The sequence below is a fragment of the Rutidosis leptorrhynchoides genome, chromosome 3, assembly GCF_046630445.1.
Source record: "Rutidosis leptorrhynchoides isolate AG116_Rl617_1_P2 chromosome 3, CSIRO_AGI_Rlap_v1, whole genome shotgun sequence".
In the NCBI taxonomy this organism is placed as follows: Eukaryota; Viridiplantae; Streptophyta; class Magnoliopsida; order Asterales; family Asteraceae; genus Rutidosis; species Rutidosis leptorrhynchoides.
In genome coordinates this window covers 389,962,065-390,034,153 of record NC_092335.1, presented here as the reverse complement: position 1 = coordinate 390,034,153, position 72,089 = coordinate 389,962,065, and the positions used below count along the sequence as shown (strand labels likewise).

Below are 72,089 nucleotides of genomic sequence, written 5' to 3'. Positions count from 1 at the left end.
CCATTGCAAAAGAATTTCCCGATGTATTTCCGAAAGAATTACCGGGATTACCCCCACATCGATCCGTTGAATTTCAAATAGATCTTGTACCAGGAGCTGCACCAATAGCTCGTGCTCCTTACAGACTCGCACCCAGCGAGATGAAAGAACTACAAAGCCAATTACAAGAACTTTTAGAGCGTGGTTTCATTCGACCAAGCACATCACCTTGGGGAGCTCCTGTTTTGTTTGTCAAGAAGAAAGATGGTACATTCAGGTTGTGTATCGACTACCGAGAGTTGAACACACTTACCATCAAGAACCGCTACCCACTACCGAGAATCGACGACTTATTTGATCAACTACAAGGCTCGTCTGTTTATTCAAAGATTGACTTACGTTCCGGGTATCATCAAATGCGGGTGAAAGAAGATGATATTCCAAAGACTGCTTTCAGAACACGTTACGGTCATTACGAGTTTATGGTCATGCCGTTTGGTTTAACTAATGCACCAGCTATATTCATGGACCTTATGAACCGAGTGTGTGGACCATACCTTTACAAGTTTGTCATTGTTTTCATTGATGACATACTTATTTACTCAAAGAATGACCAAGAACACGGTGAACATTTGAGAAAGGTGTTAGAAATATTGAGGAAGGAAGAATTGTACGCTAAGTTTTTAAAGTGTGCATTTTGGTTGGAAGAAGTTCAATTCCTCGGTCACATAGTGAACAAAGAAGATATTAAGGTGGATCCTGCAAAGATAGAAACTGTTGAAAAGTGAGAAACCCCGAAAACTCCGAAACACATACGCCAGTTTTTAGGACTAGCTGGTTACTACAGAAGGTTCATCCAAGACTTTTCCAGAATAGCAAAACCCTTGACTGCATTAACGCATAAAGGGAAGAAATTTGAATGGAATGATGAACAAGAGAAAGCGTTTCAGTTATTGAAGAAAAAGCTAACTACGGCACCTATATTGTCATTGCCTGAAGGGAATGATGATTTTGTGATTTATTGTGACGCATCAAAGCAAGGTCTCGGTTGTGTATTAATGCAATGAACGAAGGTGATTGCTTATGCGTCTAGACAATTGAAGATTCACGAACAAAATTATACGACGCATGATTTGGAATTAGGCGCGGTTGTTTTTGCATTAAAGACTTGGAGGCACTACTTATATGGGGTCAAAAGTATTATATATACCGACCACAAAAGTCTTCAACACATATTTAATCAGAAACAACTGAATATGAGGCAGCGTAGGTGGATTGAATTATTGAATGATTACGACTTTGAGATTTGTTACCACCCGGTGAAGGCAAATGTGGTAGCCGATGCCTTGAGCAGGAAGGACAGAGAACCCATTCGAGTAAAATCTATGAATATAATGATTCATAATAACCTTACTTCTCAAATAAAGGAGGCACAACAAGGAGTTTTAAAAGAGGGAAATTTAAAGGATGAAATACCCAAAGGATCGGAGAAGCATCTTAATATTCGGGAAGACGGAACCCGGTATAGGGCTGAAAGGATTTGGGTACCAAAATTTGGAGATATGAGAGAAATGGTACTTAGAGAAGCTCATAAAACCAGATACTCAATACATCCTGGAACGGGGAAGATGTACAAGGATCTCAAGAAACATTTTTGGTGGCCGGGTATGAAAGCCGATGTTGCTAAATATGTAGGAGAATGTTTGACGTGTTCTAAGGTCAAAGCTGAGCATCAGAAACCATCAGGTCTACTTCAACAACCTGAAATCCCGGAATGGAAATGGGAAAACATTACCATGGATTTCATCACTAAATTGCCAAGGACTGCAAGTGGTTTTGATACTATTTGGGTAATAGTTGATCGTCTCACCAAATCAGCACACTTCCTGCCAATAAGAGAAGATGACAAGATGGAGAAGTTAGCACGACTGTATTTGAAGGAAGTCGTCTCCAGACATGGAATACCAATCTCTATTATCTCTGATAGGGATGGCAGATTTATTTCAAGATTCTGGCAGACATTACAGCAAGCATTAGGAACTCGTCTAGACATGAGTACTGCCTATCATCCACAAACTGATGGGTAGAGCGAAAGGACGATACAAATGCTTGAAGACATGCTACGAGCATGTGTTATTGATTTCGGAAACAGTTGGGATCGACATCTACCGTTAGCAGAATTTTCTTACAACAACAACTACCATTCAAGCATTGAGATGGCGCCGTTTGAAGCACTTTATGGTAGAAAGTGCAGGTCTCTGATTTGTTAGAGTGAAGTGGGAGATAGACAGATTACGGGTCCGGAGATTATACAAGAAACTACCGAGAAGATCATCCAAATTCAACAACGGTTGAAAACCGCCCAAAGTCGACAAAAGAGCTACGCTGACATTAAAAGAAAAGATATAGAATTTGAAATTGGAGAGATGGTCATGCTTAAAGTTGCACCTTGGAAAGGCGTTGTTCGATTTGGTAAACGAGAGAAATTAAATCCAGGGTATATTGGACCATTCAAGATTATTGATCGTGTCGGACCAGTAGCTTACCGACTTGAGTTACCTCAACAACTCGCGGCTGTACATAACACTTTCCACGTCTCGAATTTGAAGAAATGTTTTGCTAAAGAAGATCTCACTATTCCGTTAGATGAAATCCAAATCAACGAAAAACTTCAATTCATCGAAGAACCCGTCGAAATAATGGATCGTGAGGTTAAAAGACTTAAGCAAAACAAGATACCAATTGTTAAGGTTCGATGGAATGCTCGTAGAGGACCCGAGTTCACCTGGGAGCGTGAAGATCAGATGAAGAAGAAATACCCGCATCTATTTCCAGAAGATTCGTCAACACCTTCAACAGCTTAAAATTTCGGGACGAAATTTATTTAACGGCTAGGTACTGTAGTGACCCGAACTTTTCCATGTTTATATATATTAATTGAGATTGATATTTATATGATTAAATGTTTCCAACATGTTAAGCAATCAAACTTGTTAAGACTTGATTAATTGAAATATGTTTCATATAGACAATTGACCACCCAAGTTGACCGGTGATTCACGAACGTTAAAACTTGTAAAAACTATATGATGATATATATATGGATATATATATATATATATAGTTAACATGATACTATGATAAGTAAACATATCATTAAGTATATTAACAATGAACTACATATGTAAAAACAAGACTACTAACTTAATGATTTTTAAACGAGACATATATGTAACGATTATCGTTGTAAAGACATTTAATGTATATATATCATATTAAGATATATTCATACATGATAATATCATGATAATATAATAATTTAAAATCTCATTTGATATTATAAACATTGGGTTAACAACATTTAACAAGATCGTTAACCTAAAGGTTTCAAAACAACACTTACATGTAACTACTAACGATGACTTAACGACTCAGTTAAAATGTATATACATGTAGTGTTTTAATATGTATTTATACACTTTTGAAAGACTTCAATACACTTATCAAAATACTTCTACTTAACAAAAATGCTTACAATTACATCCTCGTTCAGTTTCATCAATAATTCTACTCGTATGCACCCGTATTCGTACTCGTACAATACACAGCTTTTAGATGTATGTACTATTGGTATATACACTCCAATGATTAGCTATTAGCAGCCCATGTAAGTCACCTAACACATGTGGGAACCATCATTTGGCAACTAGCATGAAATATCTCATAAAATTACAAAAATATGAGTAATCATTCATGACTTATTTACATGAAAACAAAATTACATATCCTTTATATCTAATCCATACACCAACGAATAAAAACACCTACAAACACTTTAATTCTTCAATTTTCTTCATCTAATTGATATCTCTCAAGTTCTATCTTCAAGTTCTAAGTGTTCTTCATAAATTCTACAAGTTCTAGTTACATAAAATCAAGAATACTTTCAAGTTTGCTAGCTCACTTCCAATCTTGTAAGTTGATCATCCAACCTCAAGAAATCTTTGTTTCTTACAGTAGTTTATCATTCTAATACAAGGTAATAATCATATTCAAACTTTGGTTCAATTTCTATAACTATAACAATCTTATTTCAAGTGATGATCTTACTTGAACTTGTTTTCGTGTCATGATTCTGCTTCAAGAACTTCGAGCCATCCAAGGATCCGTTGAAGCTAGATCCATTTTTCTCTTTTCCAGTAGGTTTATCCAAGGAACTTAAGGTAGTAATGATGTTCGTAACATCATTTGATTCATATATATAAAGCTATCTTATTCGAAGGTTTAAACTTGTAATCACTAGAACATAGTTTAGTTAATTCTAAACTTGTTCGCAAACAAAAGTTAATCCTTCTAACTTGACTTTTAAAATCAACTAAACACATGTTCTATATCTATATGATATGCTAACTTAATGATTTAAAACCTGGAAACACGAAAAACACCGTAAAACCGGATTTACGCCGTCGTAGTAACACCTCGGACTGTTTTGGGTTAGTTAATTAAAAACTATGATAAACTTTGATTTAAAAGTTGTTATTCTGAGAAAATGATTTTTATTATGAACATGAAACTATATCCAAAAATTATGGTTAAACTCAAAGTGGAAGTATGTTTTCTAAAATGGTCATCTAGACGTCGTTCTTTCGACTGAAATGACTACCTTTACAAAAATGACTTATAACTTATTTTTCTAACTATAAACCTATACTTTTTCTGTTTAGATTCATAAAATAGAGTTCAATATGAAACCATAGCAATTTGATTCACTCAAAACGGATTTAAAATGAAGAAGTTATGGGTAAAACAAGATTGGATAATTTTTCTCATTTTAGCTACGTGAAAATTGGTAACAAATCTATTCCAACCATAACATAATCAACTTGTATTGTATATTATGTAATATTGAGATACCATAGACACGTATACAATGTTTCGACCTATCATGTCGACACATCTATATATATTTCGGAACAACCATAGACACTCTATATGTGAATGTTGGAGCTAGCTATACAGGGTTGAGGTTGATTCCAAAATATATATAGTTTGAGTTGTGATCAATACTGAGATACGTATACACTGGGTCGTGGATTGATTCAAGATAATATTTATCGATTTATTTCTGTACATCTAACTGTGGACAACTAGTTGTAGGTTACTAACGAGGACAGCTGACTTAATAAACTTAAAACATCAAAATATATTAAAAGTGTTGTAAATATATTTTGAACATACTTTGATATATATGTATATATTGTTATAGGTTCGTGAATCAACCAGTGGCCAAGTCTTACTTTCCGACGAAGTAAAAATCTGTGAAAGTGAGTTATAGTCCCACTTTTAAAATCTAATATTTTTGGGATGAGAATATATGCAGGTTTTATAAATGATTTACAAAATAGACACAAGTACGTGAAACTACATTCTATGGTTGAATTATCGAAATCGAATATGCCCCTTTTTATTAAGTCTGGTAATCTAAGAATTAGGGAACAGACACCCTAATTGACGTGAATCCTAAAGATAGATCTATTGGGCCCAATAAGCCCCATCCAAAGTACCGGATGCTTTAGTACTTCGAAATTTATATCATATCCGAAGGGTGTCCCGGAATGATGGGGATATTCTTATATATGCATCTTGTTAATGTCGGTTACCAGGTGTTCACCATATGAATGATTTTTATCTCTATGTATGGGATGTGTATTGAAATATGAAATCTTGTGGTCTATTATTATGATTTGATATATATAGGTTAAACCTATAACTCACCAACATTTTTGTTGACGTTTTAAGCATGTTTATTCTCAGGTGATTATTAAGAGCTTCCGCTGTCGCATACTTAAATAAGGACGAGATTTGGAGTCCATGCTTGTATGATATTGTGTAAAAACTGCATTCAAGAAACTTATTTTGTTGTAACATATTTGTATTGTAAACCATTATGTAATGGTCGTGTGTAAACAGGATATTTTAGATTATCATTATTTAATAATCTACGTAAAGCTTTTTAAACCTTTATTGATGAAATAAAGGTTATGGTTTGTTTTAAAATGAATGCAGTCTTTGAAAAACGTCTCATATAGAGGTCAAAACCTCGTAGCGAAATCAATTAATATGGAACGTTTTTAATCAATAAGAACGGGACATTTCAGTGGGTCCCCTTGACGGATGCCTCTCCGGAGAGTGAACTCATTTGTCGGAGAACCAATGACAAGTACCGAAACCGAAGCCGATTCCAAACAAGATTTTATCCATAATCTCCATCTTGCCCCGAACCCCATTCTTTCCATGATTTTAAAAAGGAAGTCCCAATTAATGCTATCAAAAGCTTTTTCAAAGTCGGCTTTAAAGATTAACCCTTTGCTTTTACGATGTTTCAACTCTGATATAACTTCATTGGTCACTAAGACCCCATCGAGGATGTAACGGCCCTTAATGAAGGCACTTTGTTCCATATTTACTAGCTTAGGGATTACCTTTTGAAGTCGACACTCGAGGATTTTTGCTATTATTTTATAATAGCTTCCAATTAGACTAATAGGGTGATAGTCACCGAGATTAATTGGGTCTTGTTTTTTTGGAATCAAGGTGAGAAACGAAGCATTGCAACCTTTTGATATCTCTCCACGGGCCCAAAACCAATCTAGTGCTTTCATTAGATCCTCTTTAACTAGCCAGAAGAATTTCTTGTAAAAGTTAATATTGAAGCCGTCCGGCCCCGGCGCTTTGGATGCCCCTACTTCTTTAATGGCGTTCCAAATATCACCCTCCGAGAAGGGAGCTTCGAGCATACTGGTATCTTCTACAGTGAGGCTGTTAAAATGGTAGGCATCTAGACAATCAAGATCTGGGACTAAGGTCTGGTTCTGCTAGAAAATTTTGCTATAGAAAGTGAAAATTTCCTTCTTTATGGCCACAGGACTTTCTTCCCAAACTCCTCTGATATGAAGTCCCCTAATACTAGAAACAGTGTTTCTTCGCCTAATGGATGCATGAAATAGAGCCGTGTTGTCATCACCCTCTTCTACCCACTTTATTCGAGACTTTTTTTTAGCATCCTCGCTTTTTCGTCATTATATACATTGTTAAGTTATGATAAGTAACTATTACCTCTGTCTCAACTAAAACTTTGTCCGTCCAAATTTAATAGTCACAAACAAAAAGTGCACAGTTTAAGAAATGTCTTTATAATACTCTACTTTTTGTTTACTTTACAGTTTTACCCTAAAAGTTTTACCTACGGAGTGCATTTTCTTTTACATGCATAAAGTAAGGGAATAGAGTAACTTTATCTCATTGTTATTATCTATTTATAGAAGTAAACTACTAATTTAGGTCAGTCTAAAAATGAAAAATTGTACTTTTTTCACTTCACAATTTTACCCATAACTTTTATCTACAGTTTTTTAAATGCATAAATAAATTAATGATATTAATGGATTCCACTTCATAATTTTATTTATTTAGAATATTAAATTATTCATTTGATACAATTTAAAAGGAACACCGTACTATTGAATTGGGACGAAGTGGGATATAATAACATCGATGAATAAATGTATACATATACAAATTTATTAATCTAATTGAGAATCATATATATCATGTCAATAGGATTTGTTATTTTTGGCTTTTTTTAGTACCAAAAAATAGCTAAAACGCGCATATTTTTGTTTCAGATTTAGTGTAATTGACAAAAAAGGTAATAGTTGTTATAATTCAGTAGGCTTATAACTACCTTTAGTGGTTTAATTCTTGATGTTATAATTCAGTAGGCTTATAACTACCTTTAGTGGTTTGATTCTTGATTAAGAATGCTAATAATGAAGTGTAAGAACAAAGATGATAATGGAGAGAAAGAAAGAAACACTTTGTAAGTGTGAGAAAATGGTGCAAGTTTAATGCTTGCATTCATGGCTATTTATAGCAAAAATATCACAAGTTTAGGTAATACAATAATATTACTTTTGTGTATCAATAATTGACTATCCATTTATATATATATTTATATATTATAACACTCCCCCTTAGATAGCAATTTTGTTTGTTGAAGATCAACTATAAGTTACTGCCTCGTTAAAAACCTTGCTAAAGAAAACCCAGTGGGAAAAAAACTTTAGCTAAGGGAAAAAGAGTGCAGCATGGAGTTGACTCCCCCTCAAGTAGATATCGCTTCAGTTGTTACATCTTTTGAACATGTCTCATACCAATGTTATGAATGTGTGTTCTGAAAATAGCAGTTGGAAGTGCTTTCGTGAAAAGATCAGCAGAGTTTTTGCTGGATTGAACATATCTCATTTCAATCTCGTTGTCCTTAATGAGATTTTGAGTGTATGAGAAGAATCTAGGAGGTATGTGTTTGGTTCGGTCACTTTTGATATACCCTTCTTTCATCTGTGCTATGCAAGCTGCATTATCTTCATAGATAATTGTTGGACTTTTATCGCGTTCTAGTCCACAAGAATCAGTAATGATTTGTGTCATTGATCTCAACCAAAAACATTCCCGAGTAGCTTCATGTAATGCAATCACTTCGGCATGATTTGATGATGTAGCAACAAGTGTTTGTTTTTGAGAACGCCATGATATTGCAGTACCTCCATTTAGAAATACATATCCAGTTTGAGATTTAGCTTTATGTGGATCAGATAAATAACCTGCATCAGCATAACCAACCAAATCTTGTTTTGATTCGTTAGAATAAAATAATCCTATATCAGTAGTTCCTCGAAGGTATTGAAATATGTGTTTGATCCCATTCCAGTGTCTTTTGGTAGGAGCAGAGCTGAACCTTGCCAACAAATTAACTGCAAAAGAAATGTCAGGTCTTATACAATTTGTAAGATACATAAGAGCTCCAATTGCACTAAGATATGGTACTTCTGGTCCAAGAATATCTTCATGATCTTCACATGGACGAAATGGATCAGTTTCAACATTGAGTGATCTAACAACCATAGGAGTACTTAATGGTTTTGCCTTGTCCATATTGAAACGTTTCAGAATCTTTTCAGTATATGTTGTTTGATGTACAAGTAAACCATTAGGCATATGCTCAATTTGTAAACCAAGGCAATACTTGGTTTTTCCGAGATCTTTCATTTCAAATTCTTTCTTTAGAAGTTGAATGGCTTCATGGATCTCTTTATTTGTACCTATGATGTTAAGATCATCAACATAAACAGCTATGATCACATATCCGGATGTTGTTTTCTTAATGAAAATACAAGGATAAGTAAGGTTATTTGTATACCCTTTGCTTATCAAGTAATCACTTAATCGGTTATACCACATACGTCCCGATTGTTTTAACCCATATAAAGATCTTTGTAATTTAATCGAATACATTTCTTTGGGTTTTGCATTTGATGCTTCTGGTACCTTAAATCCTTCAGGTATCTTCATATATATATATATCACTATCAAGTGATCCATATAGATAAGCAGTCACAACATCCATGAGATGCATTTCTAAATTTTTAGAAACTGCCAGGCTGATTAAGTATCTAAAAGTAATTGCATCCATAACAGGAGAATAAGTTTCTTCATAATCAATTCCCGGTCTTTGAGAAAAACCTTGAGCTACAAGTCTAGCTTTATACCTTGTAACTTCATTTTTCTCATTTCTTTTTCGGACAAAAATCCATCTGTATCCTACAGGTTTCACATCTTTAGGAGTGAGAATGATGGATCCGAAAACTTTTCTTTTATTGAGTGATTCTAATTCAGCTCGTATTGCTTCTTTCCATTGAGCCCAATCATGTCTATTTTGACATTCAACCATAGATGTTGGTTCTGGATCATCATCATTATTCATGATGTCATATGCAACATTAAATGAAAATTTCTCATCAAGATTTTTCATTTCATTTCGGTTCCATAATATTTTTGAATGTGCATAATTGATTGCAATTTCTGTATTGACATCATCAATCTCCTCTGCAGTAGGAGTACTGATTTGTGGTTCTTCTTGAACACTTTCTTTTACCTTATTATCAGCTAATTTTCTTTTTCGAGGATTTTTATCTTTGGAACCAATTGGTCTCCCACGTTTCAGACGTGGCATAGATTCTTGAGTGACTACATTATCAGTTTTCCGATTTGGAATCTCAACTCGAGCTGGAGTATTAACTGCTGGTATATATGATTTAGTCACCCTTTTTGTATCTGTGAATGCATCAGGCAATTGATTTGCAAGTTCCTGTATATGCATTATCTTTTGAACTTCTATCTCGCATTCTTTTGTGCGAGGATCAAGATACTTTAATTGAGGTTCACACCATGAAACATCATTTTCTTTATTTTTTATTTCTCCCCCTAATCTAGGAAACAATGTTTCATTAAAATGACAATCAGCAAAACGTGCTGTAAAAACATCACCTGTCATAGGTTCAATATACCTTATGATTGAAGATGTTTCATATCCAACATATATTCCCAACCTCCTTTGAGGACCCATTTTTGTACGTTGTGGTGGCGCAATTGGAACATATACTGCACAACCAAATGTTCTAAGGTGGGAAATATTTGGCTCTTGACCAAAAGCAAGTTGTAGGGGGGAATATTTATGACTTGCACTTGGTCTGATGCGAATCAATGCAGCAGCATGTAAAATTGCATGACCCCATATAGATACAGGGAGTTTTGTTCTCATTATCAATGGTCTAGCGATTAACTGTAAATGTTTAATCAGTGACTCGGCTAAACCATTTTGTGTATGCACATGAGCAACAGAATGTTCAACAACAATTCCTATAGACATGCAATAGTCATTAAATGCTTGAGATGTAAACTCACCAGCATTATCAAGTCTCACCTTTTTAATGATGTAATCAGGAAAATGTGCTCTCAATTTAATAATTTCGGCAAGAAATTTTACAAATGCCACATTACGGCTTGATAACAGACAAACATGAGACCATCTACTAGATGCGTCTATTAGGACCATGAAATATCTAAATGGTCCACATGGTGGATGAATTGGTCCACAAATATCACCTTGAATTCTTTCAAGAAACATTGGTGATTCTTTCTCAACCTTAAGTGGTGAGGGTCTAGTTATCAATTTTCCAAGAGAGCAAGATATACATGGAACCATTGTATCATGAAGGATTTTTCTATCCTTCAGTGGATGTCCATGTGTACATTCAATAATTCTTTTCATCATTGTTGATCCTGGATGGCCCAATCTGTTATGCCATAAATTAAATACACCAGGATCAATATACTTTTCTTTAATCACCATATGTGCTTCTGGTACATTTATATGTGTATAATGTAATCCAGAATTAAGTCTTGGCAGTTTTTCAATCACGTGATTCTTGTTAGTGATACTTAAATATTTCTCATTTTCTGCCGTTACTGACTGATAATCATATCCATTAAGGTATATGTCAGAAAAACTCCATAAATTTCTGCTTGACTTAGGAGAGAATAAGGCATTATTAATTAAAAATGTTGTACCGTTTGGTAATATGAATTTTGCCTTTCCTATCCCTTCTATCAAGTTAGCAGCACCTGATATTGTATGTATAGTTCCTTCCGTTGGTTTCAAATCAATGAAATATTTTTCAGATTTAAGTATAGTGTGTGTAGTACCACTATCTGCTATACAGAGATCTCCACTACTTGATTGATGTTGTGTTTCAGCAGAATTCATATTAAACTTCATATATAAGAAACAAACAGTAAGTATATAAATGTTACACAAAATGTTTATTACACACAAATAGATAAAACTGAAACATTTGACATACATAGAATTGAAACATCAAACATAGAACTGGAACATTTGATAAAACATATAGAACTGAAACATTTGAGAAAACATGATGACAAAGGTTAAATGGTTTAATTTATAAAAGAAACATATTAATTTAATTCAAGAAATCTTCATATAAATCAGATGGTTGTTCAGTGACTGTTGGATCAATATTATCCACAAAATTTACTTCCTTTTCTTTACCTTTCAGCGAATCCTGATACATCTTAACAAGATGTTTAAATGTTTGAAAAGTATTAGCCCAGTGACCCATTCTACTACATCTGTAACAAGATTCTTCAGAATTTTTAGAAGAATTTTCTTCAACATCTTGTTTAGTGAGCTTGTTTTGTGGTTGATATTTATATTTTCGTGGATTATTATTTCTTTGACCACCACGGCCACGACCACGTCCACGTCCACGCCCATTCCCATTACCATAAGGATGGTTTCTACCATAGTTATGGCTTTTGGCATGATGATGGCGATGGTTATTATAACCACGACCTTGCCCGCGTCCTTGCCCCTGTTTATAATTATTTGCAGTATTTGCTTTAGGGATTGCAAGTGTACCAGTAGGACGGGATTGCTGATTTTCATTAATAGCTCATCATTTTGCTCTGCAACCAAGAGATATGAATTAAGTTCAGGATATGTGTTAAACTTTAGCATTCTCAAATTTCTTTGCACTGTGATGTTGACAGCATTCATTGTGGAGAAAGTTTTCTCCAACATGTCTGCATCACTTATTTCATGTCCACAGAATTTAAGTTGTGAGACTGTATTATACAGAGCTGAGCTGTATTCATTTACTTTCTTAAAGTCTTGGAACCTTAATGTTCTCCATTGATCCATAGCAGCTGGAAGTAAAATTTCTCTTTGATTATTGAATCTGCTTTTGAGACCTTCCCATAAAACATGGAGATCTTCTACAGTCACATAATTATTTTGTAAGCATTCATCAATATGTTGATGAATAAAGCAACATGCCGTTGCTTGTTCTTTTTCAGAACAAGTGTTGTTTTCATTTATGGTTTCAAGAATGCCCATTGATTTAAGATGCATTTTTACTTTTATAACTCATGGCAAGTAGTTGTTTCCCGTTGATTCTAAAGGAGTAAATTTAAGCTTTTCCAGATTCGACATTTTTTATTATAAAAAATTAAAACAAACAACATGATAAATTAGAGTCAATTTATATTCATAAGTATATAAACATTAAATATAAATTTAATATAACATAAATGATAAGTAGGCGACAGTGTCGACCATATGTAAGCAATCATAAATAAATGTTATATAACATAAATGATAATTAGGTGACAGTGTCGACCATATAAATGTTAGATAATAGAAATATAAATGTTAGTAACATAAATGATAATTAGGCGACAGTGTCGACCATATATTATTCAGGTGGTATAACCGACCATATATCATTTAGGTGGCAGAGCCAACCATAATTAGTATTAAGATTATCGTGCTGATAACGTGTTATAATTCAGTAGGCTTGTAACTACCTTTAGTGGTTTGATTCTTGATTAAGAATGCTAATAATGAAGTGTAAGAACAAAGATGATAATGGAGAGAAAGAAAGAAACACTTTGTAAGTGTGAGAAAATGGTGCAAGTTTAATGCTTGCATTCATGGCTATTTATAGCAAAAATATCACAAATTTAGGTAATACAATAATATTACTTTTGTTTATCAATAATTGACTATCCATTTATATATATATATTTATATATTATAACAATAGTCGTTTTATACAACTTTTAGAGCTCTTATATTATCCACATACTAAATACTAAATACAAGTGTTTTTTTCCGCATACTAAATACAAGTGTTTTTTTCCTTCTCTCATTTGTCCACTGTCCAGCTTCCTCTCACAATGGCTTACTACTCACCTTTTGCCCCTCTTTTTTTTCCCTCTTTTCTTTACTTACAAAAAATGAAGCGACCAGTCTCCTGTTTCAACCATGTCTTCTCCCTCACCTCCTCCCATACCTTATCTCTTACCCTCTAATTCTTTCCTTCCTGGTTTCTTCTTAAATTTATTTGCTCTATTTCTCTCATAATAAACCCTAAAAGTGACCAACCGTTCCTCTTCACCCCTTCATAAACTTCTGTCTCTCTGCATCTTCAAAATAGAACGGATGGATTTCGATCTTCCAACGATCTTCGTCTTGCTTACTTCCTTTTTTTTAGGTATTGGTTTTTATTCCGCTGTAGTTGTACATGTATGTTTTTTTTTTTATTTTGCTTTTGATATTGGATATACAAACACGCATGTCTTCAGGTGCTTAAGTTGTGCTATTTAAGGTGATATTCTGATTTTATCTAAGTCTCTGTTCTTTTTAAAACCTCTTATTTAATTAGTGCTGATTGTGGTACGCATTTGGTACGAATTGAGCTTACTGGAGGTTTATTGTTCATCCTTTATAATTGGTTATTGGTATATCGTTTGCTTCTATTGTTGTGTATCTTATTAGTTTTATTCGTTAATAATTCCCACACTGGATGTGGTTTGATTAATTGATTTTTGTGTTTTAGGTGTTGAACTCAATCAGTATCGGAATAAAACAAATGGTAATGATGAGGTATTGATTCTAAATTGCACAAAAAAAAATTGCGAACAAATTGTGTTTATTTTTTTATTATAAATCCTAAAGTTTGACTGTTAATTGTATTGAAATATGTACTGATCGATCGTCAATTCACTGTTGTTTTTTTTTTTTTTATGTTGATCGAGTTTGAATCAACCATCAACATTTGGATTTTTTTTACTAAATACTTTTACCAATTATGGTTTTCTTTCAGTTTGACTGCAGGTTTTACGGTTATTAGGATATCCATAGCCCTAGGTAAGTTTTTCCATGGGACTAAGTAAGTTCTTCTTATGCTAATCTGTTACAATGGCAGCAAGTTGAGTGCAAGGTTATAATTACGATGATTGTTTATATATTTAATGCATTCCTTTATATGTTTGTTTGATTTGACTTATTGTTGAGTAGATCTACTTTAGTTTGTAGCTATATAATTGTGAATATAAACCTTGATCTTTAGTAGGATATGACACTTGTTAGAAAATGGAGTTGCAGATTTAGGTGAATTATGTTTTACTGATAATTCGAGCTTGAGAAGGAGTAGAAAGTTCATGGTTGGTGTGCGCATCGCTATTACTACTTCAAAAAGTGATAGAATTAGAGGCGCAAACAAGTCAGGCTTTGTTGTGAAAGATCAGCGTGGAGAGTTTACGTCTCCACTCTTACATTTAATTTAATGTCACTTTAAGAACGGGTTGAAAGTGGTTTGGGGTTAAAATGGGTCAAAAACAAATTTGGGCTGAAATGGGTCAACATTGGTTCAGGTTGAAACGGGTCAAAAGTGATTTGGGGTTAAAATGGTTTAAAAGCAGTATCGGGTTCAATGGGTCATAATTAGTTCATGTTGAAACGGGTGAAAATTAGTCCAGGTTGGTACGGGTCAAATTTATTTCAGCTCAAAACGGGTCAAAATTAGTTAAGGTTGAAACGGGTCAAAATTAGTTCATGTCAAGACAGTTCAAAATTAGTACAAGTTAAAACGGGTCAACATTGGTTCATGTTAATCAGGTAAAATCTCTAATCATTATGCATCATTTTTACCATATTTCACTCTAAAATATTTTCGATTTATATTAAAAGAGTTATGTGTTCTATGATGGATTAATAGCTGTATCGTTACCATGAATTGAAAAGGTCAAATTTTGATAATTTGTTAAAAATTTTCAACATGTTTACTAAATCAATTCGTTTGTGTTATAGTCACTTCGTTGTGTTTACTACAAATAAATTACCCACATACTAAATACAAGTGGACTTTCTTGCTTCCTATTGGTAAGTAACTTGTAATATTTTTTCCTTTTATGCGCTAATGTGTTAAACTGATGGATATGCATGCTTTGGCATTACATATTTTAATTACAAAGCTCTTAGAATGTCAAAACTCTCGGATTAAATAGAGAAAGAATGATGTCGCCTCATAGCTGACAATGCTACTCCTACAGCCAGGTCTTTCAGACTATGAACTACAAACAGGTGTTAGTTTTGCATCAGCTGCAACAAGGTATGATACTCTTACTGCTGTTATTGTATGTTTCGATTAGAATTCAGGTGGGTTGAAGATCTACATTTGGGTATTGAATAATGTACAAGTATATTGCTCCTATTTGAACTCCTGATATGGCATATGTGAATACAAACGAAAATTTGTAGTTGTAAGGGAAGTTCGTGAATATCTACATTTCAATATAATGTAATTTCCCATACATACTAATTGCCACCTGACTTTTTGTGCCACCTGACTTTTTGTCATTCTATTCACAAAACCCCCCACAAACGCCAACCTTTCCTTCCCTTAAAAACCTCGCCAGCGTACATAGCTGGTTAAAAAAAAAATTAGGGTTAACCTTACGCTCTTTATTCTTCCCACCCCTAATTCGTTCAACCACTGGTGCGCTTCTTCTTCCTCTCCAATTACTATTGACCGACTCACTCGTCTAAAGATGCATAAGTATTTCTTCATCTTACTCTGATTTCTTGCAATCGATTGGAGATATAGTAAAATCTTCTTTAGGTGTGTTTGAAAACCACCTTTATTTTGCTGATTCGCTGGAATCGAGCGACGTTCTTCGCCACTTATCCGGATTTTCCTGATTCATTATAATCGATTCAAAGTAGGGTTGAAAATTAGCGTTCCGCCATAGCCACCACCGTCGTAACCGCTGTTGCCGCAATTGAAGATATTTTCGTTCTTTCAAGCAGTTTAGCCTGTAGAAGCTGATGACGAGGAGGAAGGTGAAGATGGAAATGACGATGGAGACGATGACAACGATGACAGTGTAGATAGCGATCCCGATGATAAAGGTGAGGTCAAACAAGAGGTATAGTTCTCTTATAATAATGTTCTAGAATTAAATTGTGTACAATTTACTTTATAAAGTTTGTTGGTTACAGTAAAATTTTGGTAGTCTTCAATCTAAGTTATAGTGAAATTTATCTATGCCATAGGTTATAAATTTTATAATATAGTATAATGACACGGTCAGATATTACCTCAATTGACACTATTTTTCAATCAGACACTCTTTTACGCATTAAGTTGAAATTAAGCTCTTTTGTGGGCAAGAAAAAAACTGATATACCCTTTATCAGGAAAAAGTGGCACTTATGTTACCTTTCTGGTCAATTTGCCCTTTATTTATTTATTTATTTATTTATTTATTTTGGTTATCGGATTCTGTAGTTGAGTTGGTGTCAGTTGTGTATAATGATAGCCTGAGAATCATGTGTGGGAGAGATGGTGTATACTAAACTCTGAGCTTCCAATCAAGTTGCCGGTGGATTATTCTTTTTAGGATTCAAAAGGTACATTGTTTTACCTATTCTTATACACCTTTGTGCATGTTTTGTCAAAAAAATTTTTGCAAAATTCTTTGGCATGGGTTGTTAGTTAGAAGTATTTTATGTATATAGCATTAGATGTCGGTTCATGCTCTTGAAATACTTGGTTGGGAAAGGCCGAATTGTGGTGAAGGTCAAATAGTGTATATGCTTAAACTGTTTTTTTCTTCCAAACGTCAAACGTTTTATTACTATGTAGTTGATCATCTTCAAGTACTATAACTTTTTTTATCGTTAGTTATCAATAGTGTAATTTAGTAGTTAGTTTGTATATTGATTAGAACAAATGCATAGAGTTTGAAATTGGAAACATTTTTAGGTTGACTGAATTTTTTTCATCATAAAGGTTGTTATACCCTCATCGTTGGTGTTGCTTGCTTACTTTTTGCTTGAATTTGTTGTTGTACTCAGTGTTTAACCATATGACAGATTTCTTGGTAGGACAGAGAGGGTGTGGACTTCGGATAGAAGGTCTCCCCTCACGTGATCTACCAAAAAGACTTAATTTCTTCACTGTGTAGGTTAAGCAGGACATTGCCCTAAAGCTGATAGCTGTGCTCTTTGTTTCATTCACGTGACAGAAATAAGTACTCGAACTTTAATCTTCTACAACACGCACATTATTATCGTTATTTATGTCAGCTTCTATCTATATAGTTACAGTAGCATCGCTACTCCGTTAAAATTTTAATGGGTTATTATTTTATGTAAAAAAATTAGAAAGCCAAATATTGTTGAAGCTGTTCATTTGCATGAAAAGTCTATACCGAGTATTATATTTGCATGAAAAGTGTATATTATATGTTGTTGTTCGTATGCATGACAAGTGTAAATATGTTTAATAGCTACACATACATAACTTTAATTTGTGTTGTCTGTTTTGTATTAATATAGTATTCCATAAGCTCTATTTTCCGTTTTGTAAATGTGAACTGTACGTTTACCTTAATTTGATAGATTCATTCAATTGAACCGAAACTCAAAGGAGGACCATAAGTTAGCCGATATGCTATATGAAACTTAAACGAGTAAATAAAATCATAACGATAATCAAATCATAAACATATACGGAGTATAATATAATAAATAATTAAATCATAAAAGTATCGTCCAAGGTGACCTCCAAGCTTGATGTAACGTTTGCCCAAAAGTAACCACCGCAACGCGCGGTCTGTAATTCAACTAGTTATATACATTAAGAAGTGGTGTATTTCAAGAGAAGTGAAAAGGGACTATGAGGATTCCTCTTTCTGATACTTCGAACAGAAAAGGTGAGTGTTTTTCGTATTATTCATTTCATCATTTTAATAGATTTTTCATTTCCATAAACATTCAAATTAAAACTTTCATTTACAAGGTTTTCATTTTTATGGATTTTGTTGTTAAATTTGTGAATAATAATGGCGTAGTGCGTATATTGATGTTGTATATATGGGTGTATGATCATAAATACAGTATTGCAAATACTGACTTGATGCTGCTGTTAGCACAATTTTACAGGCCAAATTTGAAGAAAGGGAGGAAAGGGCCATCGGAAAGGCTCAACATGAGGTAGAGATGGTAAGATATATTTCGTGTAACCATCATTGTATAACATATTCTATTTTTCAAACAGTTCGTACAGTGTGACGGTGTGACCTAAGTGGTTCCTATCACCACCCAAAATTAATCCTATTTCTTGTTTGTTCACTTAGATAACCTTTATCTAATTTTATATGCGAGAAGTAATTAAATCGTGTAGAAATAGGACAGAGAAGGATTCAGTAGTTAGGCAAAGGAGTAATGGTAGAGTGGCTGTGATCACTTTAACGGTAGAGTGTATCACTTTAATGTATTTTCGCTTTTTTAATAGTTGTTTTTACATCCTTTGTGGCTGTGAATATACCTTAGGTTCTCAATCAAAGTTACATAATATATATTAACATAGTTTTATAAAGGTGACAATTTTGACCCATTAACCTGTGGTTGTATCTATTTTAGTTAATTAATATACTTTTAATGTATGCAAAATTGATGTCACTGATGGAACTCTAATGTTATATCCTTCCAAGTTGTCCTTGAATAATTATATTTTAATTATTTTATTTTATGGAATGTGTATACATTGCATTTGTTTTTCAGTGATATTACACTAGAGCTGGCAGATGAAAAGGTCAACTTGCCGTTTATTTTGAAGTGTTAAAGAAATGATTTACATTATTATTTTGGTAGGTGCTTGGATATTTTGATGTTTTGAAGAAGCGTATCACATTGATCCCTTTGCAAAGTATTTTAATTTGGTGCTAATTTAACTTTTGTTGCTATTTGTCTTTGTGATTACAGTTTCTAAAAGAGAGCTATTAGCTGCATAAATGGAATGTACGTTTAACTTTGATAAACTTTTCCCCTCCTAATGTTATGATATGTGTTTTTGGTTTTGCTTTGTTAATTATAAAGAGTAAGGTGACCAACATTAAATGATCACGTAAGCTTAAGTTTCTTTAAATTTGTATCTTTTGCTTCTTTTCATATAATAAGTTAATTTTGGATTACATTGATTAAGGGAAGCATGACAATTGGACTTAATCAACACCCCTTTTAGATTGGTGTTTCGGACAACTATTTTGTGGGTTGTCAAATGAAGCAAAAGAAGAAAAAAGATTGGCACATTCTGGAAAAATGAAGTGAGGTTATAAAGAATGGAGTCAGTTATAAAGAATGGCATATCCTTTGCTTCTCCTGTAGTCAGTTTTTGAGTCGTTTTCGATATTTTTTTTCGCTTATTAGTTTAGATATGAGGTATGCTGTTTTATTGTTGTGTTTAATGTCATTGTTGACATTATGATTATTGTTTATTCGAATGTAGTTCTTAAAACACTTTATAAAATTGACTGGAACTACTGTTCCATCTCATACAGGATGTCCAAAAGAACCTGAGTCACTCTTAACTTTAATACCTATGATTGTATGTAGTTGAAATTCCTTATATGTTCGTCAACGAATGACTGTCGGTTGTGTAGGATATAATTGTTTTCGTTGTAGTTTGTATGCCCCAAAAATCAGCAGGTAAAATGTGTCGTGCAAATTGATAGCTAGCGTTAAAATCGCATAAACCTTAGAGCAGGAACGCGCGAACCCTCAACTCTTGTTCTAAACAAATAAGAGTACAACTAGTGAAATAACTCGTGGAATCACGGGTTTGATTAAACGAAACAGTATAATGATATATTGTAGATATTAAGTGAATGTAAATGCTAAAGTCATTTAGTTTAATGACCCGTGGGATCACATAATTCGACTAAGAAAACTTGTCGTTGTTAACTTGGTCAGAATAAATGAACTACATTCATTCTCTCACCACATTCCTCTAATTTTCATTACAAATACTATTTTCCTTGTCATAAATGGTACTTATTTAGCATTAAAAGAGGGATTGAAAATATCTGGTTCAACCTCGCAAAAATCATGATTATTTTTAAATTCTTCTATCATACTATATACTTTCATTTTAAATAGTCACAATATGATATGATGTATGTTATCGATTTTCAGATTCTTGCTGTTTAACAAACATACAATAATAAAACATTCAAGGTGTGATAAATTTCATCATGAAACAACACATAAAAGAGAATAATTTTTTGAAAAAAACCATTAACAATGACATGAAGGTTTGTACTTGCTTTTTGGAAACAAAAGGTTCGTGGATAATATGGTGAAGATTGAGAAATATAGTTGTAAAGGTTTGTACATATTGAGAAAAAGAGTTGGGATAATATATGTGGAGATGCTCCGAGATATATATTTATAAAACAATAATACCGCATTAAATATTAAATGATATTTTATTAATTATTTTTTCCTTTCAAATCGGCAGTCATATATTATCGGCATTTATTTGTTTTTATTTTGTATCTTTTTTAATTAGAATTAATATTAATATAAAATAAAAACGTCATCATTATGAAAATTAAAGTGTAATTAGTGAAATGATAACATAATCATTTTAGAGCTTTGTATTTATTTTTATTTTGTATCCTTTTTAATTAGAATTAGTATTAATATTAATATGGACCACATATTTCGACTAAGAAATTTGTCGTTGTTAACTTGATCATAATAAATGAACTACATTCATTCTCCACCACATTCCTCTAATTTTCATTACAAATACTATTTTCCTTATCATAAATGGTACTTATTTAACATTAAAAGAAGGATTGAAAATACCTAGTTCAACCTCGCAAAAATCATGATTATTTTTGAATTCTTCTATCATACTATATACCTTCATTTTAAATAGTCACAATATGATATGACGTATATTATCGATTTTCAGATTCTTGTTGTTTAACAAACATACAATAATAAAACATTCAAGGTGTGATAAATTTCATCATCAAACAACGCATAAAAGTGAATAATTTTTTGAAAAAACCATTAACAATGACATGAAGGTTTGTACCTCTTTTTGGAAATAAAAGTCTATTGGATAATATGGTGAAGATCGAGAATAATAGTTGTAAAGATTTGTACATATTGAGAAAAAGAGTTGTGATAATATATGGTGGAGATGCCTCGAGATATATATTTATAAAACAATAATACCGTATCACATATTAAATGATATTTTATTAATTATTTTTGCCTTCCAATTCGGCATCCACATATTATCGGCATTTATTTATTTTTATTTTGTATCTTTTTAATTAGAATTAAAATTAATATAAAATTAAAACGTCATCATTATGAAAATTAAAGTGTAATTAGTGAAAGGATAACATAATCATTTTAGAGCTTTGTATTTGTTTTTATCTTGTATCAGTATTAATTAAAATTAATATTAATATTAATATAAAATAATGACATCAACATTATAAAAATTAAAGGGTAATTAGTGAAATAATAACATCATTATTATAGAATTTTATATATCTAAAACAGAAAATTACGAAGTAATATTTTATTTAAGTTATTAAATAATTAGTTACTATAAGTACAATATTTTTTAATTATAAAATATTTAGGATTAATGACATCATTTAAGTGACTTGGATTTTTTTTTTAAATTTTTTCTTAACAAAGGAATTAATTTAATAATTACATATGATTATAGAATTTTAATAGAAACTATAGATTCGAGACTAACAATTGGTGATTTACAATTAGAAAATCACCGTTGACTGTTAAGCAATGTAATAATATTTGACTATTTTAAGATGAAAGAATATCATGTGGGCCATATAATTATTATATTATGTGTAGTACTTGTACTATAAGTAAAATAATGAGGACATATTCTATTCCCTAAGTGAAATTCAATTAAATTCCTTTTAATCATTTTGACTACTTTAATTTTTTTTTTTTTTTTTTTTTTTTGTTATTTGTATAATATGAATATAATAATAGAATAGAATAGAATAGAATTACACATTGTGATACTTTTTAATCAGCTATTATAAGTGAATAAAACTTTTATTGTATAGAGAATACAGAGTAAAAAAAGTAAAAAGAGTGACATCTAAACAATACGGAGTAGTATATAATGCCTTATTTTCATAAAATCTTGTAGTTCAAAAAAAAAATACCTTATTTTTAGATCTTGTGGTAATCGAGGACTCTTCAAACTCCTTACTTGTTAACGTTCGCAACATTGACACACTAGGGAGCCTGTTTCGGTTATGTAAAAGTGAAGGATTCTTAGACCTTAAAATTCACCACATTGGTGGTTTTTGGGCTCAAATAATTTTTCCTACTACAGAAGCTTGTCAGGCTTTCGAATCATATGTTAATTTGAAAAAACTTTTCTCTAGTATAAGACAACTGGCTAGTAACTTCGTGGTGGATGACCGTGTCATATGGATCACCATTTAAGGATTGCTCTCAGGTGCATGGGGCACGGGTGCGTACAAAAGAGTTGCTGCAGTTTTTGGAAGGTTCCTTTTTGTGGACACCTCCACAAATGTGCCTTCTAGTGCGGGTCGAATATGCATTGATACCAAGTCTCTTCGTAATATCTCTGAAGAAGTCGAAGTTACCATTCGTGGTACAGTTTTTAATGTTTTTGTGCAGGAAACATCAACCTGGACCACCTCTATTGTCGATGACTCATCGAATGTAGTTTCAGATGAGGAATTCGAAGAAGAAGGGCTAAACACTTTCAATGTTGATGAACATGTGCCCAAAGATGTCACCAATAATGTTATAGTAGACGAAATTAATAACCTACAGATTAACGAACCCGTGGCGAATATTGGTGAGAATGAGCAAGCGAATCCTAATTGTCATGAGTCTTTCAAGAACGAGCAAGCGAATACTGAACCAAAGCATCATGAAGCTTCTGCAACTTCTAACCCCATGGTGAATATTGGTGAGCAAACGAATAATGAACCAAAGCATCATGAAGCTACTGCACCTTCTAACCCTATGGTGAATATTGGCGAGAAGGATATCGATGGTGAAAATAGTAGTAACTCAACCTCATCTTTAAGTATACCACCGGGTTACATCCGTATCACTCATGATCCTCAAGATGATATTGACACTGCCTCTACTCATGTACCACAAACTAAGGTTTACAATGGTTTTTCTGTTCTACACGAAATGTCAACATTGATTGAGACGGGAAATGCTTTAGGCTATGATGTCTCAGAATGCGAGAAGAATATGTCCACTTTGATTAATAGCATTGGAGAGAAAATCGTTGATCAATGAATGTGTTGTCCTTAAATTTATTTGGCACAAAGATAGGCGAAAACAAGAGTGGGTACGGGAGCTCGGCTTCAAATACAACATTCATTTTCTCGGAATTCAAGAATCCAAAATGTCACGTGTAGAAATGTTTCGGATCAAATCTCTTTGGGGTAATTACAACTTCTAATTCGCGTGTTGTCTTTCTCAGGGGCGTTCAGGAGGTATCATTTCCATTTGGGACCCGAATATGTTTTGTAAAGAACACATTTGGTGTTATCGTAACTATCTCATTGTCAAAGGAGTCTGGAAGAATATTGAGGGTCACTTTTATTTTATTAATGTCTATGGTCCACAAGAGTCGGCTGCCAAATCGGTCCTGTGGTTACTGATTCTGGATTTCATGAACTCGCACCCAGGAAAATATATTATTTTTGGTGACTTTAACGTGGTTAGAACTGCGGAGGAACGGCTTGGTTCAATTTTTAATGAGGCAGAGGCACTTGATTTCAACAACTTTATCAATAATTCCAGCCTTATTGATTTGCCATTAGGGGGGAGAGCTTTCACGTATATGAACAAAGCAGGAACCAAATTGAGTAAGCTCGATAGATTTCTTATTTTCGAAGACGTTCTAGAGTCGATACCTAATGTTCATGTAATAGTCCTCGACAAAAAATGGTCTGATCTGTTAGGAAGAGGGGATCGCCTGGACGTTGGGAGATATAAATTTGAGAGAAAAACAACTCTATTACTCACAAGAATAGATTTACAGAGTATTACAAAACTCTTACAAAAAAACTCTCAAACTCACACACACTCTCTAGGTTGTGATTACACTTCTCTGAGTGATTTAGGATGATTTACAACTGAGGTTTGCACCTCTATTTATAGTAAAAATTCTATGGCGGTGGAATGGTGGAGGGGATCGCCTGGACGTTGGGAGATATAAATTTGAGAGAAAAACAACTCTATTACTCACAAGAATAGATTTACAGAGTATTATAAAACTCTTACAAAAAAACTCTCAAACTCACACACACTCTCTAGGTTGTGATTACACTTCTCTGAGTGATTTAGGATGATTTACAACTGAGGTTTGCACTTCTATTTATAGTAAAAATTCTATGGCGGTGGAATAGTGTGAACGGAGAAGGTTGGCGGCCGTCATCGTCATCAACTTTGCTACTTCCATATGAGTTGTCAAGGTTGCCTACTTTGAATATCTAGAAGGTGGGCTTCTAGATTGTAGGCTGGAAATCTTCAATTCTCCCCCTCCAGCCGAATCCACGAACATTCCAGTTATGTCTCTACATAACTCCAACTTCTCTCGAGTCACCACCTTTGTTAACATATCCGCAGGATTCTCCTTTGTATGGATCTTCACTAGTCTCAACAGTTGTCGATCAATTACCTCGCGTATCCAATGATAGCGAATATTAATATGTTTTGTACGAGAATGGTACATGGAGTTCTTGCTCAAATCTATAGCACTTTGACTGTCACAATATACCTTGTACTCCTTTTGCTTGATTCCAAATTCTTGAAGATAACGCTTTAACCACAACATTTCTTTTCCAGCTTCTGCGGCAGCAATATACTCTGCTTCAGTTGTGGATAATGCAACACACCTCTGTAGTCTTGACTGCCATGAAACAGCTCCCCCTGCAAAAGTGTAAATGAATCCTGAAGTAGATTTCCTACTATCAGGATCTCCGGCCATATCCGCATCTGTATAGCCTTCCAAGATTGGATCAGCTCCCCCGTAACAAAGACATAGATTCTTTGTACCTTTAAGATATCTGAGAATCCATTTTACTGCCTCCCAATGCTCTTTCCCGGGGTTCGAGAGAAAACGACTCACCGTTCCCACTGCATGAGCAATATCGGGCCTTGTACGCACCATCGCATACATCAAACTTCCAACTGCTGAGGAATATGGTACTGACGACATCTCCCCGATATCTTCCTTGGATGAGGGACAAGAACTCTTGCTTAAGTTGTTTGGCATTGTTCATATTGAAACGTGAAAGCACTCGTTCAATATACTTCTCCTGAGATAGCCATAACCTTTTATTCTTCCTATCTCGGGTTATCTGCATTCCCAAAATCTGTTGAGCCTGTCCTAAGTCTTTCATGTCAAAAGACTTAGAGAGTTCCTTTTTCAGCTGGTTGATCTTCGTTACGTCTTTCCCTACGATCAAAATATCGTCTACATAAAGTAGAAGAGCAACGAAATCTCCTTCAGAAAACTTCTGAATGTAGACACTGTAGTGACCCGAACTTTTCCATGTTTATATATATATTAAATGAAATTGTTATTTACATGATTAAGTGTTTCCAACATGTTAAGCAATCAAACTTGTTAAGACTTGATTAATTGAAATAGGTTTCATATAGACAATTGACCACCCAAGTTGACCGGTGATTCACGAACGTTAAAACTTGTAAAAACTATACGATGACATATATATGGTTATATATATAGTTAAAATGATTTTATTATAAGTATGTATCTCATTAGGTATTTTAACAATGAGTTATATACATAAAAATGAGACTATTAATTTAAGAAACTCGAAAACGATATATATAACGATTATCGTTATAACAACGTCTTACTAGGTACATATGAATCATATTAAGATACTGATACACTTGGTTAATTATGTTAAATGATACGTAAATATATTATTAAGTGTATTAACAATGAAATACATATGTAAAAATAAGACTACTAACTTAATGATTTCGAAATGAGACATATATGTAACGATTATCGTTGTAACGACATTTAACTGTATATATATCATACTAAGATATATTATATATCATAATATCATGATAATATAACAATTTAACATCTCATTTGTTATAATAAATAATTGGTTAACAACATTCAACAAGATCGTTAACCTAAAGGTTTCAAAACAACATTTACATGTAACGACTAACGATGACTTAACGACTCAGTTAAAATGTATATACATGTAGTGTTTTAATATGCATTCATACACTTTTGAAAGACTTCAAGACACTTATCAAAATACTTCTACTTAACAAAAATGCTTACAATTACATCCTCGTTCAGTTTCATCAACAATTCTACTCGTATGCACCCGTATTCGTACTCGTACAATACACAGCTTTTAAATGTATGTACTATTGGTATATACACTCCAATGATTAGCTCTTAGTAGCCCATGTGAGTCACCTAACACATGTGGGAACCATCATTTGGAAACTAGCATAAAATATCTCATAAAATTACAAAAATATGAGTAATCATTCATGACTTATTTACATGAAAACAAAATTACATATCCTTTATATCTAATCCATACACCAACGACCAAAAACACCTAAAAACACTTTCATTCTTCAATTTTCTTCATCTAATTGATCTCTCTCAAGTTCTATCTTCAAGTTCTAAGTGTTCTTCATAAATTCCAAAAGTTCTAGTTTCATAAAATCAAGAATACTTCCAAGATTGCAAGTTTACTTCCAAGTTTTCTAAATCCATTCCAAGTAATCATCCAAGATCAAGAAACCTTTGTTACTTACAGTAGGTTATCTTTCTAATACAAGGTAATAATCATATTCAAACTTTAATTCAATTTCTATAACTATAACAATCTTATTTCGAGTGGAAATCTTACTTGAAATTATTTTCGTGTCATGATTCTGCTTCAAGAACTTTCAAGCCATCCAAGGATCCTTTGAAGCTAGATCTATTTTTCTCATTTCCAGTAGGTTTATCCAAGGAACTTGAGGTATTAATGATGTTCATAACATCATTCGATTCATACATATAAAGCTATCTTATTCGAAGGTTTAAACTTGTAATCACTAGAACATAGTTTAGTTAATTCTAAACTTGTTTGCAAATAAAAGTTAATCCTTCTAACTTGACTTTTAAAATCAACTAAACACATGTTCTATATCTATATGATATGCTAACTTAATGATTTAAAACCTGGAAACACGAAAAACACCGTAAAATCGGATTTACGCCGTCGTAGTAACACCGCGGGCTGTTTTGGGTTAGTTAATTAAAAACTATGATAAACTTTGATTTAAAAGTTGTTATTCTGGGAAAATGATTTTTATTATGAACATGAAACTATATCCAAAAATTATGGTTAAACTCAAAGTGGAAGTATGTTTTCTAAAATGGTCATCTAGACGTCGTTCTTTCGACTGAAATGACTACCTTTACAAAAACGACTTGTAACTTATTTTTATGACTATAAACCTATACTTTTTCTGTTTAGATTCATAAAATAGAGTTCAATATGAAACCATATCAATTTGATTCACTCAAAACGGATTTAAAATGAAGAAGTTATGGGTAAAACAAGATTGGATAATTTTTCTCATTTTAGCTACGTGAAAATTGGTAACAAATCTATTCCAACCATAACTTAATCAACTTGTATTGTATATTATGTAATCTTGAGATACCATAGACACGTATACAATGTTTCGACCTATCATGTCGACACATCTATATATATTTCGGAACAACCATAGACACTCTATATGTGAATGTTGGAGTTAGCTATACAGGGTTGAGGTTGATTCCAAAATATATATAGTTTGAGTTGTGATCAATACTGAGATACGTATACACTGAGTCGTGGATTGATTCAAGATAATATTTATCGATTTATTTCTGTACATCTAACTGTGGACAACTAGTTGTAGGTTACTAACGAGGACAGCTGACTTAATAAACTTAAAACATCAAAATATATTAAAAGTGTTGTAAATATATTTTGAACATACTTTGATATATATGTATATATTGTTATAGGTTCGTGAATCAACCAGTGGCCAAGTCTTACTTCCCGACAAAGTAAAAATCTGTGAAAGTGAGTTATAGTCCCACTTTTAAAATCTAATATTTTTGGGATGACAATACATGCTGGTTTTATAAATGATTTACAAAATAGACACAAGTACGTGAAACTACATTCTATGGTTGAATTATCGAAATCGAATATGCCCCTTTTTATTAAGTCTGGTAATCTAAGAATTAGGGAACAGACACCCTAATTGACGCGAATCCTAAAGATAGATCTATTGGGCCTAACAAACCCCATCCAAAGTACCGGATGCTTTAGTACTTCAAAATTTATATCATATCCGAAGGGTGTCCCGGAATGATGGGGATATTCTTATATATGCATCTTGTTAATGTCGGTTACCAGGTGTTCACTATATGAATGATTTTTATCTCTATGTATGGGATGTGTATTGAAATATGAAATCTTGTGGTCTATTGTTACGATTTGATATATATAGGTTAAACCTATAACTCACCAACATTTTTGTTGACGTTTAAAGCATGTTTATTCTCAGGTGAATACTAAGAGCTTCCGCTGTTGCATACTAAAATAAGGACAAGATTTGGAGTCCATGTTTGTATGATATTGTGTAAAAACTGCATTTAAGAAACTGATTTCAATGTAACATATTTGTATTGTAAACCATTATGTAATGGTCGTGTGTAAACAGGATATTTTAGATTATCATTATTTGATAATCTATGTAAAGCTTTTTAAACCTTTATTTATGAAATAAAGGTTATGGTTTATTTTAAAAATGAATGCAGTCTTTGAAAAACGTCTCATATAGAGGTCAAAACCTCGCAACGAAATCAATTAATATGGAACATTTTTAATCAATAAGAACGGGACATTTCAGTTGGTATCCGAGCGTTGGTCTTAGAGGACCAGAAAATTTGTATTAGTGTGTCTTATCGAGTTTGTTAGGATGCATTAGTGAGTCTGGACTTCGACCGTGTTTTCTTTAAAAATGATTGCTTAACATTTTTGTTTTAAACTATATATTATTAACATGTATATATTATGTGATATATTAACCTCTTAACATGTTTGATATTGTGTGATAGATGTCTACCTCTAGAACAAATCCCATTGACTCACCTAATAATAACGAAGAGTCGAATATATATTGGACTGATTCACAAGTTCCCGAAGAAGAACCGGAAGAAGAATCAGAACCAGAAGAGGAGGAACCGGAGGAGGAAATAGAACCGGTGGGGGAAATAATAAAACGGTTAAGTAAAAGAAAATCCTCAACCAACCGACCAAGGTTAATTATGGTCAATGGCGTTTCCGCCAAGGAAGCAAAATATTGGGAGGATTACCAATTCTCCGATGAATCGGATTCCGACGAGAATTCCGATGATGTTATAGAAATTACCCCAACTGAATTTAAAAAGGCAAAAGAAAATAATAAGGGAAAGGGCATAAAAATAGAGAAATCTAATTCCAACCCCGATGAACTTTATATGTATCGTCAACCCCCGAAGCCCTTAAGTTGTAACAATAACCCGGGAACCTCTAAACCACCAGGTTTTTCTAAACCGTTGTGGAAAATGACAGCTCGTATTAGGGGAACATCATATATCCCTAGAAACTTGGCAAAACGAACCAAAACCGAAGAAGAAGAAACGAGTGAGTCGGAATAAGATAGTTGTATTCTTGTGGTGTAATATATGTAATATAGTGTGCTTATGCTTTATGATATATGTAAAAATTGCTTGTATTAATAAGTATTTTTTTTATGAATCTAACTCTTGTCTATTTTACAGTATAAAAACACAAAATGGATAGACAACCCAATATTTTAAGAGACCTACCCGGAGACATGATTGATGAAATCTTGTCTAGAGTCGGTCAGAATTCTTCGGCACAACTATTTACGGTGAAATCAGTTTGTAAGACATTCGAAGAACGTTCCAAGAATGTCTTGGTTTATAAGAGAATTTCGTTTGAAAGATGGGGGATATCACATTGGGAAACCCATAAGTTACGATGTGTTTACTTTGACGCATATATTGCGGGGAACCCAAATGCTATTTTACGCAACGGGTTAAGAAATTATTTTGACTCAATGTATCCGAATATAGGACTTCATGATTTAGAAAAAGCGGCTAACATGCAACATAAAGAAGTATGCTATGCTTACGGGTTAGTAATGTTCGCTTCTCACCAAAGTGAGAAAAAGAACATCGGGCTACAACTATTAAACAAAACGTTCCCACAAGTGACGGAGTCGGTAATTGGGGTAAGAAATGAGGTTTTTAGGTTATTTCGAGACTGTTGGTCATTACGTAACCCTCATCCCTTTGACGACGTTACAACACGCTGTCTTATCAATGGCCATAACGGTTATGTTCCACAAGACCAAGGATGGGAAGTAGTCCTAGTAAAACCAGAATGCATGACTTGTTTCTGGACGTATGAATTACGTGTCTTTATTGCCTTTGCTGAACGACTTGTGTACTAGCTATAATTATCTTCACAACTATCTTGTATCAAAGTTATTGTGTGCTATATTTCATGCTTTATGTAAAATAAGCGGTATTGTAAGTTTGTAAAATATTGTATAAAAGTTTGAACGCGAAATATTATTATAATCAGTTTTTCATATAGAATTGTAGTAGTTGAATTGTATATTAGCTACTAAGTATGAACTTAACGGGTAGGTACTACCCGAATTTAAACTTATAAAATGCTAATATGAAGAAAAAGCTTTTATAAATGAGTTCATATTATGCTACGAAATACTATTAACTACTCTTAATATTCTGTATGATTAACTTGTTCCATTTGACTATTTTGAAGGAAATGGCACCGACTACTCGACACACCGTGAATATGAATGAAGAGGAATTCCGTACTTTTCTAGCTTCAAACATAGCCGCAGTACAGGCTGCGCTACATACCAACAATAACCTTGGATCTAGCACTACAGAAAATCGTGTAGGATGCACCTACAAAGAATTCACTGCCTGCAAACCTTTGGAATTTGATGGAACCGAAGGACCGATCGGATTGAAACGGTGGACCGAGAAGGTCGAATCGGTGTTTGCCATAAGTAAGTGTACTGAAGAGGACAAAGTGAAGTACGCTACGCATACCTTCACAGGTTCTGCGTTAACATGGTGGAATACCTATCTAGAGCAAGTGGGACAAGATGATGCGTACGCACTACCGTGGTCAGCATTCAAGCACTTGATGAACGAGAAGTACCGTCCCAGAACCGAGGTCAATAAGCTCAAGACAGAACTTAGAGGGTTACGAACCCAAGGATTTGATATTACCACGTACGAAAGACGATTCACAGAATTGTGCCTATTGTGTCCGGGAGCGTTCGAAGATGAGGAAGAGAAGATCGACGCGTTTGTGAAAGGATTACCGGAAAGAATCCAAGAAGATATAAGTTCACACGAGCCCGCCTCCATACAACAGGCATGTAGAATGGCTCACAAACTAGTGAACCAGATTGAGGAAAGAATTAAAGAACAGACGGCTGAAGAGGCCAATGTGAAGCAAGTCAAAAGAAAGTGGGAGGAAAACGGTGATAAGAATCACCAATACAACAACAACAGCAATTACAATAATAATCGCAACAATTATCCCAACAATCGGAACATCAATCGTAACTACAACAAATGGCCCAACAACAACAACAACAACAACAACAAAAACAACAACAACAACAACAGCAACTACAACAATCATCCCAATAACAATAACAACCGCAACAACAACAACAATCAGAAGCAGCTATGCCAAAGGTGTGAAAAGTATCACTCGAGGTTCTGCACCAAATTTTGCAACAAGTGTAAAAGAAATGGTCATAGCGCGGCGAAGTATGAGGTCTACGGACCAGGGGTTAACAGAACGAAAGGAACAAATGGTGTCGGAACGAGTAATGGCGGAGCAAGTAGTGTCGGAACAAGTTATGCCAATGTATTTTGTTATAAATGTGGAAAACCGGGCCACATTATTAGAAATTGCCCGAACCAGGAGAACACGAATGGACAAGGCCGCGGAAGAGTTTTCAATATTAATACGGCAGAGGCACAGGAAGACCCGGAGCTTGTTACGGGTACGTTTCTTATTGACAATAAATCTGCTTACGTTTTATTTGATTCGGGTGCGGATAGAAGCTATATGAGTACAGATTTTTGTGCTAAATTAAGTTGTCCATTGACGCCGTTGGATAGTAAATTTTTACTCGAATTAGCAAACTGTAAATTAATTTCAGCAGATAATATATGCCGGAATCGAGAAATTAAACTGGGTAGCGAAATATTTAAGATTGATTTGATACCAGTAGAGTTAGGGAGTTTTGATGTAATAGTTGGCATGAACTGGCTGAAGAAGGTGAAAGCAGAGATCGTATGTTATAAAAATGCAATTCGCATTGTACGAGAAGAAGGAGAACCCTTAACGGTGTACGGAGAAAAGGGCAACATGAAGCTACATCTTATTAGTAATTTGAAGGCACAAAAACTAATAAGAAAAGGTTGCTATGCTATTCTAGCACACGTCGAGAAAGTACAAACTGAAGAAAAGAGTATCAATGATGTTCCCGTCGCAAAAGAATTTCCCGATGTATTTTCGAAAGAATTACCGGGACTACCTCCACATCGATCTGTTGAATTTCAAATAGATCTTGTACCAAGAGCTGCACCAATAGCTCGTGCTCCTTATAGACTCGCACTCAGCGAGATGAAAGAACTGCAAAGCCAACTGCAAGAACTATTAGAACGTAGTTTCATTCGACCAAGCACATCACCATGGGGAGCTCCTGTTTTGTTTGTCAAGAAGAAGGATGGTACATTTAGGTTGTGTATTGACTACAGAGAGTTGAACAAACTTACCATCAAAAACCGTTATCCACTGCCGAGAATTGATGACTTATTTGATCAACTACAAGGCTCGTCGGTTTATTCGAAGATCGATTTATGTTCTGGATATCATCAAATGCGAGTAAAGGAGGATGATATTCCAAAAACTGCTTTTAGGACGCGTTATGGTCATTACGAGTTTATGGTTATGCCGTTTGGATTGACTAACGCACCAGCTGTGTTCATGGACCTTATGAACCGAGTGTGTGGGCCATATCTTGACAAGTTTGTCATTGTTTTCATCGATGACATACTTATTTACTCAAAGAATGATCAAGAGCACGAAGAACATTTGAGAAAAGTGCTAGAAGTATTGAGGAAAGAAAAACTGTACGCTAAGTTTTCAAAGTGTGCATTTTGATTGGAAGAAGTTCAATTCCTAGGTCACATAGTGAACAAAGAAGGTATCCAGGTGGACCCGGCAAAGATCGAAACCGTTGAAAAGTGGGAAACCCCAAAAACTCCGAAGCATATACGTCAATTTTTAGGATTGGCTGGTTACTACAGAAGATTCATCCAAGATTTCTCCAAAATAGCAAAACCCTTAACTGCATTAACGCATAAAGGGAAGAAATTTGAATGGAAGGATGAACAAGAGAAGGCGTTTCAATTATTGAAGAAAAAGCTAACTACGTCACCTATATTGTCATTGCCTGAAGGGAATGATGATTTTGTGATTTATTGTGACGCATCAAAGCAAGGTCTCAGTTGTGTATTAATGCAACGGACGAAGGTGATTGCTTATGCGTCTAGACAATTGAAGATTCACGAGCAAAATTATACGACGCATGATTTGGAATTAGGCGCGGTTGTTTTTGCATTAAAGACTTGGAGGCACTACTTATATGGGGTCAAAAGTATTATATATACCGACCACAAAAGTCTTCAACACATATTTAATCAGAAACAACTGAATATGAGGCAGCGTAGGTGGATTGAATTGTTGAATGATTACGACTTTGAGATTCGTTACCACCCGGGGAAGGAAAATGTGGTAGCCGACGCCTTGAGCAGAAAGGACAGAGAACCCATTCGAGTAAAATCTATGAATATAATGATTCACACTAACCTTACTACTCAAATAAAGGAGGCGCAACAAGGAGTTTTAAAAGAGGGAAATTTAAAGGATGAAATACCCAAAGGATTGGAGAAGCATCTTAATATTCGGGAAGACGGAACCCGGTATAGGGCTGAAAGAATTTGGGTACCAAAATTTGGAGATATGAGAGAAATGGTACTTAGAGAAGCTCATAAAACCAGATACTCAATACATCCTGGAACGGGGAAGATGTACAAGGATCTTAAGAAACATTTTTGGTGGCCAGGTATGAAAGCCGATATTGCTAAATATGTAGGAGAATGTTTGACGTGTTCTAAGGTCAAAGCTGAACATCAGAAACCATCAGGTCTACTACAACAACCTGAAATCCCGGAATGGAAATGGGAAAACATTACCATGGATTTCATTACTAAATTGCCAAGGACTGCAAGTGGTTATGATACTATTTGGGTAATAGTTGATCGTCTCACCAAGTCAGCACACTTCCTGCCAATAAGAGAAGATGACAAGATGGAGAAGTTAGCACGACTGTATTTGAAGGAAGTCGTCTCCAGGCATGGAATACCAATCTCTATTATCTCTGATAGGGATGGCAGATTTATTTCAAGATTCTGGCAGACATTACAGCAAGCATTGGGAACTCGTCTAGACATGAGTACTGCCTATCATCCACAAACTGATGGGCAGAGCGAAAGGATGATACAAACGCTTGAAGACATGCTACGAGCTTGTGTTATTTATTTCAGAAACAGTTAGGATCGACATCTACCGTTAGCAGAATTTTTCTATAACAACAGCTACCATTCAAGCATTGAGATGGCGCCGTTTGAAGCACTTTATGGTAGAAAGTGCAGGTCTCCGATTTGTTGGAGTGAAGTGGGGGATAGACAGATTACGGGTCCGAAGATAATACAAGAAACTACCGAGAAAATAATCCAAATTCAACAAAGATTGAAAACCGCCCAGAGTCGACAAAAGAGCTACGCGGACAGTAAAAGAAAAGATATAGAGTTTGAAATTGGAGAAATGTTCATGCTTAAGGTTTCACCTTGGAAAGGCGTTGTTCGATTTGGTAAACGGGGGAAACTAAATCCAAGGTACATCGGACCATTCAAGATTATAGATCGTGTCGGACCAGTAGCTTACCAACTGGAGCTACCTCAACAACTCGCGGCTGTACATAACACTTTCCACGTCTCAAATTTGAAGAAATGTTTTGCTAAAGAAGATCTCACTATTCCGTTGGACGAAATCCAAATCAATGAAAAACTTCAATTCAGTGAAGAACCCGTCGAAATAATGGATCGTGAGGTTAAGAGACTTAAACAAAACAAGATACCGATTGTTAAGGTTCGATGGAATGCTCGTAGAGGGCCCGAGTTCACCTGGGAGCGTGAAGATCAGATGAAGAATAAATACCCGCATTTATTTCCAAAAGATACGTCAACACCTCCAACTGCTTAAAATTTCGGGACGAAATTTATTTAACGGGTAGGTACTGTAGTGACCCGAACTTTTCCATGTTTATATATATATTAAATGAAATTGTTATTTACATGATTAATGTTTCCAACATGTTAATCAATCAAACTTGTTAAGAGTTGATTAATTGAAATAGGTTTCATATAGACAATTGACCACCCAAGTTGACCGGTGATTCACGAACGTTAAAACTTGTAAAAACTATACGATGACATATATATGGTTATATATATAGTTAACATGATTTTATTATAAGTATGTATCTCATTAGGTATTTTAATAATGAGTTATATACATAAAAATGAGACTATTAATTTAAGAAACTCGAAAACGATATATATAACGATTATCTTTATAACAACGTCTTACTAGGTACATATGAATCATATTAAGATATTGATACACTTGGTTAATTATGTTAAATGATAAGTAAATATATTATTAAGTGTATTAACAATGAAATACGTATGTAAAAATAAGACTACTAACTTAATGATTTCGAAATGAGACATATATGTAACGATTATCGTTGTAACGACATTTAACTGTATATATATATATATCATACTAAGATATATTATATATCATAATATCATGATAATATAACAATTTAACATCTCATTTGTTATAATAAATAATGGGTTAACAACATTCAACAAGATCGTTAACCTAAAGGTTTCAAAACAACATTTACATGTAACGACTAACGATGACTTAATGACTCAGTTAAAATGTATATACATGTAGTGTTTTAATATGTATTCATACACTTTTGAAAGACTTCAAGACACTTATCAAAATACTTCTACTTAACAAAAATGCTTACAATTACATCCTCGTTCAGTTTCATCAACAATTCTACTCATATGCACCAGTATTCGTACTCGTACAATACACAGCTTTTAAATGTATGTACTATTGGTATATACACTCCAATGATCAGCTCTTAGTAGCCCATGTGAGTCACCTAACACATGTGGGAACCATCATTTGGCAACTAGCATAAAATATCTCATAAAATTACAAAAATATGAGTAATCATTCATGACTTATTTACATGAAAACAAAATTACATATCCTTTATATCTAATCCATACACCAACGACCAAAAACACCTACAAATACTTTCATTCTTCAATTTTCTTCATCTAATTGATCTCTCTCAAGTTCTATCTTCAAGTTCTAAGTGTTCTTCATAAATTCCAAAAGTTCTAGTTTCATAAAATCAAGAATACTTCCAAGATTGCAAGTTTACTTCCAAGTTTTCTAAATCCATTCCAAGTAATCATCCAAGATCAAGAAACCTTTGTTACTTGCAGTAGTTTATCTTTCTAATACAAGGTAATAATCATATTCAAACTTTAATTCAATTTCTATAACTATAACAATCTTATTTCGAGTGGAAATCTTACTTGAAATTATTTTCGTGTCATGATTCTGCTTCAAGAACTTTCAAGCCATCCAAGGATCCTTTGAAGCTAGATCTATTTTTCTCATTTCCAGTAGGTTTATCCAAGGAACTTGAGGTAGTAATGATGTTCATAACATCATTCAATTCATACATATAAAGCTATCTTATTCGAAGGTTTAAACTTGTAATCACTAGAACATAGTTTAGTTAATTCTAAACTTGTTTGCAAATAAAAGTTAATCCTTCTAACTTGACTTTTAAAATCAACTAAACACATGTTCTATATCTATATGATATGCTAACTTAATGATTTAAAACCTGAAAACACGAAAAACACCGTAAAATCGGATTTACGCCGTCGTAGTAACACCGCGGGCTGTTTTGGGTTAGTTAATTAAAAACTATGATAAACTTTGATTTAAAAGTTGTTATTCTGGGAAAATGATTTTTATTATGAACATGAAACTATATCCAAAAATTATGGTTAAACTCAAAGTGGAAGTATGTTTTCTAAAATGGTCATCTAGACGTCGTTCTTTCGACTGAAATGACTACCTTTACAAAAATGACTTGTAACTTATTTTTCCGACTATAAACCTATACTTTTTATTTTTAGATTCATAAAATAGAGTTCAATATGAAACCATAGCAATTTGATTCACTCAAAACGGATTTAAAATGAAGAAGTTATGGGTAAAACAAGATTGGATAATTTTTCTCATTTTAGCTACGTGAAAATTGGTAACAAATCTATTCCAACCATAACTTAATCAACTTGTATTGTATATTATGTAATCTTGAGATACCATAGACACGTATACAATGTTTCGACCTATCATGTCGACACATCTATATATATTTCGGAACAACCATAGACACTCTATATGTGAATGTTGGAGTTAGCTATACAGGGTTGAGGTTGATTCCAAAATATATATAGTTTGAGTTGTGATCAATACTGAGATACGTATACACTGGGTCGTGGATTGATTCAAGATAATATTTATCGATTTATTTCTGTACATCTAACTGTGGACAACTAGTTGTAGGTTACTAACGAGGACAGCTGACTTAATAAACTTAAAACATCAAAATATATTAAAAGTGTTGTAAATATATTTTGAACATACTTTGATATATATGTATATATTGTTATAGGTTCGCGAATCAACCAGTGGCCAAGTCTTACTTCCCGACAAAGTAAAAATCTGTGAAAGTGAGTTATAGTCCCACTTTTAAAATCTAATATTTTTGGGATGAGAATACATGCAGGTTTTATAAATGATTTACAAAATAGACACAAGTACGTGAAACTACATTCTATGGTTGAATTATCAAAATCGAATATGCCCCTTTTTATTAAGTCTGGTAATCTAAGAATTAGGGAACAGACACCCTAATTGACGCGAATCCTAAAGATAGATCTATTGGGCCTAACAAACCCCATCCAAAGTACCGGATGATTTAGTACTTCGAAATTTATATCATATCCGAAGGGTGTCCCGGAATGATGGGGATATTCTTATATATGCATCTTGTTAATGTCGGTTACCAGGTGTTCACCATATGAATGATTTTTATCTCTATGTATGGGATTTGTATTGAAATATGAAATCTTGTGGTCTATTGTTACGATTTGATATATATAGGTTAAACCTATAACTCACCAACATTTTTGTTGACGTTTAAAGCATGTTTATTCTCAGGTGAATACTAAGAGCTTCCGCTATTGCATACTAAAATAAGGACAAGATTTGGAGTCCATGTTTGTATGATATTGTGTAAAAACTGCATTCAAGAAACTGATTTCGATGTAACATATTTGTATTGTAAACCATTATGTAATGGTCGTGTGTAAACAGGATATTTTAGATTATCATTATTTGATAATCTACGTAAAGCTTTTTAAACCTTTATTTATGAAATAAAGGTTATGGTTTGTTTTAAAAATGAATGCAGTCTTTGAAAAACGTCTCATATAGAGGTCAAAACCTCGCAACGAAATCAATTAATATGGAACATTTTTAATCAATAAGAACGGGACATTTCAGACACACTCATCTGCTGCAGTTTTCTTGTACCCGTGACTCACCTTGCACGAGTCAAACTTCTTGTACCACTGCCTAGGTGCCTGCTTCAAACCATACAAACTTTTCTTCAGCTTGCATACGAGGTTATCTCCTGAAACCTCAAAACCTTCCGGCTGCTCCATGTAAATTTCTTCATGTAAATCTCCATGAAGAAAAGCTGTCTTTACATCCATCTGTTCAAGCTCCAAGTTCATACTTGCGACCAATCCAAGTATGACTCTAATTAAAGTCATCTTGACTACTGGTGAAAATATCTCTTCAAAATCAATCCCTTTCTTCTGTTGGAATCCTTTGACTACAAGTCGTGCTTTGTATTTCACCACTTTTCCACTACCATCCTTTTTCAGCTTGAACACCCATTTATTTTTCAGTGCCTTCTTCCCGCGTGGAAGTTCTACAATCTCATAAGTTTGATTTTTCCGCAGAGAATCCATCTCATCCTGCATTGCGAGCAACCATTTTTCTTTATCCTTATGAGTTACTGCTTCATGAAAACTCTCCGGTTCTCCATCTTTAGTAAGTAGAAGGTACTCGGATTCTGGATATCTACTCGATGGAATTCGACCTCGTTCAGATCTACGAACTTCTGGAACATTCTGAGGAGATCCACCATCATTTTGACCTTGTGATGGTGCTGGAACGTCTGGCAGATGGGGTTGTGGCTCCCCCTGCTCAGCACCGTCATTTTCCTCATTATCTTCTACTTCTGGCATTTCTTCTTGCACTGAAAATTCATTTCTCATGAATGATTCCGTTGTTGCCTCTGGCACCTGAGCAGCAACATTTGACTTCTGAGATTTTGTGGGCATTTAAATATCTTCTATTGTCTGGCTTTCATGGAACACCATGTCCCTACTTCTGATCACCTTTTTCTCCTTTGGATCCCATAATCTGTATCCAAATTCTTCATCTCCATAGCCTATGAATATGCATGGAGTGGTCCTTGCATCCAGCTTCTGCCTGAGCTCCTTGAATACATGTGCGTACGCCAAACATCCAAATACTCTTAAGTGAGAGTATGATGGATCCTTTCCAGAACAAAGTTTCTCCGGAACTTCAAAATTCAGTGGTACTGATGGAGATCGGTTGATCAAATAACAAGCGGCTCTCACTGCTTCTCCCCAGAATGGCTTTGGCAGCTTAGCCATACTGAGCATGCTCCGAACACGTTCCATGATTGTTCGGTTCATTCTTTCTGCTATACCATTGTGTTGAGGGGTACGTGGGACCGTCTTCTCGTGTCGGATGCCATATGATCTGCAATAGGCATCGAACTGTCTGGAAGAGTATTCACCGCCGTTGTCGGATCGAAGACACTTTAACTTCTTTCCTGTCTCACGTTCTACCATGACATGGAACTGTTTGAAGTAATTGAACACCTGGTCCTTCGTCCGCAAGAAATATACCCACACCTTTCGAGAAGTATCATCGATAAACGTCAGAAAGTATCGATTGCCGCCAATTGATTCAACCTCCAAGGGACCGCAAACATCAGAGTGTACCAGACTGAGTAACTCTGATTTTTTCGTTGAAGAGGAATTAAACTAGACTCTATGCTGCTTACCAAACAAACAATGATTGCAAGGATCTAGTGCAGCATCCTTGTCTACATTGATAAGCTCCTTCTTTATTAGGGTAGACAACCCTTTCTCACTCATGTGACCGAGTCTCTGGTGCCATAAATTTTGTGAAGCCTCCTTTTCTGCAACATTAATACTGTCTGTGCAGATCTTCATATGAGTCTTGTACAGTGTGCCAAAAATGTGTCCTCAAGAGACTATCATAGCGCCTCTTGACAATTTCCATGTGCCTTTACTGAAATGACTATCATAGCCCTGTTTGTCAAGAGCTATCCCAGAAAGTAAATTCAGCCGAAGATCTGGCACATGGCGGACATCCTTCAGAGTGATTGTGCTCCCAGAACTTGTCTTTATCCTGACATCTCCAATTCCGACAATCTCAGCGGAACTGGAATTTCCCATCTTCACAACTCCAAAGTCACCAGCTTTGTATGTTGTGAAGTATTCCTTGTATGGAGTCACGTGGTAGGAAGCTGCAGTATCTACCACCCATTCTGTTTCTTTCCGTGAGACGTGAAGGCATGTCTCATCATGGGTTGAACAATAAGCTACATCACCAGAGATAGTCACTAATGTTTCTCCACCCTTATTCTTCGGCTGCGAACTGCTTTGACCTTGTTCCTCTTTCAATCTATAGCAGTTCTTCTTCATATGTCCCTCTAATCCACAATGATGGCATTTATATGTTGGTTTTCTGCCATCAGCTGACCTGCCCCTGCTCTTGCTTCTGCCTCTACATTTATTTTTGCTACTCATTCGCTGTCTCCCCCGATTCTCTGTGACAAAGGCATGGGTCTGATCTGTGCCCATGTCCTTTCTCCTTGCCTCTTCACTGAATAGGGCATCCTTGACCATTGACATGGTAAGTTTGCCATTCGGGGCTGAGTTGCTGAGTGTTACTACCAGCGTTTCTCAACTATCGGGAAGGGAACTAAGTAGCAGTAGTGCCTGAACTTCATCGCTAAGCGGCATCTCTACAGAAGAAAACTGGTTGACCAAGCTCTGGAACTCACTGGTATGCTCGGCAACTGAAGTTCCACTTTTGAGCTTCATGTTGACTAAACGCCTCATCAGCAGGGCTTTATTCCGAGCAGTCTTGGCCTGATACATGTCCTCCAACTTTTTCCAGAGGACATATGCGTATGTCTCTTGTGCAACATGGTGGAAGACACTATGATCAATCCATTGACGGATCTGACCATTAGTTTTTCGGTTTGATTTCTTCCACTCTTTCTCTTTGGCAGAATCAGGGTTTATACCCTTCAATTCAATAGGATCGAACAAATCCTTACAGTTGAGGAGATCTTCCATCCGAGGTTTCCACATCGTGTAGTTTGTGGCTGTGAGCATAATCATAGCTCCGGAAGATGATGTTGACTCTTCTGTGGACATTATCACCATACAAATAATTTTTTTTAACACAAACAGGGTTGAATTGTAGAAAACAGAGATCACCGTTATGTCCGAAACGGTTGAAAATGGTGGAATAGACACTTCGCGGCTTAAATTCCACTTACGGGGCAAAATTATAATTTTTATAAACTTCAGGGACCAAAAATAAAATTCTAAAAATTTCAGGGACCAAATTGTAAAATTTCAGAATTGCTACAGTACCGCTTCTCCGACGAAAATTCCAGCACCGGTCGTCTTCTCCGGCGAGTTTCCGGCGAGTTGACCAAACTTTGACCGCGTTTTCTGGGCTTATTATAACTCCGTTTAAGTCGCCGTTTTTTGCGTTGGACTCGGTTCGACGAGACGAATCCAATGGTACACTAAAAATTGAATTTTGAGAAAACTTCAGAAGACCCAAAAACTCAACCAACGTCTCTAACCCAGCTCTGATACCACTTGTTAGGAAGAGGGGATCGCCTGGACGTTGGGAGATATAAATTTGAGAGAAAAACAACTCTATTACTCACAAGAATAGATTTATAGAGTATTACAAAACTCTTACAAAAAAACTCTCAAACTCACACACTCTCTCTAGGTTGTGATTACACTTCTCTGAGTGATTTAGGATGATTTACAACTGAGGTTTGCACCTCTATTTATAGTAAAAATTCTATGGCGGTGGAATGGTGTGAACGGAGAAGGTTGGCGGTCGTCATCGTCATCAACTTTGCTACTTCCATATGAGTTGTCAAGGTTGCCTACTTTGAATATCTAGAAGGTGGGCTTCTAGATTGTAGGCTGGAAATCTTCATGATCACAGCCCAATTTTGTTACACCTCCAACGCATCGATTATGGCCCAACACCATTTAAAATTTTCAAATCATGGCTTCATCGTGAGGGTTTGGAGCAGAGTGTTAAGGATAATTATCCTACTAATGTGGGTACTTCTATTCATTGGAAACTTAGATCACTTAAACAATCTATCAAGTCTTGGCAGATACATTCTAGAGCTTCTGATAACACTAGAATGGCCGATATTCATTTGTTACTTCGGGATTTAGAGCAGAAGATCGACTCTGTTAACGCTAATGACATTCATAGGAGTAGTCGTGTACAATTATTGCAAGAATGTCTGAACATCACGAAACTTAAAGAGATGGATAATGCTGAAAAGTCTAGACTTAAATGGGATTTGGACGGAGATGAAACTCCGGATTTTTTCATAACCTTCTTAAAAGAAAGCGAAAACACCAAGCAATTCAAGGGATTCTGATAAATGGCGATTGGTGCACTAATCCTACCATTGTTAAGGAGGCTTTTCTCTCGTTTTTCAAAGACAAATTTCAAAATCAGATTGAGCATATCCCATTGCTTCCACCTAGTAGAGCTGCAAGATTATCCACAAGTTCTGCTAATCATCTGGAACGTGCTCCTACACTTGACGAAATTAAAGAGGCGGTGTGGAATTGTGGAAGCGAAAAATCACCTGGCCCAGATGGTTTCACTTTTGCATTTTTTAAACATTTTTGGGACCTCCTTAAAGAAGACATACTCAAATTCGTTTCCGACTTCATGGTTGCTGGAAACTTGCCAACAGGTTCTAACTGTTCTTTTATCACACTCATCCCAAAAGTTCCAGACCTGATGCACATCAAAGATAATCGTCCATTACGCTTATTAGTTCTATGTACAAGATTGTTGCAAAGACGCTTGCGTGATTAATCAAATTGTAAGCAAGGAGCAAACTGCTTTCATCAAAGGTCGACAAATACTAGACGGTCCCCTAATGCTCATCGAGATTATTGAATGGTACAAGAAACAGAATAAAAAACTCCTCATTTTCAAAGTGGATTTTGAAAAAGCTTTCGACTCAGTTGATTGGCGTTTCCTTGACCACATGCTCCTTCACTTAGGGTTCGGTGACAGGTGGCGTAAATGGATATCTTAATGTCTTTCGATGGCTAGAACTTCAATTCTTGTTAACGGTAGCCCAACATCTGAATTCTCGATTAAATGCGGTCTCAGGCAAGGTGATCCACTTTCGCCGATGCTATTCATTATTGTCATGGAAGCCTTATATCTATTACTATCTAATGCTACACATAATCGCTTGTTCAAAGGTGTCAACATTAATGGCTTTAACATTTCACACTTTTTTTCGCGGATGATGTTGCTTTAGTATCTGATTGGTGTGCCTCTGACCTCAATTGTATACTCGACATCCTTGACATTTTTCATCGCACTTCGGGCCTAAAAATAAACCTCTCAAAATCTAACCTTAATGGTGTAGGGGTAGATAATCAGGAGGTCATTCAGATGGCCAGTTCTTCCGGATGTGAAGCTGGCGATATTCCTTTTAAATTTTTGGGATTTCCTATCGGTTGCAATATGTCTCGCAAGGCTACTTGGCAACGTTAATTGATAAATTTAATCGGATATTGTCTAATTGGACTGCTAATTTACTGTCATTTGGAGGAAGATTTACTTTAATTAAAGCGGTTCTCGGTAGTATGGGCATATATTATCTCTCATTATTCAAGGCTCCTGAATCAATTTTGTGTTAATTGAAAAAACTTCGTGCCAGATTCTTTTGGGAAAGAACAACAGACAAGCGAAAAATGGCATGGGTTTCTTGGAAGCAGACTTTAGCTTCGCTCGAAAAAGGTGGGATTGGCATCGGCAGTATTAAAGCATTCAACATCGCACTCCTTTTGAAATGGCAATGGCGGTTCCTGAATTACCGAGACGATTTGTGGGTGTGACTTCTCAAAGCAATTCATGGTGAAGAAGCAGGACTCGGTGACACTACATGTAAGACTAAAGGCATATGGAATTCAATTGTAAACCTCATTAAGTCGCAACATATAACCGATGCTATTCCTAACGGTTCAATGGTTTTAAAGATTGGAAATGGTAATCTCGCTCGTTTTTGGAAAGATAAATGGCTAGGTAACTTCACACTTGCTCAAAAATACAACAGGTTATTTCGAATTGACGAATTGTCTCATTGGTGATAGATTTCAGAATGGAGAGTGGCATTGGAACTGGATCAGGCCGCCATCCACTTCGGCTAATATGTCACTTTTTCTCCAAGACTTGCATGGAATCACTTTAAATAATGACGAGGATCGTTGGGTTTGGAAGCCAGAAATGGACGGCATGTATTATGTCATTGGCACTCGCAGAATCCTTGATGACTACATGCTCCCGACCCATTTTCGTGCGATTAGATGGTGTAAGCTACTTCCTATTAAGATCAATATCTTTCTATGGAGACTTCTCAATGATCGTATTCCCACGAGAGTCAATTTGGCATTTAAAGGTATTGACATCAATTGTATTACTTGTCTTAATTGTGGTATTGGAGGAGATGCTCGTGACCACATATTCTTACATTGTTCGATGGCGGTTTCATTATGGAGACGTGTACGCACTTGGGTGGGTTTAGTTTGGCCCGATAATATTGATTCTACCGACGAACTTTTCACTTGGATTGATAGCGCTTTTGGGTCTCGTATCTATTCGGATCGATTCCTTTGTGTTACGGCAGCTACTCTATGGTGGATTTGGAGATTACGTAACGACATTGTGCACGATTTACGCGAAGTTAAGAAAAGTGACTTATTCGATAGTATTAGATTAGTCGCTTTTTCTTGGCTAAAATCTAGAGGTAAAGACGCGCCTGATTGGAAATCATGGCTTTGTAACCCTATGTAATTTTTGTTTTTCTGTCTAGCTTCTTGCTAGGCTTTTTTTTTTTTTTTTTTTTTTTTTTTTTGTAATCTTGTATGTGTTTTTCGTTTATTTTAATATAATTGCAGGCGTTCCAAAAAAAAATTTTGTAATGCCGTGATGAATTTTTTAATGGTAATCGGGTGATAGAGTGTAATGGAGTTATTATATTATTTTTATTTAATTAATTAAAATGTAAATGCATTATCTAAATTCTGATTGGTTTGAAATTCCTTCATGCCTTTTCCCCTTCACGTGATACTCTCATCACGCCAACCATCTTTTCATCCCATCTCGCCGCATTTTGGCATGATGGAGATGAAAAGTAGCCTTTCACAGTTTCACTCTACGTTAAATATAGTTCTAGACTACTTTGTTGTTTCTAGCACATAATCGTCTCATAGAATATATTTTGAACTTAGACATTAATATCGATGAGCAAGGATGAAAATGATTTTAATGAACGAAAAAAGATATATGTGAGAGACTAACGATATAATTTTGTCTATAAATAACAAAGTATGCAATATCTGACAAACATGATGGACCAATGATGTAATTTTGAAATTGACGAGACTTGAAGTTTACCTATTATGACAGGTTAAATACATACTATAAAATAATTAAAATAGTTGAATGTATACAATATGACTTCTGAAAGTTGGATGCATATAATAAAAATTTGGTGAAAGTTTAATACATTTTTAAACAATTTTTTCTTTTTTAAATTGAAACGGAATTTTTTTAATCAAATTGGGGTATGAAATTACCTTGAAATGTTTCAAACCCGACCTGATGTCGTCTCTACTATCAAATAATATAAAAAAATTAGGGTTAAATCTACAAATAGGCTATATATACTTTCTTAAATGTCCCGATGACGTCCATATACACATTTGTGTCTCACTGTCAGCTATATACTTTCACAAAGTGTACCAATATAAGCCACTATACTTTTTTTACCTGCAATGAAAACAATTGATGATGTGGCTTCTAAGTAGTCATGACACGTCGGTGATACATGAGAACAAAAACTGTAAGTATATAACATACATTGGAATAAAACTGAAAGTATATGACCTATTTGTAATCATATTAAATGAAAAAAATGTTAAATAATTAACTTTACCGGTTCAGCAGGTAACCGGTAACGAAATGTTGACATTGATACACTTTTTGAAAGTATATAGCCGACAGTGAAACGCAAATGAGTATATGGACGACAACTAAATATTTAAGAAAGTTTATAGCCTATTTGTAGCTTTAACTTAAAAAATTAACATAAAACATTACTTAAAAAGAACTCTAAACTAATGAACTACAATCCTTCACTCGGGATAAAAATATTCATGTAAATCAACTTCACCGTTCGAGATTTCAATGTATTGTTTCCACGTGGGTAGTTGTACCTAAACTTATGTTTCTGTCTTTCGAGTGAAGACAATCAAAATTTACCAAAACAATAAGAATGGAATAAAATAAAAGAGAAAGTTTTAGCAAATAAAATAAAAGTAAAAGATTAAGATTATACTAAATAATATAAAATTAAAATGTATTATCTAACTTTTTCAAGAGGGGTTTTTTCTTTTAACATTTTCTTTTCTATTTTGAGGTCTCTGACTACATCTGTAAAAGAAGTTTTTCATAAACGTATGTATGATAAAAGAAAAAATTTCGCCGTTGATACTTGTAGTTTGCTCACATTTGTATCATAGCACCTAAACTATTTTTTTGTATAGTTGGTACCTCAGTTTTACATAACTATCGTAGTTGACACCCCAACCTAACTGCCGTCAAAATTTAATGGTTAACCCCTTACATTATATAGTCATAAAAGAACAAGGACTACTAGTGTAATATTGTAAAAGTTTACACTACTACATTCCGGCTGTAGAAGATGACTCATTAAGTCTCGGCGGTGATGCGGAGGCTTTTGTGGCGGTTGTCCTTGATGATTGATTCGATCGTTGACGGCGGTCGGATGGTGTTTGTCGTAGTGGCAGTAGTCCTAGGGTAAAGGTATCGTCGGAGTTCTAGCTCTCGCGGTAGTCACGTCCCATGCTCGATATTTTTATCCTTTACGTCATCACCATCGCGTTCAATCATATCGACCCCCACCAATTTTATTTTCATTCTGGTTTCGGTGTGAGTTTGTTTATGTTTATTTAGGGTTCATATAAACGACCAGTTGCCTGAAAATAAAGGGATTGTATGCTTTTGATTGTATATTTCTTTCTTTTTGACATGTATTTATGTGTTCCGTATGGTTATATTAAAACCTATGTTGGTTTCTTACGACAGATTATCTCTCCTTTCCTTGCAATTATATTGGAATCAATCAACCAGAATCTTAATTTTGATTTATTTAACCACCGAGTCATTTGCCTGAGTGGTATCGCGGTGGTGTTTAACACTCTCGCCGGGTAAGAGGTCCAGGGTTCGAACCTGGCTTCTGAATGACCAAATTAAACATGGACTGAAATAGGCTCCATTGAGGTCAGCCCAAAGGGAAGGTTTTACCGACCCGATCCGGGACTATGGTCCGGCCCGCCTGCCCCTCGGGATGGTTTAAGGGTTCGGATCCCTGTGATCGTGGTTCGGGTTTCCTGCCCGAACGTGTGTGTGTGCAAATGATGACTAGGCTTCGGTCCGGACTGATGCAATTTTGCCGTTCAAAAAAAAAAAAAATTTGATTTATTTAGTTTTTCTTTACTTCACATGTACTCCGTATGTGTCTGGAGCAAGCAAAATCATTTATTCATATGAGCTCCTTGGGACTTTTTACTTTTACTGCATCTTACCATGGGTGATTAGTTGGTAATATGTACATCTTTAATTTTCGGAAGTGTGTCCATCGTAACTACTTTATGATTTTTATTTATTTTAATATTAATATGGAAAATGTTAATGACAGGCTCAAGAGCTGTCTTTAAAAAATAAAATCATGCAAATTTTAATTATACATTTAAAATAACCAACAACTTCCTGCAAATAACTACTCATAATTTACAAAAAGTACCACATTCTTTAACACAATTTATTTGTTAAAGAGGGCTGTCATTAGCATTTTCCATTTACTATATATATATATATATATATATATATATATATATATATATATATATATATATATATATATATATATATATATATATATATATAGGGGCAGGATCAATGGGGAAGTAATCAAGCGGGGAGAAGCGGGGGAAGCAAAATTATTTTTTTTCGTTTTTTTTGAATTTTTTTTTCCGGCATCAAGATCACACGAAAATATGAACATTTAGAAGAGACACTTCGTGATGAATGTTATTATTTAGGCGGGAAAATGATTTACAAAAATAACATTCAAGGTAATATTGTTCGTGAAGAATATGAACGTTTTTTTTTTTTCATGTTTTGTGAAGTAAAATTTAGCACGATCTAGAGTTTAGGGTTTAGGGTTTAGGGTTTGGTGTTTTGGGTTTATTCCATAAACCCAAAGCACCAAACCCTAAACCCTAAACTCTAAACCGTTCGTGTTAAAAACTCAATCTAAATCCTAAATCTAAACCCTAAACCCTAAATTTCTAAACCCTAATATCTAAACCCTATAAACCCTAATATCTAAACCCCAATAGCTAAAACCTCAAAATACGCTCGAAAAACACGATAATTGTTATATATTACTTCTTCGAGCGTTTTCCCGCCAAAATAAAAACATTTATCACAAAGTGTCTCTACTAAATGTTCATATTTTCATCTCATCTATAATGTTCGTGAACAAAGTTTTTTCAAAAAACGAAAAAAAAAAAAATTTTTGCTTTCCCCCGCTTCTCCCCGAATGGTTACTGTCAAGAGTTCATTTGAGAACCAGCTAAATAGAGAGAACTGGAAGAACCAATTTCTTTATAAATACACGTAGGGCATCTTGGTAATTCAATCATGCTATTATTAATTAATTAATAAATGTAAATAATACCGATAAAACTCTGATTCCCTCCATGTCAGTTACAAAATTACAGTTATTCAAAACTTTCTTACGGTTCAATATGCTAAATTAGACGCCAGTGATTAAAAAAATGGATGTTGAATCTAGTAAAAATTACTTTTAGGAAAATTTGTTCGACATCATTATTGGAAATCTCGAACCTTCAATTATAATTATAATTATAATTATATTATAATTATATCATAATTATAATTATAATTATAATTATAATTATAATTATAATTATAATTTATACTAAAATGTAAACAAAAGTCTTGCTGTTTGCATAATAGTATACCATTGTTTCGTTTGCATCACATCATTTATATTATCCTTTTTTTTCTTCTTATCTGCTACTCAAATATGAATGTATATAAATGAAAATAAGGTATTCATATATATATATATATATATATATATATATATATATATATATATATATATATATATATATATATATATATATATATATATATATATATATAATGTAAATAAATTAGAAAATATCGTACGTGAACGTTCCATATTGTGATCGAATGTATGTATTTCCCGAAATTGTGTTCTTTTTTATCGTCTTACTTGGCTAAAATTCTTACGATCATACGTACATGAATAAATGTGCAATTGTTCATGAACAAATGTGCAATTGTTCACATGTATATGAAAAAATGGTATTTGCTTATGAACAAATGTGCAATTGCTCTCATTAACAACTGAATGAAAAAAGAAAACAACACAAGTGAATACACATAAGTTTCTTTTACAGCCTCATAATACTATGATACAAATTGTTCAATTTGCATAGTTCACCATCATAAAAATTGTTTACTTAACACACGTTCATGTAAAAATTGTTTACTTAACACATGTTCATGTTTTGAATAGTTTGTTCATATGATCGATCGATATGTTCATATGTTTATGTTATATGATGTTTCTGTTCATATACGTTCGTATGTTCATATGGTTGAAAACCTCTGCTACGAACACGTTCAATCTCGAGATAAATTTTTTAATTATTCTATTAGACATTGAATTGTAATCTAAATTTGAGATTACCGTAAATTAAATTTAAATTCGGAATTATTGTACGCACCAAAAGAAAAATTCGGAATTATTGTGGAAGTTGTTGTCAGTTACCTTTGATATGCAAGATTTACGGACGTACTATTTAAAAAGTACACATATCAAAGGACAATATTAACCTTCATTGTTTTTTTGCAGTAAAATCGGAATTCAATATTTACATTTGTGCCACTAAATCTGGAACCATTGATATTTATCATCAAAGGGTTGAAATTGGTTCTCATAGTTCTTTCTATTTTTTTTGGTTCTCAAATGAACTTGACTCTATTGTAGAGGTGAAGGAACGAGAACTTCCCCCGAATCGACAAAAAGATTCTATATATATATATATATATATATATATATATATATATATATATATATATATATATATATATATATTGTAATCCGGTGAGAACGTTCTCACAAATATATATATACATGAGAACAGGGGTATATATGTAATTTTAACATTTCCTGTTTAATTTTTAAATAACACTAAAATTCAAATCTTGACTGTAACTCGTTTTACGCATATTTTGGACGTTTTGGCCATGCTTTTCACAAAATTCCTTCAATATTGCTCTTTGTAATTTAATATTACTCGTGATTCTTTTAGAACTTAAATTTCGATGGATGCATATGTATTAATTTTATTTTTTTCCAAATTAAACAAGGATACATATATAAACATTACGTACATACACTTACGCTTAAAACCAAAATAAGGATGCATAGATATTAGATTTGGCACATAGATATATAAACATTACGTACATATACCTACGGTTATCAAATAGTAAATTGTTGCATCCCGTTTGTATGTAAACATAGAGGTTTACATACACCTACTGTTAGTAAATCGTAAATTGTTGCATCCCGTTTGAATGTAATTATGTAAATTGGGTATAATATAATAATTTTGAATCCCACTTAAAAAATTAAATGGTGATTGTACAGTTAGTTGAATGAAGTAGGAGAAGATTGTGAATTAATGTGTGAACGGTTGCCATTTAGTGTTAAGTGAAAAAGAGGATGAAACATGCATCTATTACTCAACACCAAACTAAATATATACATCCATTCTCCAATTAATCATATACATTCTTTCAAAACATGCATCCGATAATTTAAGCATTAATGTTAATGAACCCCGATAGTTCAAACGATGAATGCCAATGCACCCGGAGTTTCAATCGATTAATATGGATGCACTCGAGAATATAAACGATGAATGTCGGTATATCACAAAATTTCACAAGTTGATTTCTAATTAAAATTTTATCCTGGTGATCAGTTAGAGAGAATCACCATCATTAATTATCACTTCTTTTATATGGAAATCATGATCCATCTCACTAGGTGTATGAATTAAATAGTGAGTTTCTTGGATTCAAAATGTATAGAAAGTATATATAGATTTAAACTAGAAAGGAAGACAGTAAACGTTGTTGGTGATTTTAGTGTCATCCAACGTGCATTTTAATTAGTTGTGATTTACTTGAATATAGGTGTTAGCTAGCTATACTTAACAACGGGTTCGGAGAGTGTGAAGTACACGCCCGTAAGAGTTAGCTACTAACTGTCGCGCAAAATGCGGGGGTCAAGGGGGCTGCGCCCCCTTGAGGGGTCCAAGGGGCAGCGCCCCGAAACCTCAACAAAAATTGCACTATTCATTACATAGAAACGTTGCATTCGAATAAGTGTCAGAGAATAGTTGTACCTTTTGGTATAACCGAATTTTCCGCCAAAATTGAAGGGTTACACCCTTTCGGTTTAACTGTTTTCCTATAACAGTTTATGGACGTTTTTGTTCATTCATTCTGCATTCATCAAACCAACAGAAACACACACATATTGAAATGTCCCGTTCTTATTGATTAAAAACGTTCCATATTAATTGATTTCGTTGCGAGGTTTTGACCTCTATATGAGACGTTTTTCAAAGACTGCATTCATTTTTAAACAAACCATAACCTTTATTTCATCAATAAAGGTTTAAAAAGCTTTACGTAGATTATCAAATAATGATAATCTAAAATATCCTGTTTACACACGACCATTACATAATGGTTTACAATACAAATATGTTACAACAAAATAAGTTTCTTGAATGCAGTTTTTACACAATATCATACAAGCATGGACTCCAAATCTTGTCCTTATTTAAGTATGCGACAGCGGAAGCTCTTAATAATCACCTGAGAATAAACATGCTTAAAACGTCAACAAAAATGTTGGTGAGTTATAGGTTTAACCTATATATATCAAATCGTAACAATAGACCACAAGATTTCATATTTCAATACACATCCCATACATAGAGATAAAAATCATTCATATGGTGAACACCTGGTAACCGACAATAACAAGATGCATATATAAGAATATCCCCATCATTCCGGGACACCCTTCGGATATGATATAAATTTCGAAGTACTAAAGCATCCGGTACTTTGGATGGGGTTTGTTAGGCCCAATAGATCTATCTTTAGGATTCGCGTCAATTAGGGTGTCTGTTCCCTAATTCTTAGATTACCAGACTTAATAAAAAGGGGCATATTCGATTTCGATAATTCAACCATAGAATGTAGTTTCACGTACTTGTGTCTATTTTGTAAATCATTTAAAAAACCTGCATGTATTCTCATCCCAAAAATATTAGATTTTAAAAGTGGGACTATAACTCACTTTCACAGATTTTTACTTCGTCGGGAAGTAAGACTTGGCCACTGGTTGATTCACGAACCTATAACAATATATACATATATATCAAAGTATGTTCAAAATATATTTACAACACTTTTAATATATTTTGATGTTTTAAGTTTATTAAGTCAGCTGTCCTCGTTAGTAACCTACAACTAGTTGTCCACAGTTAGATGTACAGAAATAAATCGATAAATATTATCTTGAATCAATCCACGACCCAGTGTATACGTATCTCAGTATTGATCACAACTCAAACTATATATATTTTGGAATCAACCTCAACCCTGTATAGCTAACTCCAACATTCACATATAGAGTGTCTATGGTTGTTCCGAAATATATATAGATGTGTCGACATGATAGGTCGAAACATTGTATACGTGTCTATGGTATCTCAAGATTACATAATATATAATACAAGTTGATTAAGTTATGGTTGGAATAGATTTGTTACCAATTTTCACGTAGCTAAAATGAGAAAAATTATCCAATCTTGTTTTACCCATAACTTCTTCATTTTAAATCCGTTTTGAGTGAATCAAATTGCTATGGTTTCATATTGAACTCTATTTTATGAATCTAAACAAAAAAAGTATAGGTTTCTAGTCGGAAAAATAAGTTACAAGTCGTTTTTGTAAAGGTAGTCATTTCAGTCGAAAGAACGACGTCTAGATGACCATTTTAGAAAACATACTTCCACTTTGAGTTTAACCATAATTTTTGGATATAGTTTCATGTTCATAATAAAAATCATTTTCTCAGAATAACAACTTTTAAATCAAAGTTTATCATAGTTTTTAATTAACTAACCCAAAACAGCCCGCGGTGTTACTACGACGGCGTAAATCCGGTTTTACGGTGTTTTTCGTGTTTCCAGGTTTTAAATCATTAAGTTAGCATATCATATAGATATAGAACATGTGTTTAGTTGATTTTAAAAGTCAAGTTAGAAGGATTAACTTTTGTTTGCGAACAAGTTTAGAATTAACTAAACTATGTTCTAGTGATTACAAGTTTAAACCTTCGAATAAGATAGCTTTATATGTATGAATCGAATGATGTTATGAACATCATTACTACCTTAAGTTCCTTGGATGAACCTACTGGAAAATAGAAAAATGGATCTAGCTTCAATGGATCCTTGGATGGCTCAAAGTTCTTGAAGCAAAATCATGACACGAAAACATGTTCAAGTAAGATCATCACTTGAAATAAGATTGTTATAGTTATAGAAATTGAACCAAAGTTTGAATATGATTATTACCTTGTATTAGAATGATAACCTACTGTAAGAAACAAAGATTTCTTGAGGTTGGATGATCACCTTACAAGATTGGAAGTGAGCTAGCAAACTTGAAAGTATTCTTGATTTTATGAAACTAGAACTTTTGGAATTTATGAAGAACACTTAGAACTTGAAGATAGAACTTGAGAGAGTTCAATTAGATGAAGAAAATTGAAGAATGAAAGTGTTTGTAGGTGTTTTTGGTCGTTGGTGTATGGATTAGATATAAAGGATATGTAATTTTGTTTTCATGTAAATAAGTCATGAATGATTACTCATATTTTTGTAATCTTATGAGATATTTCATGCTAGTTGCCAAATGATGGTTCCCACATGTGTTAGGTGACTCACATGGGCTGCTAAGAGCTGATCATTGGAGTGTATATACCAATAGTACATACATCTAAAAGCTGTGTATTGTACGAGTACGAATACGGGTGCATACGAGTAGAATTGTTGATGAAACTGAACGAGAATGTAATTGTAAGCATTTTTGTTAAGTAGAAGTATTTTGATAAGTGTATTGAAGTCTTTCAAAAGTGTATAAATACATATTAAAACACTACATGTATATACATTTTAACTGAGTCGTTAAGTCATCGTTAGTCGTTACATGTAAGTGTTGTTTTGAAACCTTTAGGTTAACGATCTTGTTAAATGTTGTTAACCCAATGTTTATAATAACAAAAGAGATTTTAAATTATTATATTATCATGATATTATGATGTACGAATATCTCTTAATATGATATATATACATTAAATGTCGTTACAACGATAAACGTTACATATATGTCTCGTTTCAAAATCATTAAGTTAGTAGTCTTGTTTTTACATATGTAGTTCATTGTTAATATAATTAATGATATGTTTACTTATCATAATATCATGTTAACTATATATATAACCATATATATGTCATCATATAGTTTTTTACAAGTTTTAACGTTCGTGAATCACCGGTCAACTTGGGTGGTCAATTGTCTATATGAAACCTATTTCAATTAATCAAGTCTTAACAAGTTTGATTGCTTAACATGTTGGAAACATTTAATCATGTAAACATCAATCTCAATTAATATATATAAACATGGAAAAGTTCGGGTCACTACAGTACCTACCCGTTAAATAAATTTCGTCCCGAAATTTTAAGCTGTTGAAGGTGTTGACGAATCTTCTGGAAATAGATGCGGGTATTTCTTCTTCATCTGATCTTCACGCTCCCAGGTGAACTCGGGTCCTCTACGAGCATTCCATCGAACCTTAACAATTGGTATCTTGTTTTGCTTAAGTCTTTTAACCTCACGATCCATTATTTCGACGGGTTCTTCGATGAATTGGAGTTTTTCGTTGATTTGGATTTCATCTAACGGAATAGTGAGATCTTTTTTAGCAAAACATTTCTTCAAATTCGAGACGTGGAAAGTGTTATGTACAACCGCGAGTTGTTGAGGTAACTCAAGTCGGTAAGCTACTGGTCCGACACGATCAATAATCTTGAATGGTCCAATATACCTTGGATTTAATTTCCCTCGTTTACCAAATCGAACAACGCCTTTCCAAGGTGAAACTTTAAGCATGACCATCTCTCCAATTTCAAATTCTATATCTTTTCTTTTAATGTCAGCGTAGCTCTTTTGTCGACTTTGGGCGGTTTTCAACCGTTGTTGAATTTGGATGATCTTCTCGGTAGTTTCTTGTATAATCTCCGGACCCGTAATCTGTCTATCCCCCACCTCAGTCCAACAAATCGGAGACCTGCACTTTCTACCATAAAGTGCTTCAAACGGCGCCATCTCAATGCTTGAATGGTAGCTGTTGTTGTAGGAAAATTCTGCTAACGGTAGATGTCGATCCCAACTGTTTCCGAAATCAATAACACATGCTCGTAGCATGTCTTCAAGTGTTTGTATCGTCCTTTCGCTCTGCCCATCAGTTTGTGGATGATAGGCAGTACTCATGTCTAGACGAGTTCCTAATGCTTGCTGTAATGTCTGCCAGAATCTTGAAATAAATCTGCCATCCCTATCAGAGATAATAGAGATTGGTATTCCATGTCTGGAGACGACTTCCTTCAAATACAGTCGTGCTAACTTCTCCATCTTGTCATCTTCTCTTATTGGCAGGAAGTGTGCTGATTTGGTGAGACGATCAACTATTACCCAAATAGTATCAAAACCACTTGCAGTCCTTGGCAATTTAGTGATGAAATCCATGGTAATGTTTTCCCATTTCCATTCCGGGATTTCGGGTTGTTGAAGTAGACCTGATGGTTTCTGATGCTCAGCTTTGACCTTAGAACACGTCAAACATTCTCCTACGTATTTAGCAACATCGGCTTTCATACCCGGCCACCAAAAATGTTTCTTGAGATCCTTGTACATCTTCCCCGTTCCAGGATGTATTGAGTATCTGGTTTTATGAGCTTCTCTAAGTACCATTTCTCTCATATCTCCAAATTTTGGTACCCAAATCCTTTCAGCCCTATACCGGGTTCCGTCTTCCCGAATATTAAGATGCTTCTCCGATCCTTTGGGTATTTCATCCTTTAAATTTCCCTCTTTTAAAACTCCTTGTTGCGCCTCCTTTATTTGAGTGGTAATGTTATTATGAATCATTATATTCATAGATTTTACTCGAATGGGTTCTCTATCCTTCCTGCTCAAGGCATCGGCTACCACATTTGCCTTCCCCGGGTGGTAACGAATCTCAAAGTCGTAATCATTCAATAATTCAATCCACCTACGCTGCCTCATATTCAGTTGTTTCTGATTAAATATGTGTTGAAGACTTTTGTGGTCGGTATATATAATACTTTTGACCCCATATAAGTAGTGCCTCCAAGTCTTTAATGCAAAAACAACCGCGCCTAATTCCAAATCATGCGTCGTATAATTTTGTTCGTGAATCTTCAATTGTCTAGACGCATAAGCAATCACCTTCGTTCGTTGCATTAATACACAACCGAGACCTTGCTTTGATGCATCACAATAAATCACAAAATCATCATTCCCTTCAGGCAATGACAATATAGGTGCCGTAGTTAGCTTTTTCTTCAATAACTGAAACGCTTTCTCTTGTTCATCATTCCATTCAAATTTCTTCCCTTTATGCGTTAATGCAGTCAAGGGTTTTGCTATTCTGGAAAAGTCTTGGATGAACCTTCTGTAGTAACCAGCTAGTCCTAAAAACTGGCGTATGTGTTTCGGAGTTTTCAGGGTTTCCCACTTTTCAACAGTTTCTATCTTTGCCGGATCCACCTTAATACCTTCTTTGTTCACTATGTGACCGAGGAATTGAACTTCTTCCAACCAAAATGCACACTTTGAAAACTTAGCGTACAATTCTTCCTTCCTCAATACTTCTAACACCTTTCTCAAATGTTCACCGTGTTCTTGGTCATTCTTTGAGTAAATAAGTATGTCATCAATGAAAACAATGACAAACTTGTCAAGGTATGGTCCACACACTCGGTTCATAAGGTCCATGAACACAGCTGGTGCATTAGTTAAACCAAACGGCATGACCATAAACTCGTAATGACCGTAACGTGTTCTGAAAGCAGTCTTTGGAATATCATCTTCTTTCACCCGCATTTGATGATACCCGGAACGTAAGTCAATCTTTGAATAAACAGACGAGCCTTGTAGTTGATCAAATAAGTCATCGATTCTCGGTAGTGGGTAGCGGTTCTTGATGGTAAGTTTGTTCAACTCTCGGTAGTCGATACACAACCTGAATGTACCATCTTTCTTCTTGACAAACAAAACAGGAGCTCCCCACGGTGATGTGCTTGGTCGAATGAAACCACGCTCTAAAAGTTCTTGTAATTGGCTTTGTAGTTCTTTCATCTCGCTGGGTGCGAGTCTGTAAGGAGCACGAGCTATTGGTGCAGCTCCTGGTACAAGATCTATTTGAAATTCAACGGATCGATGTGGGGGTAATCCCGGTAATTCTTTCGGAAATACATCAGGAAATTCTTTTGCGACGGGAACATCATTGATGCTCTTTTCTTCAGTTTGTACTTTCTCGACGTGTGCTAGAACAGCATAGCAACCTTTTCTTATTAGTTTTTGTGCCTTCAAATTACTAATAAGATGTAGCTTCGTGTTGCCCTTTTCTCCGTACACCATTAAGGGTTTTCCTTTTTCTCGTATAATGCGAATTGCATTTTTGTAACAAACGATCTCCGCTTTCACTTCTTTCAACCAGTCCATACCGATTATCACATCAAAACTCCCTAACTCTACTGGTATCAAATCAATCTTAAATGTTTCGCTAACCAGTTTAATTTCTCGATTCCGACATATATTATCTGCTGAAATTAATTTACCATTTGCTAATTCGAGTAAAAATTTACTATCCAAAGGCGTCAATGGACAACTTAATTTAGCACAAAAATCTCTACTCATATAGCTTCTATCCGCACCCGAATCAAATAAAACGTAAGCAGATTTATTGTCAATAAGAAACGTACCCGTAACAAGCTCCGGGTCTTCCTGTGCCTCTACCGCATTAATATTGAAAACTCTTCCATGGCCTTGTCCATTCGTGTTCTCCTGGTTCGAGCAATTTCTAATAATGTGGCCTGGTTTTCCACATTTATAACAAACTACATTGGCATAACTTGCTCCGACACTACTTGCTCCGCCATTACTCGTTCCGACACCATTTGTTCCTTTCGTTCTATTAACCCCTGGTCCGTAGACCTCACACTTCGCCGCGCTATGACCATTTCTTTTACACTTGTTGCAAAATTTGGTGCAGAACCCCGAGTGATTCTTTTCGCACCTTTGGCATAGTTGCTTCTGATTGTTGTTGTTGTTGCGGTTATTATTGTTGTTGGGATGATTGTTGTAGTTGCTGTTGTTGTTGTTGTTGTTGTTGTTGTTGTTGTTGTTGTTGGGCCGTTTGTTGTAGTTGCGATTGATGTTGCGATTGTTGGGATAATTGTTGCGATTATTGTTGTAATTGCTGTTGTTGTTGTATTGGTGATTCTTATCACCGTTTTCCTCCCACTTTCTTTTGACTTGCTTCACATTGGCCTCTTCAGCAGTCTGTTCTTTAATTCTTTCTTCAATCTGGTTCACTAGTTTGTGAGCCATTCTACATGCCTGTTGTATGGAGGCGGGCTCGTGTGAACTTATATCTTCTTGGATTCTTTCCGGTAATCCTTTCACAAACGCGTCGATCTTCTCTTCCTCATCTTCGAATGCTCCCGGACACAATAGGCACAATTCTGTGAATCGTCTTTCGTACGTGGTAATATCAAATCCTTGGGTTCGTAACCCTCTAAGTTCTGTCTTGAGCTTATTGACCTCGGTTCTGGGACGGTACTTCTCGTTCATCAAGTGCTTGAATGCTGACCACGGTAGTGCGTACGCATCATCTTGTCCCACTTGCTCGAGATAGGTATTCCACCATGTTAACGCAGAACCTGTGAAGGTATGCGTAGCGTACTTCACTTTGTCCTCTTCAGTACACTTACTTATGGCAAACACCGATTCAACCTTCTCGGTCCACCGTTTCAATCCGATCGGTCCTTCGGTTCCATCAAATTCCAAAGGTTTGCAGGCAGTGAATTCTTTGTAGGTGCATCCTACACGATTTCCTGTACTGCTAGATCCAAGGTTATTGTTGGTATGTAGCGCAGCCTGTACTGCGGCTATGTTTGAAGCTAGAAAAGTACGGAATTCCTCTTCATTCATATTCACGGTGTGTCGAGTAGTCGGTGCCATTTCCTTCAAAATAGTTAAATGGAACAAGTTAATCATACAGAATATTAAGAGTAGTTAATAGTATTTCGTAGCATAATATGAACTCATTTATAAAAGCTTTTTCTTCATATTAGCGTTTTATAAGTTTAAATTCGGGTAGTACCTACCCGTTAAGTTCATACTTAGTAGCTAATATACAATTCAACTACTACAATTCTATATGAAAAACTGATTATAATAATATTTCGCGTTCAAACTTTTATACAATATTTTACAAACTTACAATACCGCTTATTTTACATAAAGCATGAAATATAGCACACAATAACTTTGATACAAGATAGTTGTGAAGACAATTCTAGCTAGTACACAAGTCGTTCAGCAAAGGCAATAAAGACACGTAATTCATACGTCCAGAAACAAGTCATGCATTCTGGTTTTACTAGGACTACTTCCCATCCTTGGTCTTGTGCAACATAACCGTTATGGCCGTTGATAAGACAGCGTGTTGTAACGTCATCAAAGGGACGAGGGTTACGTAATGTCCAACAGTCCCGTAATAATCTAAAAACCTCATTTCTTACCCCAATTACCGACTCCGTCACTTGTGGAAACGTTTTGTTTAATAGTTGTAGCCCGATGTTCTTGTTCTCACTTTGGTGAGAAGCGAACATTACTAATCCGTAAGCATAACATGCTTCTTTATGTTGCATGTTAGCCGCTTTTTCTAAATCACGAAGTCCAATATTCGGATATATTGAGTCAAAATAATTTCTTAACCCGTTGCGTAAAATAGCATTTGGGTTCCCCGCAATATATGCGTCAAAGTAAACACATCGTAACTTATGGGTTTCCCAATGTGATATCCCCCATCTTTCAAACGAAAGTCTCTTATAAACCAAGACATTCTTGGAACGTTCTTCGAATGTCTTACAAACTGATCTCGCCTTAAATAGTTGTGCCGAAGAATTCTGGCCGACTCTAGACAAGATTTCATCAATCATGTCTCCGGGTAGGTCTCTTAAAATATTGGGTTGTCTATCCAATTTGTGTTTTTAAACTGTAAAATAGACAAGAGTTAGATTCATAAAAAAAATACTTATTAATACAAGCAATTTTTACATATATCATAAAGCATAAGAACACTATATTCCATATATTACACCACACGAATACAACTATCTTATTCCGACTCGCTCGTTTCTTCTTCTTCGGTTTTGGTTCGTTTTGCCAAGTTTCTAGGGATATATGATGTTCCCCTAATACGAGCCGTCGTTGTCCACATTGGTCTAGAAAAACCTGGTGGTTTAGAGGTTCCCGGGTCATTGTTACAACTTAAGGACTTCGGGGGTTGACGATACATATAAAGTTCATCGGGGTTGGAATTAGATTTCTCTATTTTTATGCCCTTTCCCTTATTATTTTCTTTTGCCTTTTTAAATTCAGTTGGGGTAATTTCTATAACATCATCGGAATTCTCGTCGGAATCCGATTCATCGGAGAATTGGTAATCCTCCCAATATTTTGCTTCCTTGGCGGAAACACCATTGACCATAATTAACTTTGGTCGGTTGGTTGAGGATTTTCTTTTACTTAACCGTTTTATTATTTCCCCCACCGGTTCTATTTCTTCATCCGGTTCCGATTCTTCTTCCGGTTCCGATTCTTCTTCCGGTTCCGACTCTTCTTCCGGTTCCTCTTCGGGAACTTGTGAATCAGTCCACGAATCATTCCAATTTACATTTGACTCTTCATTATTATTAGGTGAGTCAATGGGACTTGTTCTAGAGGTAGACATCTATCACATAATATCAAACGCGTTAAGAGATTAATATATCACATAATATTCACATGTTAAAAATATATAGTTTCCAACAAAATTTGTTAAGCAATCATTTTCAAGTAAACACGGTCGAAGTCCAGACTCACTAATGCATCCTAACAAACTCGATAAGACACACTAATGCAAAATTCTGGTTCTCTAAGACCAACGCTCTGATACCAACTGAAATGTCCCGTTCTTATTGATTAAAAACGTTCCATATTAATTGATTTCGTTGCGAGGTTTTGACCTCTATATGAGACGTTTTTCAAAGACTGCATTCATTTTTAAACAAACCATAACCTTTATTTCATCAATAAAGGTTTAAAAAGCTTTACGTAGATTATCAAATAATGATAATCTAAAATATCCTGTTTACACACGACCATTACATAATGGTTTACAATACAAATATGTTACAACAAAATAAGTTTCTTGAATGCAGTTTTTACACAATATCATACAAGCATGGACTCCAAATCTTGTCCTTATTTAAGTATGCGACAGCGGAAGCTCTTAATAATCACCTGAGAATAAACATGCTTAAAACGTCAACAAAAATGTTGGTGAGTTATAGGTTTAACCTATATATATCAAATCGTAACAATAGACCACAAGATTTCATATTTCAATACACATCCCATACATAGAGATAAAAATCATTCATATGGTGAACACCTGGTAACCGACAATAACAAGATGCATATATAAGAATATCCCCATCATTCCGGGACACCCTTCGGATATGATATAAATTTCGAAGTACTAAAGCATCCGGTACTTTGGATGGGGTTTGTTAGGCCCAATAGATCTATCTTTAGGATTCGCGTCAATTAGGGTGTCTGTTCCCTAATTCTTAGATTACCAGACTTAATAAAAAGGGGCATATTCGATTTCGATAATTCAACCATAGAATGTAGTTTCACGTACTTGTGTCTATTTTGTAAATCATTTATAAAACCTGCATGTATTCTCATCCCAAAAATATTAGATTTTAAAAGTGGGACTATAACTCACTTTCACAGATTTTTACTTCGTCGGGAAGTAAGACTTGGCCACTGGTTGATTCACGAACCTATAACAATATATACATATATATCAAAGTATGTTCAAAATATATTTACAACACTTTTAATATATTTTGATGTTTTAAGTTTATTAAGTCAGCTGTCCTCGTTAGTAACCTACAACTAGTTGTCCACAGTTAGATGTACAGAAATAAATCGATAAATATTATCTTGAATCAATCCACGACCCAGTGTATACGTATCTCAGTATTGATCACAACTCAAACTATATATATTTTGGAATCAACCTCAACCCTGTATAGCTAACTCCAACATTCACATATAGAGTGTCTATGGTTGTTCCGAAATATATATAGATGTGTCGACATGATAGGTCGAAACATTGTATACGTGTCTATGGTATCTCAAGATTACATAATATATAATACAAGTTGATTAAGTTATGGTTGGAATAGATTTGTTACCAATTTTCACGTAGCTAAAATGAGAAAAATTATCCAATCTTGTTTTACCCATAACTTCTTCATTTTAAATCCGTTTTGAGTGAATCAAATTGCTATGGTTTCATATTGAACTCTATTTTATGAATCTAAACAAAAAAAGTATAGGTTTCTAGTCGGAAAAATAAGTTACAAGTCGTTTTTGTAAAGGTAGTCATTTCAGTCGAAAGAACGACGTCTAGATGACCATTTTAGAAAACATACTTCCACTTTGAGTTTAACCATAATTTTTGGATATAGTTTCATGTTCATAATAAAAATCATTTTCTCAGAATAACAACTTTTAAATCAAAGTTTATCATAGTTTTTAATTAACTAACCCAAAACAGCCCGCGGTGTTACTACGACGGCGTAAATCCGGTTTTACGGTGTTTTTCGTGTTTCCAGGTTTTAAATCATTAAGTTAGCATATCATATAGATATAGAACATGTGTTTAGTTGATTTTAAAAGTCAAGTTAGAAGGATTAACTTTTGTTTGCGAACAAGTTTAGAATTAACTAAACTATGTTCTAGTGATTACAAGTTTAAACCTTCGAATAAGATAGCTTTATATGTATGAATCGAATGATGTTATGAACATCATTACTACCTTAAGTTCCTTGGATGAACCTACTGGAAAATAGAAAAATGGATCTAGCTTCAATGGATCCTTGGATGGCTCAAAGTTCTTGAAGCAAAATCATGACACGAAAACATGTTCAAGTAAGATCATCACTTGAAATAAGATTGTTATAGTTATAGAAATTGAACCAAAGTTTGAATATGATTATTACCTTGTATTAGAATGATAACCTACTGTAAGAAACAAAGATTTCTTGAGGTTGGATGATCACCTTACAAGATTGGAAGTGAGCTAGCAAACTTGAAAGTATTCTTGATTTTATGAAACTAGAACTTTTGGAATTTATGAAGAACACTTAGAACTTGAAGATAGAACTTGAGAGAGTTCAATTAGATGAAGAAAATTGAAGAATGAAAGTGTTTGTAGGTGTTTTTGGTCGTTGGTGTATGGATTAGATATAAAGGATATGTAATTTTGTTTTCATGTAAATAAGTCATGAATGATTACTCATATTTTTGTAATCTTATGAGATATTTCATGCTAGTTGCCAAATGATGGTTCCCACATGTGTTAGGTGACTCACATGGGCTGCTAAGAGCTGATCATTAGAGTGTATATACCAATAGTACATACATCTAAAAGCTGTGTATTGTACGAGTACGAATACGGGTGCATACGAGTAGAATTGTTGATGAAACTGAACGAGAATGTAATTGTAAGCATTTTTGTTAAGTAGAAGTATTTTGATAAGTGTATTGAAGTCTTTCAAAAGTGTATAAATACATATTAAAACACTACATGTATATACATTTTAACTGAGTCGTTAAGTCATCGTTAGTCGTTACATGTAAGTGTTGTTTTGAAACCTTTAGGTTAACGATCTTGTTAAATGTTGTTAACCCAATGTTTATAATAACAAAAGAGATTTTAAATTATTATATTATCATGATATTATGATGTACGAATATCTCTTAATATGATATATATACATTAAATGTCGTTACAACGATAAACGTTACATATATGTCTCGTTTCAAAATCATTAAGTTAGTAGTCTTGTTTTTACATATGTAGTTCATTGTTAATATAATTAATGATATGTTTACTTATCATAATATCATGTTAACTATATATATAACCATATATATGTCATCATATAGTTTTTTACAAGTTTTAACGTTCGTGAATCACCGGTCAACTTGGGTGGTCAATTGTCTATATGAAACCTATTTCAATTAATCAAGTCTTAACAAGTTTGATTGCTTAACATGTTGGAAACATTTAATCATGTAAACATCAATCTCAATTAATATATATAAACATGGAAAAGTTCGGGTCACTACACATATTCTCTAATAATTTGATCAGTGATTTCATTGCCAAAAACACTGATTGCGTTCTTGTCTTATTCCTGTAAAGATTTCGTGCAACCGAGGTAATCGTAGGGTCGAAATACTTTATAGAGACAGTGATTACACGATTCAAGAACGAATCTGGCAGTTAATTGATACCTGATTTCTAACAAATCTATAAAGTATTTAGTCTGTAATCATGTCTGGGGAAACGGTGAAAGAGATGACAAGGCAGTTTGCAAAACTGGAGAAATTTGAAGGAGTTAATTTTCGAAGATGGCAACAGAAGATGCGATTTCTGTTAACAACCAGTTGAAGGTTGTTCATGTTCTATCCACCCCCATACCAGAACTTTCCTGAGGATGCAACTTTGGATTAAATCAGGAGAAGAAACAAGTGGGATAACGATGATTTCATATGTCGTGGCCACATACTATGATGCTCTTTTTGATGTTTACCAATCTGTAGAAACTGCTAAGGAACTATGGGATTCGCTTGAATCCAAATACATGGCCGAAGATGCTTCGAGTAAGAAGTTTCTTGTGAGTAATTTCAATAATTACAAAATGGTGGATTCAAGGCCTGTAATGGAACAGTTCCACGAAATTCTTCGAATTTTGGGACAGTTTACACAACACAATCTGAAAATGGATGAATCCATTTCAGTGTCTTCAATTATAGACAAACTGCTACCTTCATGGCATACTTTCAAACACATGTTAAAACATAAGAAAGAAGAATTGTCCTTGACTGAATTAGGAGGCACCCTACGTATTGAGGAATCAATACGTGATCAAGAGGGTGGTAAGACTAAAGAAAAGGATGTTGCATCATCCTCTGTTAACATGATTGAGGATGGTAAACGTGTGAACAAAAACATTAAAAAGTTCAATGGAAAGAAACGTAAGTTTCAAGGGAACAACAATGGTTCCAACAAGAAGGATAAGAAATCTCTATCTTGTTGGATTTGTGGCAAACCTGGTCACTTTAAGAAAGAATGTCGTATTGGAAAGAACAAGGATGGATCAAGCAGTTCGGGTTCGGGAAACGGGTCTAAGGTCCAAGTTCCTAACCAAGGTCAGAATTTTGATTGTATTATAAATTCTGTTCAGAATTATGTATCACATATTTCTGAAGCATTTTATGTGCAGGATGATAACATAGCGTGGTGGATTGATTTCAGGGCCACATGTCATGCATGTAAAGATCGCTATTGGTTTAAGACATTTCAACCTGATGATGATGTGCTTCACATGGGGAACGAATCAGTCACTCCTGTCCTTGGTCGTGGAGATGTTTTACAAGTTAGTTCTGATAATACAATTACTTTAAATAATGTTGTGTATGTTCCTGGGTTGAGAAAGAATCTGATTTCCAATCCTATATTAAATAAGTGTGGTTATAAACAAGTATTTGAATTCGACAAGTATATCTTGTCGAAGGGTGGCATGTTTATTGGATTTGGATACTATAATAATGGTATGTTTATGTTGAATCTTAAGAATGTTCATGTTGTTGATAATTCTGCTTACATGATTAGTTCTAGTTCAAATGAGTCAAGTTTATGGCATGCGCGTCTAGGACATGTACATTATAAAAGAATGTATGAAATGTCTAAAGTTGATTTAATTCCTACCTTTGAAAAGTGTTATGGAAAATGTAATACTTGTATGTTGAATAAAATCACGAGACAACCTTTTAAGACCATAAACAAGACGTCTTTGAATTTAGAACTAATTCATAGTGACCTTTGTGATTTTCATGCTACACCTTCTTTAAGAAATAAGAAGTACGTAATCACATTTATAGATGATGCGTCTAGGTTCTGCTATGTTTATCTTTTGCATTCTAAAGATGAGGCCTTAGACAAATTTAAAATCTATAAGACTGAAGTGGAATTACAACAAAATGGTTTAATTAAAACGTTGCGCACCGATAGAGGTGGTGAGTATTATGATCCAATATATTTCCAATCTGTAGGAATCATTCATCAAACTACAGCTCCGTATACACCACAAGAAAATGGTGTAGCGGAGAGGAAAAATAGGTCTCTCAAGGAAATGGTTAATTCCATGATGACATACTTGGGTTTGAGTGACGAATTTTGGGGAGAAGCCATGTTAACGGCTTGTCACATTTGAATAGAGTTCCTAATAAAAGAGGAACTATGACTCCTTATGAACTTTGGTACAAGAAACAACCAAACTTGCATTATTTGCGAGTTTGGGGTTATCGGGCAATCGTAAGATTAACCGAACCCAAAAGGAAAACTTTGGGTGAAAGAGGTGTTGATTGCATCTTTATTGGATATGCTGAGCATTCCAAAGCTTATAGGTTTTATGTGATAGAACCAAATGATTCTATTTCGATTAACACCATTATAGAATCAAGAGATGCAATATTTGATGAATCCCGTTTTACATCAATACCTAGACCAAGGGACGTGATTTCTCATTCAAATGAGACTACACAAGGAGTTAACCTAGAAGAAATTCCAAGTGAGTCACTAGAACCTCGTAGGGGTTCTAGAACTAGGACACCCAAGTCGTATGGTTCTGATTTTCAACTTTACCTAGTTGAAGGATCGAGAGATTGTGTTAAGTCACAATTTTCTTACTGTTATAGTATAAATGATGATCTTAGAACCTTTGATGAGGCTATGAAATCCCGTGACGTTGCTTTTTGGAAAACAGCAATTGACGACGAGATGAGTTCTATTTTGGAGAATAATACTTGGGTATTAACAGATTTACCACCAGGATGCAAACCTTTGGGAAACAAGTGGATCTTCAAGAAGAAGATGAATGTCGATGGCACAATTGATAAGTTTAAAGCTAGATTGGTTATCCAAGACTTTAAAAAAAAGGAGGATATTGATTATTTCGATACATATGCTCCTGTTGCTCGTATCACTACTATTAGATTGTTAATCGCACTTGCTGCTACGTATAATCTAGTGATCCATCAAATGGATGTCAAAACAGCACTCTTGAATGGTGATTTGGAAGAGGAAGTGTATATGAGACAACCAGAAGGGTTGGTTATGCCAGGTCAAGAGCATAAGGTGTGCAAGTTGGTTAAATCATTGTACGGGCTGAAACAAGCTCCCAAGCAGTGGCATCAGAAGTTTGATGTTGTGGTGTTGTCTAATGGTTTTGTATTAAATCAATCTGACAAATGTGTATATAACAAATTCGATCAATCTGGAAAAGGTGTGATCATTTGCTTATACGTGGATGACATGTTGATCTTTGGTACTGACCAAGATCAAGTTGATAGAACAAAGGAGTTTTTATCTTCGAAGTTCTCCATAAAGGACATGGGAGTGGCAGATGTAATCCTAGGCATAAGGATTAAAAGGGATGAGAGAGGTATCACGATCATACAATCTCATTATATTGAGAAGATTCTGAAACGGTTTAAGTGTGATCAATGTTCTCCCTTGAAAACTCCCGTTGATACAACTGTGAAGCTTATGCCCCATTTGGGTAAAGCTGTATCACAGCTTGAATACTCTCGAGCAATTGGATGTTTGATGTATGCTATGACAAGTACACACCCCGATATTGCTTTCATAGTGGAAAAATGAGTAGGTTTACTAGTAATCCAAATGCTACTCATTGGCATATTGTGGTTAGAGTATTCAAGTATTTAAAGGGTACTATGGATTATGGTATCACTTATACTGGGTTCCCTTCAGTTTTAGAAGGATATTCGGATGCAAGTTGGATAACCAACGTCGAAGATCATTCATCTACAACTGGTTGGATATTCCTAGTTGGAGGAGGTGCTATATCATGGGCTTCTAAGAAACAAACATGCATTATAAATTCAACCATGGAGTCTAAATTTGTAGCTTTAGCTGCAGCTGCTAAGGAAGCTGATTGGTTGAGGAATCTGATTCATGAAATTCCTTTGTGGCTGAAGCCAATATCTCCTATTTCCATCTGTTGTGACAGTGAAGCTACTTTGGCTAAGGCTTATAGCCAAATGTACAATGGAAAGTCTAGACACTTAGGTGTTAGACACAGTATGGTTCGCGAGTTGATTTCACATGGAGTGATATCCGTAAGTTTTGTTAGATCACAACAAAATTTAGCGGATCACTTGACTAAAGAATTAGCCCAAGACTTAGTGCACAAGTTGGCTATTGGAGTGGGATTGAAGTCCACATAAATCTTCCAAAGTGACACGCCCAATTCCCTTCTAGTACAACGCTAGAAGCTGAATTCAATGAGGTAAGCTTACTTTCTGAAGATTGAAACACATAAAATTCTGATCCCAAAGTATGTGTTTAGACCTGCAAGTTGAGTTAGGTTAAAGTTATTCTTCTTAATAGTTCTGTTGAAAAATTGCATATCTAGGTGCAAGATATAAAAGGACTACCTATGTGAGCATGAAGTTTTGCCGCTTCAATGGAGCTTTGGACTTAGCTGCCAAAATGTTCACTGAAGGATTGGGACACATGACTTATAATAGTGTCAAGATTGTTTTAGGGATATGTAAGAAACTGATGTTATAATATTTTATAGTTTTCATACGAGTGGAAGGGTTCAATTTCTGAAACACCCTGATACTCGAATTCTCGTAAATATTATACTAAGTGAAAAATCAATTTCTGAAACATTTTCATTTATGCATTAGTTTGTTTTGTTTGTTTAGTTATTTTAGTAAATCAAGAATTACACTAAAATGGGGGGGGGGGGGGGGGGGATTTGTTGGTGATTTTAGTGTCATCCAACGTGCATTTTAGTTAGTTGTGATTTACTTGAATGTAGGTGTTAGCTAGGTGTTAGCTAGCTATACTTAACAACGGGTTCGAAGAGTGTGGAGTACACACCCGTAAGAGTTGGCTACTAACTGTCGCGCAAAATTTGAGGGTCAAGGGGGCAGCGCCCCTGGCGGGGTCCAAGGGGCAGCGCCCCGAAACCTCAATAGAAATTGCACTATTCATTACATAGAAATGTTGCATTCGAATAAATGTCAGCGAATAGTTGTACCTTTTGGTATAACCGAATTTCCTGCCAAAATTGAAGGGTTGCACCCTTTCGGTTTAACTGTTTTCCAATAACAGTTTATGGACGTTTTTGTTCATTCATTCTGCATTCATCAAACCAACAGAAACACACACATATTCTCTAACAATTTGATGAGTTATTTCATTGCCAAAAACACTGATTACGTTCTTGTCTTATACCTGTAAAGATTTCGTGCAACCGAGGCAATCGTAGGGTCAAAATACTTTATAGAGCCAGTGATTACATGATTCAAGAACAAATTCGGCAGTCATTTGATACCTGATTTCTAACGAACGTGAAGGTTAATGATTTGATAGGAATTTGTAGTGACCCGAACTTTTCCATGTATATATATATTAGTTGAGATTGATATTTACATGACTAAATGTTTCCAACGTGTTAAGCAATCAAACTTGTTAAGACTTGATTAAATGAAATAAGTTTCATATAGACAATTGATCACCCATGTTGACCGGCGATTCACGAACGTTACAAAATTGTAAAAACTACATGTTGTGGTATATATATAGACATATATATATGGTTGACATAAGATTATGATGAGTAAGTATCTCACTAAGTATATTAACAATGTGTGATATACATAAGAAACGAGATTACTATGTTAAGAAACTCGAAATGATATATATAACGATTATCGTTATGATAACGTCTACTAAATACATATGTATCATATTAAGATATTGATACACTATATTT

The 72,089-nt window shown here is 34.6% G+C and overlaps 2 protein-coding genes and 1 long non-coding RNA gene across 3 annotated transcripts; all 3 read left to right on the top strand.

Annotated features, from left to right (window-relative positions):
* Positions 1 to 16,088: 16,088 nt before the first annotated feature.
* Positions 16,089 to 20,102, top strand: LOC139902820 (uncharacterized). Its single transcript, XR_011777715.1, has 3 exons — positions 16,089 to 17,155; positions 17,713 to 19,398; positions 19,514 to 20,102. It is a non-coding gene; the product is annotated as an uncharacterized lncRNA (long non-coding RNA).
* Positions 20,103 to 45,227: 25,125 nt separating this feature from the next.
* Positions 45,228 to 46,326, top strand: LOC139901333 (uncharacterized). The gene is made up of 3 exons (XM_071884061.1): positions 45,228 to 45,291; positions 45,382 to 45,522; positions 45,590 to 46,326. Exons 1-3 carry the CDS (start codon positions 45,228 to 45,230, stop codon positions 46,324 to 46,326), a joined length of 942 nt encoding a protein of 313 aa, XP_071740162.1.
* Positions 46,327 to 69,936: 23,610 nt separating this feature from the next.
* LOC139901332 (secreted RxLR effector protein 161-like) lies at positions 69,937 to 70,527 on the top strand. The gene has a single exon (XM_071884059.1). It carries the CDS (start codon positions 69,937 to 69,939, stop codon positions 70,525 to 70,527), a length of 591 nt encoding a protein of 196 aa, XP_071740160.1.
* Positions 70,528 to 72,089: the final 1,562 nt, after the last annotated feature.

Bases quoted from the DNA above. Each gene is read 5' to 3' on its own strand.
- LOC139901332 (XM_071884059.1), top strand. From the start codon at position 69,937: ATGAGTAGGTTTACTAGTAATCCAAATGCTACTCATTGGCATATTGTG.
- LOC139901333 (XM_071884061.1), top strand. From the start codon at position 45,228: ATGGCATGGGTTTCTTGGAAGCAGACTTTAGCTTCGCTCGAAAAAGGT. The intron at 45,292-45,381 runs GTATTAAAGCAT...GACTTCTCAAAG, and splicing joins AGGTGGGATTGGCATCGGCA to CAATTCATGGTGAAGAAGCA. The intron at 45,523-45,589 runs GTAATCTCGCTC...AAAATACAACAG, and splicing joins GGTTTTAAAGATTGGAAATG to GTTATTTCGAATTGACGAAT.